General features: G+C 39.2%; 1 protein-coding gene and 1 pseudogene across 2 annotated transcripts; one reads left to right on the forward strand and one right to left on the reverse strand.

Annotated features, from left to right (window-relative positions):
• Nucleotides 1–5148: 5148 nt before the first annotated feature.
• Nucleotides 5149–52447, reverse strand: amacr (alpha-methylacyl-CoA racemase). Of its 2 annotated transcripts, none has more exons than XM_061733676.1 (6): nucleotides 52421–52447; nucleotides 47935–48188; nucleotides 47702–47845; nucleotides 39944–40104; nucleotides 7437–7623; nucleotides 5149–6241 (listed from the first exon to the last, which is right to left on the reverse strand). In XM_061733676.1, exons 2-6 carry the CDS (start codon nucleotides 48176–48178, stop codon nucleotides 5832–5834), a joined length of 1146 nt encoding a protein of 381 aa, XP_061589660.1. In that variant the 5' UTR covers nucleotides 48179–48188; nucleotides 52421–52447; the 3' UTR covers nucleotides 5149–5831. The 2 variants fall into 2 exon arrangements, with proteins under 2 accessions (XP_061589660.1, XP_061589661.1); XM_061733677.1 differs by having other exon boundaries at nucleotides 47935–48191; nucleotides 52432–52446.
• Nucleotides 52448–62379: 9932 nt separating this feature from the next.
• On the forward strand, nucleotides 62380–64885 carry LOC133454866 (uncharacterized; annotated as a pseudogene).
• Nucleotides 64886–70883: the final 5998 nt, after the last annotated feature.

Genomic DNA, 70883 nt, shown 5'->3' on the forward strand with positions numbered 1-70883 from the left:
AGGAAAAGAAAAATATTGCTCACGCCTCGGAGCCTCTTCAGCATAATACAGCAGTCAAAAAAAAAGAAAAGAGAAGTAAGAGTAATAAAAAAGATGTACTGTATGTTGTACTATTATACAAATTTATTGAAACACATGGCGAGTCAAACATTTACCAAAGCAGCTGCCAAACACTAAACAAGGTAGTAAGACGTGGGTTGTGCAGAACTAAATCCTCATCGGAGCTCCATTCTTTAGTAGTGAATTCATATGGATCCAGACCGTTAATAATCATTATTTTCTCCATATACCGCTCCCTGGCTTCCTTGTTTAAGGTATCCAGGTAAATTCCAGTTCCTTTCCAGCAGTTTAACATCTTTTTTTTGCGTTCCGTCTGTTCACTTGGTGAAACAGAAAAGTAGTTTTGAAAGTCCGTCCCATCTTCATTCACTATCAAAACAAATGCACGTGACCGGGACAGGAGTTTTCCGATGATACAAATACATTAAGAGAGCCTGGCAGGGAGCGGAGTAATCGATCCATGGGAGCGGAGCATGGATCTATACGTATATGTCTATGGGCTGGAGCCATGGGGCTGGAGCGGAGGAGCGCAGCCGCCACCGCAGTAATGGCGGCCGCTCGACTTCCGGGTTTTGCTGGATTCGTGTATAGGTAAAATTCAAGAAGCTTGATTAAAAAGCCTCCAATGTTTAAGTAACAGATTCTTCGGCCAAATAAAATCAAGATAAACTTGTAGTGATGGTCATTGTTCTGGTTGTGTATCTGCTGACATAAATGAGCAGATTCAACCACTTCTCATCAGCCACATAGCAGCTGCTGTACTAGACAGTGATAGAGAAAGTTACCACCACACTGGTAAAAAGAGGCACAGCAGCTCTGAGGCCGGTCTGTTTCAGCCTCCTCGACTCTTTAATCATGTACCATGTAAACTCACTGGACATGTGCAGACTGAGGTTATATGTGACTGTGGTCACCACCATCTGCCTTCCCCATATTGTTGGCATCAAACCTCTGCCTCCTTCTCATACAGTACATGTGAAGGCCAACAACAGCCATGCATGTCATCAGCAATCTTATTTCTGTTGTTGTCTTCCAGAGCAGTGATTCAACTATTAAAAGTTGTGGTTTTATTTACAATCATGTCACTTTGGGTACATGTTTATAAATACTTAAAAACTGAAGTGCTTTGCCCAAAATGGCTGTAATTTCTAAATGGCATGTTCCTCATTTCTGTAAAACCTCTTAAATTAAAGCTGAACTTGTTCATTTTGATCGTATCTAGATCGTCTTACATTAAATCCATTTTGGTGTGGAGTTTATCCGGCTCTTGACTGGCAGGAAAATACCAAATTAAAACGCAAATTAAAGGGTAAAAGGAAACAAAAAAAACGCACGGAGCCAGAGATGCCTGCGTTCTTCCTGCGTTAAGGACTCCCACTCCCCCCTTTTAAACCCTTTATTTTATATTATTTATCCTATTTATTTAGCTTTATTTTTTTTTTTTGGTTGCATTTGCTCCTTAAATAACCATCATTGTAGAAAACCATCAGACTCATACACACCACACACGTGCATACATACTGTACATAAACGCACTCACTAGCGCACGCGCACACACACACACACACACACACACACACACACACACACACACACACACACACACACACACGTGCATACACGGCTGCATAGAAGAAATCTGAGCAAAAACATAGATTTTGTTGTTTTGTACGGTTTGGTTTGTCTGTTTGCTTTGTTTTTTTTTTCTAGTGTCTCCTCTTGTCCTGTACCTGTATGCGTTTTGGTTTTGCGCATTTGTATTGTTACCTGTTTTGTATTAAATAAACTTTTAAAGAAAATCATTTTAGTGGTGTATAAAAGCAAAAATCCTAAAAACTGTAATTGTCTTAACACTTCAGGTCATTAATGTAATTTGCATTACAAAAAGTATTTGCCTTTTAAGAATATAGAAACAGAATTGCAGTTGGCCTGACATCACACTGTGGTCAGGTATTGATTAGATGAAAGTTAGCTTTTACCAGAAATTGAATAATCACGTCACAATTCATCAATGTGGGGTTCATGCAGAACCATAAGACATTAACATGAACACAGCCAAGTTTGCAAGATTCATAACTGACAGGATTTTAATCAAATTTATATTTCAAGCCCCCTGAACTTCTTGTACAATACTTCACTGTAACATTCAGTTATTATAAAACACACACATGGTACAGAAATAGGTAGATAAATACCAAACACTGCACGTGTTTGCTTATGTCTCATCTCCTTGGCACATGAAATGTACCTGTAGGTGGCCTTATAAGAAACAGATTAAAATATTGATTATTATACTCCAGATGGAGCATCTTCTGTAAGAGTTACAGCAAATTAGGCAACTGTGCAACTACTTTCAAAGTCATAAAAATCTAAGAATAACAATTAGATATGAATGGATATCAAAAAAGTTATATATAAAGAAAAAGTTACAGTGCAGCGACATGATAAAGAAAAGTTAGACTTGTTCAGATCTGTGGATCATAAAAGCTGAATGCTGAATGTTTTGGTTCTGATTCTGGGGACACAGAGAGACCAGAAGACCTGAGAGTAGATGGTTGGTATGGCAACAAGTCTCTGATGTATTTTGGTCGTAAACCATTGTGTGATTTATAAAGTTTTAAGTCTATTGTCTGAGGTACAATGAGCCCCAGAAAGGACGTCAGAACTGCTGTAATGTGGTTCACTTTCTTAGTTCTTGTGAGCACTTGAGCAGCAGCGTTCTGGATGAGATGTAGCTTTTAGGCAGACCTGTTGCAGTAGTCAATTTGACTGAAGATGAATGCATAGATTAGTTTTTCCAAGATCCTGCTGAGACATTAGTCCTTTGATCCTGCAGATGTTCTTCAGGTGATAGAAGGCCGACTTTGTAACTGTTTTTTTTTTTGTCTGCACACATATTAATGGTTAATACCAAGCTGGTAAGAACCTAAAGCATACGTATATATGTGCATTTTTTATGTAAAATTCATATGATATTTTATTTTTAATATGTCACATATATTTATTTTATTAATATATATATATATATATATATATATATATATATATATATATATATATATATATATACATATATACATACATACACATACACATATATATGGGTTGATGGTTTTGATTGGACACAGCACTGTTCCTGGACTTGATATTGATGCACTGACTGCTTTTTTAATCTTCAGTATTTTCTCAGTAAAAAAGTTGGCTTATTCATTGCAGCCCATAGTTTCTTGTCATAAGGACAAATATTTAGACAAGACCAGAAACTCTGCTGCCCCCTTCTGGAAGGGTCAGAGGTTGCACTTTCCAAGCAGCGCTTGTAGTACCATAAAGAGTATGTGGTAGTAAAAAGACCAGCAGGAGTCTTGCATTCCCTAAAGTCCAATATCCACTCCTTTCTTCAAGAAAAATGTGATGTGTTCAGAACTTTATATTCAAGTATGACCAAAACTGGCTCTCTATTGGTCAAACCGTTCTTTCTGACGCATCAAACAAATCTGCCTCATCCTGAGTTCAGAGGTTTAAAAAGATACGAATAATCTGTTGTTGCCTCTGGAGAACACTTTTTACAGCTTCCTGCAATCTGTCCAAATGGGCCAAGTTGAGGGGATTAAGTATAAAATATCATCTCCAGCTCCTACATCCCATTAGTCAGCAAATTGAAAGGGTTCTAGTGAAGGCATACCGATGGCCAGAGCATGAGGTCCCCAGTGTGTTGCAGGCGGTTTGATAATGGCTTTGAAACTGACCTTCTTCGAACAGGAACAGGCAGAATGTCCTGCATAAGACTAAATTGTCTCTACACATGAACTGAAGGTGAGATGAGGTGTACGCCACATAACTGGCGGGAGCTCAGGCGCGGAGCACCCAGCCTTTGCTGGATGTGGTTTCCTTCAGCGCTTTGTCAACTTTCTGGCAGACAATCAGCACATTGCAGGCATTGTTTTGGCTCAGTGCTGGAATATGGTGATTAAAATGTGTCTCTCCACTATTTGGCTACTGGGATTGCTTTTTTTTTTCCATTGATAATGGCAAAGAATTACCTATTATTCAATTTAATTTATTGCTTTTTTACCAATAAATAAAAATAAGTATGTCCCTTTCATTTTTTTAATTGGGCTGAATTACTACAGAAAGCATTTGCCAAATGTGTTGTTTTTTTTTTCAGTTGGTCAGACAGAAAGATCAACTTTCCAATGATATCTGTGATGATCTACACATGGTTTTATGGCAAGGCAAGTTTATTTGTATAATACTTTTCATGTACAGACAATTCAAAGTAATTAACATCAAAACATTTTTAAAAATATGCATTAAAAAGTACAAGAGTTCAAAAGCTGAATCAAAAACAGACGAATATAAATTAAAATAATAGAGAATAAAACACTATAAAGCTGGATTTATCATATTTGATGCATTCATTTCTAAGACATCGGCACCATCTCCATAACTGTAAAACAGACAAAAATAAATCAAAGATTTAGTGTGTTATTACATGTAAGGCATTAAAGGGTAATTAATAAAGTAAAAGTCACAGTTCTGGTGTTCCTGTTCACTAGATTTATTTAATCAGTATTTATGAGATTTAACAAGCTAATGAATACTAATCATGATGGATCAATAACAAAATGATACTGAGTCAAAGTAAACACGAGTAAAAACGATGACAGCAGAAGGGCTGGGAAAAGTATTTTTAATTGAAATATCATATTACAGAATGTTAAAGCACAAAAGGTTGAAATCATAAAAAATTTAGATAAAAATGGTTCAGTGGTTCACCAAGACCCTTTAAAGCCAAAGAGCAGGGTCTAATTCCATAAAAAAATATTTATTTAATGTATATTATCTTTTCTGATTATTTCTTAGCGGTATTTAACAATAATTCCAGACAGTAAAACTCCTAGATGCATCACTATCTGACCAAATTAAGAACCGAAAGAGGTGAATTTACAGATTAACTGAATTTATTATTACCTTTTATGTATGTATGTATGTATGTATGTATGTATGTATGTATGCATATATGTATGTATACATATATGTATGTATACACATACATATACATACACACACACTCGTGACGTTGGGCTGTCGATGGTCTGTGTTACAGAAGTTTACATCTGCAACATCAGATGTCTCTGAATGGGTTTCCAGAGGACAATGAAACTGAAAGAGATCTTTAGGTGATCACAATGGAGTGAAATCCTGCAAACAATAGGCAATACGGTGACAAATGTTGATGCTTTGATGGAAGAGCAAATCAACAAAAGGGGTTTATTTACCTACTACGGTGCAGCTTGGTGATTTTTCAGGCTTTTCTGACATGGTTTTAACTTGAGCTGAATAATCTAGTACAAAGAGTCTTAGTGTGCTTCGTAAGATTCTTTAAAACTGGATAACCCAGAAAGCAACAGAGGCAGTACTCAAACTAGTACTGCAAGCGCATCAGTGTACCCCAGAGCTTGGTCTTTAACCCTGCCGAACTGAGACTCACCTGCGTTAGGTGTGTGTCTGTGCAAGTTCTTTTGTTCTTTAAAAAGTCATTGCACGCGTGGGATGGAGAAGTATCTCACATTTCTTCATTTTATTTCGCCCCAAAAATTATGTCATTTTTATTTAGATCGTTATATTTGCTAGACTTGATTTAAGGGTAAATCATAGTCAGCTGCAACATTGCGCTTGGCCTTTTTTTTTTTTTTTGTCCTACCAAATTGACGATAGGGTTGTAAAGTTGATCCATGAGACATTTATGAACATCTTCCAATTTCATCTTCTTACAGCTTCGACGTCTCAGCATTAGTCCCTACGATCCCAGCTGCTAACATCTTTTTTATCTCCGCTGAAGCAAAGCCGTATTCCTCCAGGACCTCCACCGTGTGTTCCCCGACAACAGGGTCGGATTTGAGGCACGGCTCGGCAGGAGTCCGAGACAGAACCGGGGCAGGCCGCGGACACTCTTCCCCGCTGGGTTCCTTAATGAAAGAGCCTCTTTCTTGGTTGTGAGGGTGTGAGCTGACATGGTCAAAGGACAGCACGGGTGTAACACAAGCATCTGTCCCATCAAAGATCCTCGTCCAGTCCGCCTGGGTCTTCGAGGCAAAACGCTCAGTGAGGATCCGTCTCAGCTCTGGCCAATCGCTGAGGCTCAGCTGAGGAGGCATCGCTCTAGTGTCCAACTCCAACCCTATGAGGGAAATTGAAAGAAATGAAAAAAAAAAAAAGAAGAAGCTGTGTGATGCAATGAAGAAATAAACATATCAACATCTAAATTAAAAGTGAATAGACATGTGATCATCATAAAGCAAGGGCCATTGATACTTTCACCTTTTCAGAAACAAGCAACTGAATGTAAAAACAGCTACGTTTGTTAAATGTCTGTTATTTTTCAGTAGTTACAGACCCTTTACCGCTTTCTATTGTAAAGTGCAGGAGCAGTAAATATACAGAATTCATAATTAGATAATTATTTGATTTAAGCAAGATTCTACTAAAGGGATTTATCAGTGAGATTCCGCTTCAATATAACTCACTTGAAGATAAATGATAAAAGCAATTACATGTTACATTTTTAATGTTAGGGTCCAAGAAGAATTTAGAAAGTGTCTTGGTTGTGAAGTGCACACTGCATACCTAACTTTCCTGCTGTGCTGAACTATGTACACGGGAAAACATAGCCAATATTTACTTCAGCATCATTTGCTGAGCCTTATTAAATAGACTCTGAGATTTGCACAAATTTGCCCAAAGGCCTGATGTGCAGCAAAATGTAGTTGGTAAAAATATTCAAAAAGAAAAAGCTATGCTACCCATAAACTAGATTACTGCGAGCAACATCACCGCCAGTGTGAGTTATAATAGTTTTACATTATTCAATGTTTTTTTTTTTCAATTTGTTTCATTATTTCAGTTTAGTTTTAGTTATTTTAACAATATATAGCGCTATAGAAAAACACTCGCTCATGACCCCACTATGCCACAGCTGAAACAGGTGAAATTAAAGCTTGTCACTGCACAAGAGGAAGAGTACATCCCTGCACAGGTTGCCTGTATCTCCCGGGACCACAGAGACAGACAAGACAAAAATGAAAACCTTACAGACAGGACACAATGAAATCATGCAACTTTTTTTTAACTGTAATATTAAAACTCGTGCTTAAATGAATTCTTACTTACAGAAGGGACATAAATGGTCGACAATACCGTATACTTGGACTTGTGTGGTTATCGTAAGAAAAACATGAAATGGAACAACAGTGATGATCACTGCTGCAGATTTTACAACAGGGATTTGTCATCACTCAAGTGACAAGCAAGCAGCACTTTAGAGATGTTTTTTATGGAGAAAAAAAAGCCAGATCTGTCTTTTTAATGCTACGAACCCTTTAGTAGCTGCTCGTAGAACTGTGGTTCTATTGCACCCACAGCCATGTACTTTCCATCCGAAGTCTTGTAGGTATCGTAGAAGGGTGCTCCGGTGTCCAACATGTTCTCTCCTCTAGCACGGTCCCACAAACCAATTTTACGAGATTTCCATATAAACGACCCAGTATACGCTGCTCCCTCCACCTACGGACAGTAAAACAGGACAACGATTGAACATTAGTCAAAAATGTCAGCATAATTACTGAAACACATATGAGGCTTGCCAAAATAATTTAAGTACCACATTGGTACCTGTAAGGGATTCACTTGTATAACTTCAAGTTTATATTTACTCATTGACACAGCTACACAGTCAATAATACTGCATGTACACAAGTGTGGGTAACCTGTTCCCTCACGACTTCCACGTTCTTCTGCTATCAGGCACCATTACTTTGGAACCAACTTCCAATCTGGGTTAAGGAGGCTGACACCACCTTTGAAACCAAACTTCAAACCTTTCTGTTTAGTAAAGCCTATAGTTAGTGTAAACTCTAGTGTGTTAGGGCCAGTATTCGTAGCTGCAGTGGCAGCTGCAGGACCAGACGAGAGCAGCTGGTCTCAAACAGAGCTTCATCCTCATGCTGCTATAGAGCTACCCTGCAGGATCCAAGTATCTCATAACCATCATTGTTCTCCATTGTTCTTGTAGTTTTTTGTGCTGGTCTGCCCCCTCTTTTTCTCTTCTGTGTATGTTTGCAGGCCAGAGCTTTCGGAGCTGCATGCTGCCATGCAGTGCCCCCCTCTGATCAGCCAACAGCTGCTCTACATCTGGCTATATAGAATAGTTCCTATTGTTCCTCCAACTAGGGGAGTCTGTTTTTACCTGCCATTGTTGATGTAATAAATGTTCTGGGTCTCTGGAAAGCACCTAGAGACAATTTGTATTATAATAGATGGTTTATAAATAAACTGAATTGAATTGAATTATTTCCAGAGGAAGGAAACATTCGTTTTTACAGGGATTTATAACTGATCCTGGGTCAACTACTCAGGTGGAAAAGTGTTTCTCTTCTCAGACGTGGAGGTTAAAGGTTGCAGGTATGAGACCACGTTCTGGTATCTTGCACTTTAATGTATCATATGCATATGTAGACAATAATAAGCAATTCATTTGTATGAATAAAATATTTCTATAAGTACTTATTTATTTGGCAGTGGCTCAGGTGGTAGAGCAGGTCATCCAGTAATTAAAGGATTGACATTTCAAACCCCAGTCATCTGTCGTGTCCTTGGGCAGGACACCATCGCTGGTGTGTGAATGTGTATGAATGTTCCGGTGGTGGTCGGAGAGGCCGTTGGCGTGGATATGCTGCCACATTTGGCAGAGAAACTGTGGCTACACATGTAGTACAGAACATCTGAGCATTTTGGGTGTCCAAAAAAAGCTAGATACAAAATCTGTCATTATTATTCTTTATATGCAAAATGATTTCCACTTTTACTCTTTGAAAAACTCTTTGTATTTCCCAATGTATGTATTTTTTTACTTTACAGATACATTCTTACTGTGGTACTTGTTCCATATCTTCCAGGTACTTGGACATCCACATGGATCAAACTGAGAAGTCCATGTTAAGGGTTTTGCATTAAGGTGCACTTGCTCGGAGAGATCTGGGGCCTCATTTACAAAAGAGTGCGTAGGATTAATACTAAAAGTGTACGTGCGCTCAAAAGCTGAAAATGGCGTGCGCACAAAAAAATCCTGATTTATAAACGCACATCTGCACGCAATGTTCTCTTTATAAATCACAGTCCAGCTGGAAGGTTGCGCACGTGAATTCGCCTCATATTCCGTCCTCTACACGCCCACTTTCTACCATCAATGGTCAATGCAAACTACTTCATGACTGTATTTGCATATGAATGAGCCTGCTGAGCATGCGCAGCGCCTGCCTGCAGTCTGTTTCCTACACTGCTGTGCGTCAGGATGAATGAGTCATGTGTTGAGCCAGCGTGCCACTGAATTTCACGGAGACCGAGACCGAGATCGAGATGTTGTGGATGAGGTGGAGGTCAGGAAAACCACATTATTTGGTGGTCACAGTAGTGGCATCACTAACAAAAAGAAAGAGAGTGAGTGGCAGCACGTCGTTGCTGCGCTAAACGCCATGAGTGCCACGGACAGATCTGTGGCAGAGCTAAAAAAGAAGTGGTGTGATCTCCAAGAGGAGAGTGGCCCGGCACTTATTTGTTATGTCCTCAGTCACTCTCCAGTTGTCGCGGTGGGTGATGAGGAGGTTCCCGTCACGGCGTGTCCTGCACCGCGGCTGCAGCAGCAGCACTGCGACTGCAGCACCAGCACCAGAGTGTCCGGACTGACGCTGTGCGTCAAACACAGAGGGACACGATCAGCGCTATTATATTATAAGTCTGATATGTGATGACATTAAAAGTATGACATGAATCTGGCTTCATTTCACCACCTCATCGCCTGCGTCACCAGTTCCCCATATCTTCCAAATGTTTGTGCGCTAGGATCAAAGTTTTCGTAGAGATACGCACATTTTCCCATTATCTTTTTTTTTTTTAAATCCCAACCTTTGCGTAGAAGGTGGCGTGCGCATCTTTCAAGCCCTGTTTTGTGCGCACGCAAGCTTTATAAATGAGGCCCCAGAACTTTTGACTGGTGTAAATCTGGAATTAAAACTATCTTTACATTCCTTTGCATCCAGAAATCTCAATGGTTTTTCCTCATTATTCTGCCTATCTGTTCAATTTCCATCATCCCTCTACAAATGAATTCATAATCGCTCTTCTTTATGTTTCCAAACCATCTCAATCTCCAAGACATCTAACCTTGATTGTTCCTCTGACATGCTTGTTCTTAATACTAGCCATCCTTCAGCTCAGCCTTCTATCTCTTGGTTAGTGCCACTGCCTCTAAGCCATAAGCTGGGTTTCCATTAGTGGGGGGGCAGTGTTTTGTTATGTAGCTTTAGATGGGATGAGATGGAAAGCACCTTGAATTACGTTGTTGCTGAAATGTGATATACAAATAAACTTGCCTTGCCTCCATATTTCCATTAAATACAAATGCCCTTACAGGCAGTTGGGTAAACAGTGAAGGTAGAGCAGTGATGGACACAGTTGAATCCTTACCGTCACTGTTAAATGTCTAAAAGTTATATTTCCATCCTACAGATCTTACCCTGGACCCCCACTTGTGGTAACCTGCTAATACAGTAGGGCTTGTTACCTTTCTGTAACAGGTAACCTCTGAAACTCTTCTTAACTTAGTCTGCCTGTACTCTCTTCTTCAGCTCCTTCCCACACTCCTCATTTTATGCACAGTTGAGCCCATCGTTTCAACTGCTTACCTTTCATTTACACACATGCTGCAACCAACCTTCATTCCTCTGCCTTCTGGAGCATATCCCTACATTTCCAGGTTTTCTTCCATCTGCTCTGCACTCTTACTACAAATAACAATGTCATGTTCTGCAAACATCATAGTTTTGAACCTCCTATTCATCACCATGACACACAAATACGTTTTGGAGTGCGGCTTGACTGGAACTGCTGCAAAAAAGCCTAAGGCCTAAATTACGTATAAATAAGAATACAAGCATTTCCTTTAGGACCAATTGTACAGGATAACCCTGTGCAGATACAGCCACTCCAAGTATGTGTTTGTAACCCCATCTTCTACAGAATTTGGATTTGAAAAGTGTTTATGCTATTGATGACTTTTTTGTTGGTCCCTTAGAATGTTGTCATAGTATATAATGTGTAAACTACTCAGAGAGGTATCTGCTTTTCCAAACTTGACCAGTTGTGAGGCAGCAGAGAGTGTTGTGACAAATGTCCAATCAGGTAAAGAACCCTAGCCCTAACCCACTCAGGTAACTCAAAAGGACAATCAAAAACTATGTTTCTGCTGTCATAATTAGAGAGAAACATTGACTAAACAATAACAATAGATTTGATAGACTGCTCTGACTGAATATAATCATTGTCCCGTGGAAACGTCAGCAGCAGGAGGTCTTTGTCACTGCTGTTACTGATTGCTATTATTAAACTCAGTGACCTTTTTTAAAATGCATGCTATTCACAACAGTCAAGGTAGTGGTCTCTTTGGAAAAATAAGTAACACAATGTACCAGCGCAAAGTTTACATTGCTTCCTTTGTTTGCAATATTGGAAAAAAAAAAAAAAATTAAAAAACTTGAGGGTTTTGTCAATGTGAAGAATTAGGATTGGTTTACAATAAAGTGTGAATCCATTTTGAGATGCCTGAAACACAAAAAATGTGGAAAGCTTGAAAGCATTTGTAAACTTCTGAATTCAATTAATTTACTGTCAATCTGCTGCTTTTTGAGGAGACGAATCACAGAAGAGCAGAAGTCTGCTCCTCCACTAGTCGGGGCTTCAACGTATTCACAAATATTCTGTGCCAACCCAGACTCATGCATGAAATATTGCGTCTGTGTGGAAGCTGGGATAACAACCTGAATGCGTAATCTTCTTTTGTTCATGAAAGATACATTTCCTGAATCTACAGCTAGCAGATTACAAGTTTGTCTTTTCTTGCATGCCTCGTACATTATATGACAGCTGAGTTAATGTAGCTACAGGAAGCATGAAAGTACTTAGAATTAATAATGAAATAAACAGGATGAGTATCTCAGCAGCCCTCCAAGCATCTTTTCTTTTACTCTGTGCCGTTTGACTCACTTGTGAGTTGCTATGTTAGACAATTTGCTTCACTGTCTCCATCTAAACTATGACATACTGTATTTGTGGGCAAAAGATGGTGAGTGTTGCAGGAGGCTGTTCCTATAGGTGTCCGCTAGGGCTGTTCGATTAATCGATTTTAAATCGTAATCGCGATTATGTAATTAGAACGATGTTAAAACGTGAAAATCGTAAAATCGATTTTTCAAAAAAAAAAATAAATAAATAAATAAATTTTATTTATTTATTTATTTATTTTTTACTTTGTCTGCACACATATTAATGATTGATACCATATTAATGATTGATGGAAATACCTCTCAATACCTGCAACAAGTGCCCCATTGGAAAGGCTCTTTAGTGTAGGAGGGGGCGTTGTAACATGGTGATATACTAACATGCCACCGGGCATCCCTCAAGCCAGATGCCGTAGACCGGCTCGTGTTCCTTGCAAAAAACTTGCAAATGTGAATAGCAAATGTAATGACTGACATTACACACCTCTACCTCCTTCATGGGTTGCATTATTATTTAGCATGCAAAGACCCAGTTTAGTTTAATTAGAAAATGTCTTGTTTTATTTAATTGGAAATATAACTTACTGTATGTTTGCAAGTGCTGATTTGCTGATTTTTTTTTCAGAGATAAAACTTTATATTTTATTTTTTTTAAACTTTTTTTAAACTTATTTTACAGAGTTTTGCACTTTATTCATTCATTTTTGGTTTAATAAGAGCAAAGTTTGCACTTAAAGCCCAATGGGGCAAATGTTCAATAAAAAAACCAGCATATTTGAAATCATTTCTTTGCCTTTTGTCAATTCACAAAATAATCGTAATCGTAATCGAAAATCGGATTTTGAGAGAAAAAAAATCGAGATTTTATTTTTGGGCAAAATCGTCCGCGTATAAAAACATTTAAACAGCTAATAATAAAGACTCATTCGCTCACTTGACTGCAGCAGAAACAAGGTGAAAGCCTGGTGACTGCATGACATGGCATTTTAGAATGACTTGACGAATGCAATCGCACAAAAGCTGTGTATCAAATTCACCACCTGGTGAACATAGAGCCAATACTAAATATATTTGTCTCCATTTCCTCAGGGGGAATCTTTCACTTGTATTCAAGTACACATAAGGTGTTAAATTCATCCATATAGTCATCTCATGTGTTTCTTCAAAAGGTTCGCAGATATTTGAGTCTCTACAAGAACCGAAGCAATGTGGTTTCTGGTCTTATCCCACTCTCTGTGGGGTTATTTTTCAGTCAAAGATCCTGGTTTGTTGTGTGGATAGAAATCCAGATCATTGGGGCTTGTGTACCTCCCACCAGGGACCCGGCGGACCACGAACATACAATGTGAAACTTGGTCTCCACCAGAAATTTGCTGAATAAATGTCCAACTACCATTTTGATGTGTGAATATGACAGAAGTTCTGTTGTTGATGGACTCTGCAGACTTCATTCATCCTACACTTCCAATCACTTGTCAAACCTTCCAGTGCATAAGCATATAGTCATTCCTCCAGTCTAAAGTTGCTTTCGTCAACGAAAATTATGACTAAATATCGTCCTCAAACTTTTATCACCTGAGGAAAACGAGACGAGACACAACGAAAATGCGCAAATATAATGCAATATCGTAGACAAATAAAAACGTGACTAAAATGTAGGTTACAAAATAAAAACTATGCTAAAATGTGTCTTCTTTTTCGTTGACCAAGACGAGATGAAATGTTCTACCTTAATGTCCATGTTTTCAGTAGTTACCTCTGTGTGTGTGTGTGTGTGTGTGTGTGTGTGTGTGTGTGTGTGTTAAATATATATATTAAAAATACTTTGCCAATCTTGTTTTTATTTTTATAGTCTTTCAAGTACATAAATAACAACTGGTGCACAATCACAGTAATTGAACATCTTCATATGAGTGAAATGCCAGGATCTAATGTCATAAATGACTACAGGCCTGTCGCCCTGACATCTGTGGTCATGAAGACCTTTGAGCGGCTGGTGTTGAGCCACCTGAAGGACACCACAGGCTCCCTGCTCGACCCCCTGCAGTTTGCCTACAGGCAAACAGGTCGGTGGATGACACAGTCAACATAGGACTGCACCACATCCTGCGTCACCTTGACACCCCAGGGACTTACGCGAGGATCCTGTTCGTGGACTTCAGCTCGGCGTTCAACACCATCGCTCCTGAAATCTTCCACCAGAAGCTCACCCAGCTCAGAGTGCATGCCTCCACCTGTCAGTGAATCACCAGCTTCCTTCAGGTTCCTGGGATCCACCATCTCCCGGGACCTGAAGTGGTCCACCCACATTAACTCTGTCAGGAAGCTCAGCAGAGGTTGTACTTCCTGCGTCAGCTCAGGAAGTTTAACCTCCACAGCAGCTGCTGATCACCTTCTACTCTGCCATCATACAGTCTGTTCTCTGCACTTCCATCACTGTCTGGTTTGGATCAGCCACCAAACTAGACAGGCACAGACTGCAACGGACCATTAGGTCTGCAGAGAGGATAATTGGGACTAACCTCCCATCTATCCAGGACCTGTACCTGTCCAGGAAACGGGCAGGTAGAATCTCTGCAGACTCCTCACACCCAGGACACAGTCTGTTCCAACTCCTCCCCTCTGGACGGTGCTACAGAGCAATGTACGCCAAAACCTCCAGACTCCAGACAGTTTCTTCCCCCAAGCTGCTGCTCTGATGAACTCTCACAACTAATAGAGTCTCATAAAAACCAATCACGTGCAATAACAATAATAGCAGTAACATGCTGTAACAATGAACCTTCCGGCAATAATCATGTCTGCCTCATTCTGCTCCACCTCTCACTTTTTTTGTATAAATTGTATATATGTTATTTTATTCAGAGCCGTCATTTTCTACCTCATACTGCTGCACTTTCAGTTCTTTAAATTGTATATATGTCAATAAGTGCCACATTTGTTTATTTACTGTTTGATATTTTAAATCTAAAGAGCGAAATAACCGGAGTCAAATACCTTGTTGGACAATGTTTGAACCTGGCCAATAAAGACGATTCTGATTCTGATCTGTGGCTGAAACTGAGGCACAAAAAAGTATGTGGGTGCTTATTTTTGTCAAATATAACAGTTACAAAAACAAAAAAAGAGTCATTTTAAAGTTAGATGAACGTTATTACAACCAAAAGGGACATTTCTGCAAAGTAACGTACAGGTAACCAAACATTTAACCACAAGTTAACATGCTATCAATGTCAGGAAAACCTCCCATAATAACCTTACAGCGACCTACACAACTAAAAAGTGACATTCTAGGGAACCAGATATTGTTAGCTGGGTATTGATTTCAATATTTTTGTGATATTAATAGTGCACATGTTGAAACATTTCCAATTTTATGAAGCTTCAGTAAGTATGACCAATTTTAAACCCCCAATTAAAACTATTTATGAGATATTGTCTATACATTTTCAAATTGTGACACAGTCTCATGCCTGATTTTACTACTTAAGGTTGAATATTGTTAAGATGTTAAGATGAATGACAAACAGTAGAGTGGATTCTCACTGTGACCTGAGTAGTTCACAGTTTTACTGGCTGACTTTCACTGAGAGCAGCTGAAGGTTGAATTCTGTTGATTTCTACACAGAGACAGATTATGAATACAGTTTAAAAGTTTAAAAGCCCAAGTTTTCATATCTTTAGTCCACAGAAGTGCACTCACACTGAGCCCTTCAATATCACAATTCAATCATTTCATGTTGAGGGCTTCTTATGTGCTCTAATATTGCATGTATTGGGAAGAAAGGCTGTTTCAACTTCAGCCATTAACACAGCAATTGGTGTCCTGGTGACAAGCTGTATAAACATTTAGCAGAGATGACAAGATATGCTGGGATTTTCACAAACAATGCTATGATGTCCTGTCTGTTGCCTGTCCCAGCTGGCTATCTGAAAGGCTATTTTCTTGTTTGCATACAGAGTGGGGAGGAACATCCAGTCCAAAAAACAGTCACTGGAGATGCATTTAAATACCACCTTTTAAAATGATATCCTCTCACGTTTAGAGCTGATCAGCCAAGATGGATGCTAATGGTTGTTATTAACAGGGCCTACAACAAAGACAAGTATTAATACCTCTTTCTGTCACATTAATTGTGTTAGTGTGTGAGTTTGGACTTTAGAATTATAATAACAAAAAGAGTCAATAAGAGTTATGGTCCAAGCGCATGAATTTGCCCAAAAAACAAGGTACGCGTGACTGAGAAGAAATCAGAAAACATGAGGGCATGAAAATAATAAATCAGTGCAAAGCTGAGATGAAATAAATGAAAATTAAATACATTTATATATATATAAAATGAATACGTAAAGTTAAATCATAGCAGTACTGTTACAACCAAAAATGTAATAACGGCCAATGACGTAATAACTGCCAATAATGTAATAATTTTGGCCATTTCAAATATAATAAAGCCAATAGTGTAATAATGTGCCAATAATGTAATAAAACTTTTGAGTCAATAACGTAATAACTTTTTGCCGATAATGTAATAAGGCATTACATTATGAAAGGTTTTTTTTAATACCAGGCCAATAACGTAATAACCAGCCAATAATGTAATGCCTTATTACATTATCGGCAAAAAGTTATTACGTTATTGGCTCAAAAGTTTTATTACATTATTGGCACATTATTACACTATTGGCTTTATTACATTTGAAATGGCCAAAATTATTACATTATTGGCAGTTATTACGTTATTGGCCGTTATAACGTTTTTGGTTGTAACAAGTACAATTAAAATACATTAAGAGTCAACTTGATAAAACCATGAGGGAGCCTGTGGCTGAACTTAAAGCAAGAGGAAATTAACTGGTTCTTACGGACGATTTGAAATAATTATTGGTGTGGCAGGATTAAATCTTGAGACTTTTTAAGAGCCTCGGAGGAAAGTAAATCGTGTACGTTATTAAAAGGATAGCAGGAAATAAGTATACTTAACCTAGAGGATATGAGAAGGGATTATACCAGATCAAGTGGTTAGAGGTGGGGGACTGATTGGGTGGTATTATGATTGAAACATGCAGGATTAGATATAATAGAAAAGATTTTCAGCCCTGATGTGTTGCAGCTCACAGTTCTTAAGCATCTGCTGAGCTTTTACTGCTTGTCATTTCATCTGACTCATGCAGTGGCACATATCCTTTTTTATCTCAATACAAGCTTTATTATTATCATCATGCACAATATTTTTTGGCTGAAGGTACATTTGTCTGAAACCACAGAGGTAAGAGAAAAATGCACACTGAGAACTGTTCCTACTGCATTTTTATACTCAAAAAGGAGTTCTGTTTTTATGTGTACGTCTCTAGCCTTATCTGCTTGAGCCAGATCCCAAGAAAGACACCTGAACATGTCACAGTTTTGAGTTTTCTGTTCCTGTTGACTGTTTTTACTTGAGAAGAAAACCCAGCAAAAATAACTAAATCTTAAGAAAAACAGGATGGGGCCCTACCTATGAGTTTTTTTTTTAAGTACATACAGTATCTAACTGCCAGAACTCTTATCACTGATAGTTATTGTGTTTGAGTGCTGAGCTACTGTGGAGTTCATTTGTTTATGTTTTTGTTTGTAAATTATTTTATATTTCTTCCTTTGTGTCTGAACAGAACTGCAATTTTTTACCATAATAAATTGTCACTAATATAAGATCACATTAACAACTCATTTTATTAGATTGTATACAATAACATTGTAATGATTAGCAGCAAAGGAGCCTTTTCATGATAAATATGTCAGTTTAAATCTATTTTGAAGAGTCTCATGGTGCCCCGTCTCTTCTATCGGCAAAAACCCGGAGGAGGAACTTCAGATATTTAGGATATAAATCGATTATTGTTTTAGTGTTGATCTGTTATTCTGTTTGCTGCCCTAGTTATAAAGGTTCAGCCGTGCGCTCCGGCTCAGTGTATGTGCACTATGAACTCCCTAAAAGCATCAGCTTTTTCTGTGGTTTTTAATCAATAAGTGCTCAACAAAATGGACTTAACTCTAGCAACAGTCCTAATGAATTTGAGTTATGAATTTTACTAGAGATGCACTGGTTGCAATTTTTTTGGCTGATTCCAATCACCAATTATTCAGTGATTGTGATCTGCCAAATACCAGGCCTTTCGTTTGGTAGTCTGCTTATCCAATGGGTAGCCATCTTCACTTCCTCATCAATCATTGTCATGCTATGAAGCTTAGCGAAACAGTCAGCAGCGATAATCTCTGATTTCACCACCAAAAGAAAACCTTAGACGCTGTGAACGCTCGCCAGCAGCTCCTCCATTGTGGATGAGCTGATGGAGCTGGTAGCCACAGCTAACACCGATTCAGCTTCCCGTGCCTGTTTGCCTATTTTAGGGTTGCCACCCGTCCCGTAAAATACGGAATTGTCCTTTATTTGAGAAAAAAATGTTGCGTCCCGTATTGAACTAATACGGGACACGATTTGTACCGTATTTTCATTAACTTTTACACCATATTCTAGTTGAATTATTGAAATAAGTTAACTTTTACACCATATTCTAGTTGAATTATTGAAATAAGTTAACTTTTACACCATATTCTAGTTGAATTATTGAAATAAGTTAACTTTTACACCATATTCTAGTTGAATTATTGAAATAAATTAACTTTTACACCATATTCTAGTTGAATTATTGAAATAAATTAACGTTTACACCATATTCTAGTTGAATTATTGAAATAAATTAACTTTTACACCATATTCTAGTTGAATTATTGAAATAAATTAACCTTTACACCATATTCTAGTTGAATTATTGAAATAAATTAACTTTTACACCATATTCTAGTTGAATTATTGAAATAAATTAACTTTTACACCATATTCTAGTTGAATTATTGAAATAAGTTAACTTTTACACCATATTCTAGTTGAATTATTGAAATAAATTAACTTTTACACCATATTCTAGTTGAATTATTGAAATAAATTAACGTTTACACCATATTCTAGTTGAATTATTGAAATAAATTAACGTTTACACCATATTCTAGTTGAATTATTGAAATAAATTAACTTTTACACCATATTCTAGTTGAATTATTGAAATAAATTAACCTTTACACCATATTCTAGTTGAATTATTGAAATAAATTAACTTTTACACCATATTCTAGTTGAATTATTGAAATAAATTAACTTTTACACCATATTCTAGTTGAATTATTGAAATGGAATAGGATGCTATTTCAGTTGCTAGTATGGTTGTCTGTCTGTACAGTCATGCAAGTTCAATGCTATTAAAGCACTTTAAACTTTAAATCAAAGCATTTTGTTTTTTCATATAAAATAAACACATTTTTATTCAGTTTAGAAGTTTTGGGGCTTTTTTTTTGGCTCCTGCGCTGCTGAAATCAGGGCGTCCCTTATTTCTATTTCTGAAAGGTGGCAACCCTAGCCTATTTACAACATGGCACTCCGCATTACAAAAAAAGAGACGTGAAAATGCTCTTCGGAAAACCTACGGCATGACGTTGCAGATCACCTGTCCTCAAAATTTAAGTCTATGGTCAGTAAAATCTTCTCTGTTACCATGTAGCTCCTGCTACATGTTAACTCAACGCTTCCATACATTATATGGTACATGTGCTAAACGGACTGGAATGCAATCTTTAAAAAAGTGAAATGACCTGCTGGTCACCAGTCAGGCCGGTCAATGGGTACTTCTCTAAAGTTTACATGTACTGGTGTATGAGACTTGCTGGCCCCTTTTAAAGTTAAACCCTCTAAACCAGTGACAGATCTTTGGCTGAATGATGATTCTCATGCTCTTAGATAAGCCTGTGGATGTGCTGAAAGAAAATTAGACAGGAGTCATCCACAAATTAAAAAAAAATGTTTTACACAACCTATTGATTCACAGAGAGCAGGGAAACCTTGAAAATGTTTTTTTCTATCCAATCAGATAATAGCCACAAACCAAGTCTCATTTCTCTCATAAATCCCTGTGATTCAGATGGTTCTGTGCCTTCAGGTGTTGACAAATGTATTTTATTTTTTTTAAATAAATATTTCTGTGATCAGATCTTTTCCATCTCTGTCTACCATAGATCCAACTGCTTCTCCTGTATTTAAAGCAGTTTTTGAGAATTCTGAACAGGTGTCTTTGCCCTCCTTGTCTGAAACTGTCCAGCACATGCAATGATCTCAGTATCCCAAGATTACCCACTGAGCGGTGCCCATCACCCCTCCTTCTCTTTCCTTTCTCATACCATCATTGTTGTCCATTGTTTTTGTAGTTTGTTGTGCTGGTCTGCCCCCCCGCCCATCCTTTTCTCTTCTGTGCATGTTTGCAGGCCAGAGCTTCAGGAGCTGCATGCTGACCTGCAGTCTGACCATCCCACTGCTTGCTTCCACCTGTTTGTATGGATGTCTGCTATATGCTTGCTGACATCCTGACCTGCAGTCCCCCCCGACCCTGCAGACCCTGACCACCTCAGGGTCTGCTGGCTACAACTGTATAGTGGTTTCTGTATTCCACCAACTAACCAGGTATCAATCATATGTACACAGACCTCTTAGTTCTCCTGCTCATGGATAATTAATACTAATGTATCTTGTCTCTTGTACTGTTAACAATATGTCTGTGCCTCTCCTTTCTCTGTTCTTCATTCTCTCCGTCTGGTCTCTCTTTTCCTGCTCCACCCGGCTCGCCTGCAGGAGGACGTCCCTCCCTTCTAAAAGGGAGTTTTTCCTTGCCACTGTTTGGCTTAAGGTTTTTCTCCCAATAGGAGAGTTTTTAACTACCATTGTTTATGTCCATCCATCCATTTTCTATACCCGCTTTATCCTTTGCAGGGTGACGAGGGTCTGCTGGAGCCTATCCCTGGCTCATTACAGGCGAGAGGCAGGGGTTCACCCTGGACAGGTCGCCAGTCCATCGCAGGCCATTGCTTATGTAATAATTGCTTGATGGTCATGTTCTGGGTCTCTGGAAAGATCCTATTGACAACTTCTGTGAATACTATATAAATAAAACTGAATTGAAAATGTTCCCAGATGCAGATTAAAAAGCAGAGGATTTTCCGTGATGCCCTCCAGACTGTGGAACCGTTTACTTTTTTTTTATATTACAGCTGCTAATACCTCAATTATTTAAAGAAATCTCCTGAAACTTTTGTTTTTTTGATTGGCTATAAGTCCAGAGCTGTCAAAATGCATTTTTATTATGCAAGTATGGTTTTTGTTTATGTTTGTTAATCTTAATTATTTATCTGGCACTTTTTCATCTAGTTGTATTGCTTTTAGTTTATACTTGTATTGTTTAGTTGTATCTGTGCAATTTGTTCAGCACTTTGGTTAATTCTTGTTTCAAACATTTAATTACATTACGTTTAAACTTGGTTTATTATCATCTTGTAAAGTCTTGTTCTCTTATGCATTCTCTTGTGAGTGTCATGATTAAATTTGCTCCCTGTAGACTTTTCACTCCTTTTATTTACCGAGTGATGCAAATCTGTTTTAAATTATTTACTACCTCCTACATTAAAGAGTGCTCTTTTGTTATCTGCTCTTATTTGACAGATTGTTGTTGTTTTTCCTCCCTTGGCAGTTCAGTTTTATCCTCTTCTTCATCTCGTCTTTTGGTTCCTGCCATGCAACCTTTTTTCGTTTTCTTAGTTTATTTAGTTCTTATCAAACTGCCACCTGCAAATTAATCCTACATTTTAGATATGAGTCCATTTATACATTATCGCCATATTAAATGTGGCATTATTTTTGTGCATTCATATCTAACATTGAAACAATTTTCTAAAATTCTATAGTTACTGCAAATTATAAAAATCTTATTAGAAAAGCAGTCTATAAAGTAAAGCTGTCACAGAACTATCTTGTTAAGGGCATATACAGTTAGTGAAAATAAATAAAGTACTACATAAATTAAATGATTGCTTGGCTGGTGACAGAAGCCACTGACTTAAATAACCACAGGTTGTCTGAAGCACTTGCTTTTCAGTTTTACTTTCAGACAAAAAAAAACAAAACGTTAATATATCTGAACAAGAGCAGCTGTATGAAGAATTTGGATGTATGTAGAGTACATGTGAACAAAGAGATTTAAAAAAAAAAAAGGGAAAATGATTAAATGTGATGCACTGTCTAAGCACAAAATGCAAAAATGTCAAGGTGGAGATATTTATCATATGCTGTTGTTGTGCCCCCCCATGTGCCCCTGTGAACTCTGAGTTTATAAATGATTATGTATTCATGATTGGGTGAACATTTTCAGAACAGTAAAGGCCGAAAGCTATAGTCAGTTTTATGACCCCCTGCTGCCAACTTCTGGTCATCTCGGCCCGGCCCGAGATAGCAAGTTTATGACCCCTAGAGGGGGGGGTCAAAACAGATCAAAGCAATCAAGGAAAGTTTCTGCCAGGGAAACAGACTCCCTGGGGATTTACGACACCCCCTGGGGGGGAGCCGGATGCAGCGGAGCCCGAAAACCAGACCTCAAAATGGTACTGCTTCTTTGAACCCCCCTTTTCCGCTTCAATGTGCCTCTTTGAACAGGCCGCCGTTGCCTGAACTACAACCCCCAGCATGCCTTGCGTGGGGGGGGTTGGCGCCTACAAGCGGCGCGCATCCAATCGCAATGAGGCACCGATGACGTCACCGCAGCGCGCGTAGGATCAAAACCCGTGCCGCTGCTCCTTTTCTCTCTCTTCTCAACTTCATCTCATCGGCGCTGGATCTTTGGCTCCAGGCCAAAGGATCCCATCTCCCTTCTCTCCCCCCGGCTGGGGGGAGGCGGAAGGCCCGCAACGGACCGGGCCTGCGGAGCTCCGGCTCCCATTGACTCTCGGTCTCAACTTTTCATCCGAGCTCCGACTCCCACTTCACGTGTCCCCGGTTCCTGGGAGCTGGAAAGGGGGGGGGAGCCGCTTCTAAGCTCGGCCCTAGCCCAGGGTGAGACCCGTTCCTCTTTCCTAACTTCTCTCTCTCTGCTCTTGAGTTCACCTGAAAGGACCTGTGGCCAGCTTGCCCCGCGCAGGACCGAGACGCATCCCGCCGCCCCGTCCGGGGCCACGCGCTCACCAGCCCGACGGTAACCCGCACGTCCCAAGAAGTGGACCGGCCCCGCGCGCACCCGAGACGACGTGATAGCCGCCGGACCGGGGGGGGGAGCGCCGGCTGCTGCAGGCTCCGCCACCGTCCTCGTTTTGATTCCAGAGTCAGGAGGAGGAGCGGTAGAGGCGGGAGATCTCTTGGATCGGACTCCGACCAAAGACCCGGCAGGAACCCCTGATCGGCACCCGGAGACCCGAGGAGGCGTGAGGTTTTGAGACCTGGGTGTATGAGTTTAACTGGGAGTGTTACAGAGCTAAATCTGTGTTCAGAGCTGAGATTACATCAGCACCATTATAAGGACTGTTTTCATTAATTTGTAGTCACTACTTTCTGCTAGTCATTCATGTTTTAAAGCGCTGTTTTCTGCCGTAGTCACGTTTAAAACACCGGGAGTAACATCCGGTCTAGATTTGCACGTGGCTTAAAGAGGGCGTCCATCTTTAAATACCAGGGTTCCGCCATCTTTAAAATACGACCCTCTAAACACTGCAATATTTTAAACTGTACATGTTCGTGATATCATTTTTATTATTGCTTTGATTTCTTTTTTTTCATTCCATGCATTTAACGTTTATGTTTCATTTTATTGATTGTTGTTTTTCTTGTTAGTTAATGGTTTTATAATAATGTCGTGTGCCATCAGATTTATTCGGGTATTTATTTACATCCCTTTTGATACCCGTATGTAAATAAATTCTGATTGATTCTTAATGAGTGGTTGTGTTATTTCATGCAAGATTTGGTCACAAGTTGATTTGTTTAAGCAGAGCCCAGTGTTCGGATATCACGCCTTCATTGTTATTCTGTAAGATATAGTAAGATTTGCTGTTCTGCAGGATAATTCAAAAATCATATGAGACTGATTTTCTGCTGTTTAGTTATCACAATTTCCTCCGAAGTAAGGCATCGGGGGTGGTGCCCCTACGAGAATTATCATTTTTGATAATACAATTTGATAAATAGTCAACTTTATTAATTATTAATAATTATTAATAAAATTATTAATAAGCCTTCGATAACTGGACAGCCAAGCTACCCGAGTTGCACAACACTGTGTAACCAGGAACTTATTTTGCTGCTTTGGAGATTTTACTTTATTTTCTTTTCAGTAAGATTTGGTTTGCACAAATATCTCTGCTACTAACCTTTAGCTTAGGTTTGGACTAAAGGAGAGTAAAAAACCTATAACCTGGTGCAGTTTGGAAAAAAATCAGAAAGTCTAAAGTGATAAAAATTTAAATTATAATAATAATCCTCAGAAAAGGTGAAGGAAATTTGTAGTTGGTATATCTCTACCGAAAATTCAAAACATCTGGATAAACTAAATCACGGTAGATTAAGAGTGAAATCCATAGAGCTTTAAACACAGCTGAAAGAACAGTATATGTACACAGCCAAAAGCAAAACATTAGTGTAGGCATCATCCATACAATCAAACAACTGGTTTCATGGATACAAATACATCCACATGAGAATTAGCATATTTCACAGCCCATAGGGGAATTAGAGATCACAACAATGTTAAAAGTCAGTCTCAGCTGAGAAACGTTTACTTTGAACTACCAAAGTTTGAGTCTCCAGGCTGGAGTCTCTGAACCAGTCAAACGCTAAAAGACAACATGACTTGATTTTTAATAGGCATCACTTCAAAGATTAAACATTTGACAAATGCCTTTTAATACATTGCTGCGTCTTTCTTTTTTTTCCCCTTCCATATCTTGCAGTTTAAAAACTACATCAAAAGGTAATGCCCCAAAGCAGAAGTTTGGGCAGCTGTTGAGAGCGTTTGGCAGCCAGTTAACAGCCTTGGTCATTACGGTATTTTCACATTTCTGGACTGTCTTGCATACACTGCTGTGCAATGCACGGTCCCATAAACCGTAAGGAACTCGCATTCACAGTTAATCCAAAAGTGGGCAAAATTTAGCTACAATAGCCAGCTTCAACATCATACATTCACATACTAACTTTTGAAATGTCACAACTGAAATAACACCTGAAATGAGGACTGTCAAAGCCGAAATTAAAGAGGTTTCCTCGCCCATGGGTGACAGTGTCTTGGCCAGAGCACCAGACTGATGTGTTAAAGGCTGACAAGCTGTTTGCCATGCTCCATCTACAATCGACCTGTTGCCCTTGGCCAGTCCTAAATATGGCTGATTCCTGCTGATCCAGCTAAGATACCTTCAAACCCAGACCTTTGTACTTCAAACCAGTGCTGTTCACAGTCGTCTCTTTTACCCTAGATTCACACTGAAAGCGTCACGGGCGTCCGGCTGCCATTCATTTTCTATGAAAGCGTGTGTCGAGAGGCGTTTGAGGCAGCGGAGGCGCCGGAGCCGTCGGGAGCAGCGCGTCCAGAGCGTCAATTTGAAGTTGAAAAATCTCAACTTTATGCAAATGAGCAGCGGCGACGCCGAGGCAGCGTCCAATCACAGACCGGGATTCCCGAAGCAAGAAGCCTCAATGCACATTGTACTTTCGTTTACACACAAACGTACACTCATTCACATGCGTACATGAGCATAGCTGTGCACTAACAAACTTATTTTATCAGGAATTAATATATTTCATCCAGCAAACTGACATTTTTGCTGATTTGACTGCCGTTTTTACTTGACCTCTGCTCATGTGAAACACGTATCTGATGGTTGAGGAGCTGTATGGTCCGAACGATTTTATTCGCTGCATCGATACAACCCAAAATAATTAAAAACCGTGCTTATTAATCACAAAACACAGTTTAAACAATATGACCAAATCCGCTACTCGCGTGCTGTTCACCGCAGGCAGACTGCAGCTTCACCGGGACCAACGGCTCTGACGGTTGATGTTGATCCAGGACCAAACTTGTTAAAGAGAGCATCAAACTCACTCTTATCTATGCAGAAATAACGCTAAAATATAAAGAAGGCTTCCCAAAGTGTGATCCATGGTGAAATAGGAAACTAAAGATGTGCACGCTATATATAGATATATGTAGATATGCACTTTGTTCCCTCCACTTCTGCAGCGCAGCTTGAAGCCCCGCCCACTGCAGGAGTCGACAGTGCATGCAGCTTTCAGTGTGAATCTACCAAGCAGCGCGATGCAGGCGTCAGGCGATTTTTGACGATTTCAGTGTGAATCCAGGGTTAGGGTGCATTGACACCAGAGCTGTTTGGTCAGCTTTAAACAGACCAGAGACCAGTCCGTTTGGGCAGGTCTGAATGTGCAATCGAACTCTGACGCGGATCAAAGAAGCAAACTTAAGTCCACCTAAATACTTAGGTCTCAGTCCACTTTAAATGAAGCAAATGGAGGAAGTGGACTACAGCCATAAAAGAAAAACAAAAGTTGCCCTGCATTAACCAAAAGATGAGCAAGGTTTCTTGTTCATTATTTGTCTTGTCTTGTGATTTGGTCATTCTTGATGGAGTGGCTTCTCAGGCGAGGAGGGGAATACATTTGACAAAGCAAACTCAGACCAGCTGAATGTTGTAACCACAAACTAATCAAGTACTGCATCCCTACTGCATCTACCAGACTACCAGGATAACAAACAATCTTATATCCCTTTTCAACCAACTTGAAACTGCTGCTGGGGATGGGCAGCTCAAAAAGGACACGGATAAGTCTGTTCCTTCAAAATCAGTGTCCTAATGCTTCCAGTATGCCTCTATAAATACTGTAGTAGTTTATGTTCAATAATGATGATGCAAACACTGTTATTAAATTCAGCTTACACATCAACACTGACCATAGTTTCCCAATGCGGACCAGTCCAACAAAGTTTTGGGGTCAGCGTAACACCAGTTTTCCTGGCTCTGAAACAGTGCTTACTTTGCAGAAACCAGTCTAAAACCAAAAATAGGTTAAGCACCAGCTTTGAACAAGCGCAGGAATTGCTTTGCTGGAAAAGCCCCATTAGTAAAAGCACCACAAGCCATATTGCCTTTAAAATAAGAATGATTATGTGCTCCTAGATCTTTTTTCACAAATCAGAAGTCAGGTTCACAAAAAATATTAAAGTAACTAAAGGGATGACAGATAGGACACATTAGATACATTAATAATGTATGTGTCACTCATTACACTAAGCCAGTAAACATGCATAAATGTATGGTTTAATATGCATTTTAAATGATGAAATACATTAAAAAAAACATTCCCATACAGATGGCATGGTTGTCAAATCTGTCTATGGAGACCAAAAAAGTTTGTTTTTTGTTTTTTTTATAACCAAGCTGTTTGAAACGTTGCTGTAAAGCTAGACATTTAACTTGAGGTTCATTGGAAAACAACTTGCTTTTGGAGCCAGTTTCAAGTGGTCATTCATCGAGCAGCAACTCCCCATGCTGTCTTTTAACCACTTCAATATTGAAAACCGGAAGTTCCTCCTCTGCACTTTTATTTAAACATGTGTAAACACTGTTTTTATTGCAGCAGAAAAGTTTTAACTGCTCACTTGGAAACATTGTTAAACTCTGGATTGACCTCTCCCAGGTGGAGATAAGCTGAGTCTTTCTGTGATTTTTTTTAATTGTCAAAGTTTACGTCAGTTTTTGAAAAGATTCTCCTTAACTGCAGGAACTTAACGGGACCAGTGGGTATCTAATCAACTGTCAGTTCACAATTAAATAATGAACTGAGGACAGAAATAAGTGAAAACACTTTGCTACCAATCTGTAGATTCTCCTGCTTAGCATCAGTTACTTGGCAGCTACTTTAGAAATCTGCATGGCAGTTAACGAGTGGGACCAGGTTTATGAGAAAATTAATCAACTTCATCAATAACAGTTAGTGATTGAACTTTTTTGCTGCCAGTTTGTTTATGCCTTCTTACACCAAAAAGTACTTTGGCAGGCTGAATTATGGGCACAGGTTGTAGAAAATAAGTTAAATCGGCAACGAAACTGAGAAAGACACAGCGTTTTCTTGAGGTTTGAGGTCCAAGGCAAAGCCATCTATGCAGAGTAGATACTTCATGAAAATGAGAGAATTCTATCATATATCATTATTCCATGGCATGGAAAAAAGAATTAAAAAAATAAAGATAGAAAATAAAAGCACTTCAAAAACATAAAGAAGTGGAAAAAATATTAGTTTTCTTCTGTAAAATAGATTTATTTTCAGTATTGTTGCCTGGCCTGTGCAAACTCATGCCACTTCATTAATATAATTTAACTTTTTCCTTAAAAATATGTCTTCAAAAACGCAATATATTGACCAAGCATACACAGTTTCTACATAAACGGCCTGTGCCAGCCGCTGACATCATGGGTCCTGGACTTCCTCACAAACAGACCACAGTTTGTGAGGACAGGAGGCTGTGTGTCTTCTAAACGTGTTTTTAGTGAGTTTAGATTGCACAACAATCTAAACTAAATTTGTATGGGTAAAAATGTAATTTTACCCATGCAAATTTAGTTGGATTAACCTAAAGTATTAGTGTAAATCAAACTGATGTAGAATTAGTACAATTAGGAGAACATACATAATTCAACTGGATAAAACTAGAAGGAGAAAAAATAAAGTATACTTTACTGAAACAACACATTTGTTTAATGCTGAAAAAGAGTAATTTAATTGTGTGGGAATGATTTCCATGCTTTCTTTAAGTTCATTCAACAAATCATTTTTTTGAGTCTATAAAGCTATGAATGGTTTAGGACCAAAACACACCTCCAGACCCCTCATAAACCTGGATCTGGTTTTTTATCAGTTCCCAAGTCAGAACCAGCCACGGAGAAGCTGCATTCAGCATCTATACTGCACATGTCTGGAACAAACTCCCTGAAAGCCTCAGATCAGCAGAAAAACGGTTGAAGACTCACCTGTTCTCAGCTGCATTTGAATAAAGTTACAAATCTGCACTTTTACTTTTAAGCTCAAGTTTTTGCTGTTTTTATCTATTATTCTTTTTCCTTCTTTTTGTTTAAATCTTAAATCCTGCTTTTTATTTTCTGCAATGTGATTATGTTTTAATGTCTCTGTAAAGCACTTTGAATCACCTTGTTGTTGAATTGTACTATACAAGTAAACTTTGCCTTGTCTACTTTGAATTCTAACTGACTGATGTTACAACAATCAAAGTCCAGCTGCTTCTACTTTCATTTATGTCTGGACTATTATTTCACAACGACTCACCTTCCACAAGATATCAGAGCAAAACCTTTCCTTTATTCTGCAGCCTTTATATTCCCAGTTATCTCACCTCGCAGCTATTCAGAGGCAGCACATTCTTAGCATTTTCACTCAAGTGAATCAAATATTGTACAAATCCCTTTTCCAGAAAAGTTGGGAACTTTATTTGCTCATCCTTTAATTTTTTTAGGCATCCTTTCGTGGGTTTTCAGCATTTTAACTGGCCAAATTAACATTTTACACTAGAAAATTAAAAATCTACGATTTGATGAAAGCAAAATGACTCACAAATAAATGATGGCAGACTGTTTAGCAACAGACATCTTGTCCAAAGCAAGAAAAAGCCAGTTCTGCTTAGAAACCTGCATAAATTAAGATGTATTTCAACTACAGGAACTCTTCCAGAAACCAGGCTCATTTATGGGGCTCTTTCCTGATCCTTCATATCCAGGGACTGAACAGAAGACTCAAAGAGAATCTCAAGCCCCCAAAACAAGCACTAGAGCAGGGGTCGGCAACCCAAAATGTTGAAAGAGCCATATTGGACCAAAAACGCAAAAAACAAATATGTCTGGAGCCGTAAAAAATGAAAAGTCTTGTACACATGCTGCATGTATCTAGTTATAACTGGGGGAAGATTTTTATTTTCATTATGCACTTCGAGAAAAAAGTCGAAATGTCGAGAAAAAAGTCGAAATGTCGAGAAAAAAGTCGAAATATCAAGATTAGTGTTGAAGTACAATCTTGAGAAAAAAGTAAAAATGTTGAGAAAAAAGTTGAAATGTCGAGAAAAAGTTGAAATGTTTAGAAAAAAGTCAAAATTTCGAGAAAAAAGTCAAAATTTCGAGAAAAAAGTCAAAATGTTGAGAAAAAAGTTTAAATGACGAGGAAATAGTCAAAGTTTCGTGAAAAAAGTTGAAATGTTGCGATTAAAAAGGAAGAAAAAAAAGGAAAAAAGAAGAAAAGGGAAAAAAAGAAGAAAAAAAGGGAAAAAAAGGTAAAACATTTTTGAAAAAGCTCCAGGAGCCACTAGGGCGGTGCTAAAGAGCCGCATGCGGCTCTAGAGCCGCATGCCGCGGGTTGCCGACCGCGGGTTGCCGACCGCGGGTTGCCGACCGCGGGTTGCCGACCCCTGCACTAGAGTAATAATAATTCAATATATTTTACATAAGCGAAAATACCACAGTGACAGAGTACAAGAGAAATCTGTTCTTTTCTAAGTGGAGAGGTGATCCAGTACATCCACACCTCCACTCCACTGGGTGCATCTAAAAAAAAAAAAAAGGAAACTCAGTGTTACAGCTTCATTCACTCCCCAGGTACAGCAAAAGCAGCATGGTCCAGAATTGACCAGAGATAAAGATGAAGAAGCTGCACACATTGTGCTTTGATCCAAGCCTGTGAAATAACAATATGGTCTCAGCTTCACACGTTTTGGCAGGTTTTCAAATTTAAGCAGCCCCCAGACAAACTCACAGGGCCGAGTTAGTCTTTGAGGTGGTACTCACTTCAGATACTCAAATATATGCTTAAGCTTAGACAAGGTTGTTTTTATCTGATATGTCGACTTTAAAGATTTCTTTAGGGTAGTTCTACTTTGAAACATTACAGCTACACAAGCAGCAGGTGGTACATGCACACTGCAGGAACTGGACACTTTGATGTGCTTTTCAAATAAGTGCACCACGGGCAGTCTACCCTCCAGCCAGATGGTCACCACATAGCACTGGAAAGAATAAATATATTGTAGTTTTCCAATATATTGGATTTCACAACAACGTCATGGGAAAAGAATGCAGTAGTTTGGAAAATGCAGGGATAAAAATTCAGATCTTTTATTTCTTTCATTGCAGACATCATTATATTACATATTATGCTTTTTGTGTTCTATAAGTAAGCTCATTGATTGTCTTGCTATTTGGGAAAATGTATATAAGATTTAGGGGTAGGACCTGATAAGTATATACTTCAATCCTACTCCCTTTCGAATATGTTGGTGGATCTGCGAAGTCTGCCCAAGAGCTGCCTTGTCTTTTGTCTACAAATACACATATTGTTCTTTTTTAATATGCATATTCGAAATAAAGCTCAATAATAATAATAATAATAATAATAATAATAATAATAATAATAATAATAATCATCTCTCCGGCTTTACTTTATGTATTAATATACATCCATTGCAGCATCTCATTTGTGGTCAAAGTTTGAACCACTTTGCTATAGAGGTGGGTGCAATTCATCGATGTGTCGATGCATCGCGATGCGTCACGTGACGATTTGGAATCAATTAATTAAAAAAAATATATATATATATTTTTTTTTTTAAAGTTATCCTATCCAGATTCCGGACTGAATAAGCTGCTGAATCATTTCATTTTCAAGAATGCACATTTCTTATTGTTCACTTGAAATATGGCAGATATGTTTACACTAAATAAATTTGATGGAAGTACATATCTTGTTTACTTGAATTAATGAACTCATTAAATCCAGGGCTTGACCGTTTTCAGTGTTTTCCGCCAATAGAGGGCGCTCTCATGCAAGTGCAGCTTTCCCTGGTCAAAGTTAAGTAAGTCAAAGAGCAAATGTTTACATAGTCATAAAATACATTATTTTGTGTCTTTGAAAAATACATGTCAAATGTTCAAAAAAACTTGTTATTTACTTAATGAGTGTTGTTAGAGGAACTGAGTTCATTGATTGGCTATTTATTTACAAATGTAGCCACAGATGAAGACAAAATCAATCTTGTATGGAAAAAAGCATTAAAAATCACAATAATCGAAGAATCGTGGCACCAATAATCAAATCGAATCGACAATCGTTATAATCGAAGAATCGAAGCTCCAATAATCGAAATCGAATCGAATCGTGAGGTACCCTTGTTTGCACACCCCTACTTTGCTATGTTGCTACTACTTCTTAGAACACATTTTAGTCCCAGGTACCAAGCAATTTAGTGTTACATATTATAAGGTCTGTAACTATAAGGAGTAACTCTTGTGGCGTGTTTCAAAAGGTCCATGTGTAACGGGGCATCATTCACATGATCGCACAACAATATCTCTGAATGCTCCCCAAACATTACTGCCAAGTGCACTTATTACAAGCAACTTTGGGCTTGTTTTTCTTTTTACGTGAAGTCGCTTTAAAATATAAGAAGTTGTGCTTTGCAGGTTTTTGGGGCTTGGACATATCCATCGTCTGTCCTTTGGGCTGCATAGTGTGTACAATCGCTTGTATCTCGACACTGCTCTGACACTGTGCTCCACCCAGTCGTCACTGACTTGCATTGTGTGACTGCCGTGGGCAGTACAGCCGTGGGGGATGTGGGTATTTTAAAATTGACACTTTTCCTGGTAAAAGGATTGAACAGCCACACTTTTTTCCTCAGTTTGACACAAATGCCTTACAAAGTTCGCTCAGTTTCCCTCGCACCTCTGTGTATGTGCTACAGATGCTTCCTCTCCCCCTCCCTTCCCGTTTTTCACTGAAACATGACAGCAGCTTTGAGTATGTTGATGATTAGCTTTAACACCTTTGCCCTCCGGGGTCGAACGGACACGCGTCCACATCACATGACCAGTTTACGATGACGTGGCAGCTAGACATAGCCTCGCTGAGTTTCCATCTCCACCTGTGGTTTTAACTTGTATCGAGAAAGCAGATTTCAAACTTCATAACAGTATATAAAACCTGTTATTAGGCCAAGTTAAATCAGAGTTATGATCAATAATAAACACCAGGATTCATTGTTTTTGGTGCGAGAAGAAACAGTGAAAACAGGCAATTTTTGGGAGAGCACTCGCAAGCAAAAAACAGACACCCCCTTTCTTATCGGTGGAAAAATGCAACATAATCAAAAAATCAAAAGCATTTGGTTGCTGAGGAGGAGAGGAATGTTGTGGGAGTGAAAGAAACAGCGAAGGGGAGTTTTGAGTCAATGCCTTCAGGTGGAAAACATAGAGAGACACATCTGGAGGTGTCAGGACTGTTTTGTGAAATTTGCCTCATGGAATTAAAATACTTTCAAGGTTTCAGCCCTTTTCAGGTGGTTATTGTTATTTAATTGGTCAGTTGGCCTTTTCAGAGCAGTGTAACAAGTTATGTTGTTGCTGAATTTAAAATAAATTATTCAAGGTGTTTGGGTTTTTAGGTATTATCCTTGAAACATGCATGCAGTCACAACAATTTTTAAGACTAATATTTACATCTAATCGTTAAATCAACAAACCAGCCATATACTCTTGGATGCCCTTAGCTGGATCAGATACACAACCAGTTTGCAGAATTTTGTGTCCAAAAAAGGTTTATCCCCCACTAGCATTTTTATCTAACTACACAACACTTTGAAACTAAAATTCATCAAAATAAATCAATATTGAATCGAATCATGATCCTGTGGCCTGGAGTCGAACCCTGACAGAGCACAGCTCCAGGGGTCCAGTTTAGGGTTTCACACTAAACTTTTATGCTCCAGATTATTTATTTATTTATTTATTTATTTATTTATTTAAATGGTAAATGAAAGTTCTGGCCGTGGTAGTAACAAAAGAACTTTGACAAGGTATTCAAAATAGACCATACAAATGAGAAAGAAAGAAAAATGCTGTGAAGGCATAAAATGAAGGTCACTTTTAAACTGGACTTTGATATCTGAATGCAGTTGAGTGAAAATAATGCTATGATGAAAGTGCTGTAATTGTGCGGTAATTCTCTAAATCCATTTTTTTTTTACATCAAAAAACAATTAGAACCTGGAATAAACAGTTTTTTTGTGACAAAACAACAATCTAAACTAAACAAGGATGAGGGAGGACTTCCTTGCAGATTTCCAGTGACTGAAAAGAAATAGATTCAGAAATGTACCAGGGAATGGTGCAAGATTAGGAGATTAAATCAAGAAAGAAATAATGAAATAATTGGAAATTATATCTGAATATCTGGGAAAAAATAATAAATAAAGAGTATAATTCAGCTACACAGAATAATGCTTTATTTGGGCTTGCACAAGATCCAAGACTGGGGTAAAGACATTCTAAATCTAGCTTCAGACAGTGCTGAGATAAAGGTTTAACAGCTGTTTGTACACTAAACCTAGCAAAACAGCTTAAAGCTTTGGAGAACCGGAGAAGGAACCTGACTTAAAAAGACAGAGGCCTGCTTGGATACCTAAGTCCAGGATTACTAGGGAATAAATAAATTAAAAAAGAGACCTGAACTGGGCACCATTATGAAATATTTCTTTAGTGTACAATTTAATCAGAACGACAGAAAAACTATTTCAGAGAGAAAGAACTGAACATGGCAATAACAGAAATAACTGAGGAGGATTGGCATTCAAAGTGCAAAAATCAGAAAAGTGGAGGAGGTTAGGTTTGAAAGAATTTGATCTGTTTTAAGTAAAAGTAAGTATTCTGGAGCATAGCATCACAGTTGAGGATGATGCGGACAAATGAAGGCCCATACTGTAAAAAAACAAACAAAAAAACTGTTACCAAGCTAGTGTAACCCCCCAAACTCCCTTCCAATGTTAAAAGATCATCATTTGATGGATGCTATGATTGTGTCAAAACAATTACTTGATTGAAGTAACTACTCTAATAACTTTTTTTTTTTTTTTTCACATTGGATGCCCTTTCTGACACCACGCTCCTCACTTATCCAGCCTTGGAACTGAAACAAGTTGCTGGATCCACTGGAGGGATGAGGACAAAGCGAAGTTTAGCATCTGGGACAGAGACTTTGAGACGCAACAGACTTTGGCATGTGATGGGACTACGAATCAATGCAGTAACCTTGGTTAAAGGCCGACCATCTTCAGCCCCAACCCCTTTTCTTTTTTTAAATCTATTTATTCATTTTCTTTTAGTATCCCTAAACGTGCTCATCCTAAGTGTTCCTTTGAAACTTACCGAACCCTTAAAATGCAGCAATAGATTAGAATAGTATACCTTCACAAATGAAATGAACTTGCCAAGACAACCAAGAATTATCATGGAAAACATCAAGATAATGTACCTTATTTTAATCTTATGGGGCTTGTCCACGAGTACGTACTTTACTCTGTTTTAGCGTTTTTTTCCACTGTTGGGCCACAGTCCTATGTGAACATGGGAAGCCTTAATTTCAACTTTAAGGCCCAGCTCTGAGGCCTCACTCTGAGACCAGCCTTGATTCCTTACAGCTGACCGCAGGGCTTGAAACAAAGGAAATTAAGGGATGATTGTATTGCCCTTACCCTGGATTCACACTGAAAGCGTCACAGGCATCCGGCTGCCATTCATTTTCTATGAAAGCGCGCTGCGAGAGGCGTCTGAGGCGTCGGGAGCAGCGCATCCAGAGCGTCAATTTGAAGTTGAAAAATCTCAACTTTAAGCAAATTAGTAGCGGCGACGCCGAGGCAGCGTACAATCACAGACCGGGATTCCCGAAGCAAGAAGCCTCAATGCACATTATACTGTCGGGTACACACAAACGTACACTCATTCACATGCGTACATGTGCATAGCTGTGCACTAACAAACTTATTTTATCAGGAATTAATATATTTCATCCAGCAAACTGACATTTTTGCTGATTTGACTGCCGTTTTTACCAGAACTCTGCTCATGTGAAACACATATCTGATGGTTGAGGAGCTGTATGGTCCGAACGATTTAATTTGCTACATCGATCCAACGCAAAATAATTAAAAACCGTGCTTATTAATCACAAAACACAGTTTAAACAATATGACCAAATCCGCTATTAGCGGTGTGTCAGTGTTCACCGCAGGCAGACTGCAGCTTCACCGGGACGACAACTCTGACGGTTGCTGTTGATCCAGGACCAAACTTGTTAAGGAGCATCAAACTCACTCTTATCTATGCAGAAATAACGCTAAAATATAAAGAAGGCTTCCCAAAGTGTGATCCATGGTGAAATAGGAAACTGAAGATGTGCACGCTATATAAAGATATATGTAGATATGCACTTTGTTCCCTTCACTTCTGCAGCGCAGCTTGAAGCCCCGCCCACTGCAGGAGTCGACAGTGCATGCAGCTTTCAGTGTGAATCTACCAAGCAGCGCGATGCAGGCGTCAGGCGATTTTTGACGCTTTCAGTGTGAATCCAGCAATAAAAGGGGGCAGGATGGAGGTCACGCGTAGACAGTAAGGACAGTGAATTGGTCAGCAGACTCGTTTTACAGCAGGCCTCTGCTGATGCGAAGCACGTCCCTCTGGTGTTAAAATAGCTTCCCGAACCTCGTTCTCTTTTCTTCCAAGCCCTTCCACAGAAATGCTACATGGTCATCAACACGGAGACAAGGACAACGAGGCAAAGAGCCACTCTTCACCAGGACCCCCTGCGGAGCGTAACCATCCAGCTGTTCACCAAGGAACGCTGGTCGGCTTCCCAAATCTCTTGCTCTCCGACCTTCCTCATCACAAGAGAAACGTCCTTATGTTTTGTAAGCACTACACCTCATCTCCGATCAGCGTGACCAGCATCAGCCGAGGAGCCATCCCGCCAGCTGCACTCGTGAAAGGCCACTGGTTACCAAGAACCAGTGAATGCATTCGTCTACCCGCGTTACAACGGAGTGACCTGCAAACGTTCTGACGCTTCAACGAGTGGAACGGGGACCCGTGCACGACGAGACGACGTGACCAGGCTACGACGACCAGGAAAAGGGGGACAGCCCGGCTGCCAGTGATGATACTTTCTCTATCTCTGAGAGAGACAGGGAAAGAGAGGACAAGGGAACCCCTCACAGCTGAACCACCGGTGGAGCGGAAAATCAGCAACCTGTGAACCGGGACCAGAACTACGAGTTCCACAACCACCATGATGCCGCAGAACACCTCCAAAGCAGATACAAGTAAGAGGCTTGTTTATGAGGAGAGTTATTTCAAAGTGGTTAGCTTTGAGTGCGTTTGCTGTAGTTTTGTTTGCTTATTACTGTGCAACACGCTGACTGTCTCTCAAGCAGAGACGGTAGTATATTATGTATTATATTGTTACGTTTGTATTGTTATATTGTTACGTGCCCGTGTAAGGGGACCCACATAACGTGTGCCCTCATTACCAAAGCAGTTCATGCTCCTGTTTCCCCGTTAAAAGCTTAGAGTGAGTGTGGCTGATTTTGCTCCACACACTGGCTCCTGAGTGGGAAACAGCAGATCGATCAAGGTACCGGTGGAGAGAGAGATCACGCCAGTTTTCCTACCCTTACTAACCCACATGGACAAGGTTAGGCCTCCATCAGGCCCCCAATACTTCCAGTTACCACTGGGGGGAGGAAACCTCCAGCCGTAGTTGTGAAAAGCGCCCGTCCGCTATCTCTATTTAAGGTCTTACATGACGTTGTCCACACACACACACACGCACGCACGCACGCACGCACGCACGCACGCACGCACGCACGCACGCGACCTGAAGTTTGTGTTTCATGTTTAGTTAGTTGTTTATGTGTAGTTTAGGCATCAGAATTTATGTGTTGTTTCATTATATTTTAACACTTGTGTAAATAAATTCTGATTCATTTGAATGAGAGAAGTTGTTTGTGTTTATTTTATACATATTTGTCACAGCTGCTGGTTGCAAAGGTCTGTGCTCGGACTCCTTCCTTCACTGTTATTCTGTAACGCCACCCCTGGAAACAGGCTGGCACATATGGAGTAACAGCTACTTTGAGACTGAGTTTGCTGTTTAGTTATTATTTTCCTGATAACGTCAGGTGGTGCCCCGTTTTCAATGATTCTTTTTGATAATTCATTTTGATAAGTATTATTCTTTATTAATTATTAATAACTATTGTAAGACAATTATTACTAACTCTTTTAATAACTGAACCAGCACTCCCTTTGTCACACAACACCACTAAGTGATGGTACCGGTTAGTACTGTCACTTTTTTTGCACCTACTTGGTCGGGGTTCCAGCTGAGTTAGGATAAAAATGCAGCGTCACCAGGTTTCGGGCCAGAGAGTAACGCCTCACAACTCCTTCACAGCCGTAATACAAAACCTGGCAACAGCGGCCGTGATATTTACTTTACAACTAAACTTTGGTACAGAGAAAAATGGGAAACAAATCTACTCTCTGATGCAACGATGAGGTCCACACGTTTCTGTGCCTCGTGGCTGATGACCACATCCAGAAGGAGCACGATAGGGCAACGCGGGACCAGAACGAGGCCCCACCCACATTGAGGCAGTACTGAACGGAAATGGAAAACGCCAGAGACCAAGGCGAGTCAAGTCGAAAACTGTACAATGGAAAAGGGGCATTATTATCTTACTTGCAAATACAAGGGTTGTATCAGTGTGGGTGTATTGTTGTAGGTGATAAGAGGAAGCTGAGATAATACAGAATCTATATCATCCTGACCAATTTGTACCTATAGCACTGACTCAGCCCCTGTGCAGCTCAAAGGTCTGCTGCAGGACTGAAACTCCCAAATACAGCCCTCAGCCAACAAAGCCCTGGCTGCAACATGATGACACTCGTGGAATATGTCACAGAGGAACTCTTTCATATTTAGAAAAATGATGAGTCATCCTTAAACATAGGCCTGTGTTGAAAAAAATCGATTTTCCAATTCTAAATCGATTCTCATATTAATTCCTAAAAATTGATTCATATGTCTAAAGATCAATGTTTTTTTTTTTTTGTTTTTTTTTGGGGGGGGTGATTTTTTTTTTTAATTCTCTTTTATTTATTTATGTATTATTTTTTTTTAACAACTTTTGGTTATTTTTTTGTTTATCCCTAAAAAAGGAATGTTTTGTTGGACACGAGAATAACTGGTGCCATGGTTTTTCCTTTAAATATGTTTAAAGGTATGAAAACATTAAAGTGTTAGGTTATAATTGCATAAATTGTCTATATTTCATTACTTTATATACTGTCTTGGGGTTACATTTGCAAAAAATGCTAAAAACCAAATGCTCAAAAATTAAAAACCAAGATAGACCGAAAATGGAACAAATAAAAACGGAATGTGGGAAAAAATAAAACCGATTTCATCCGTCTCTGTTTCCTCCCTGGATCTGTTTGGTAATTCTGACCCACATGATGTTTCTGAAAGCAGTTCTATCAGCATTCTGGGAGCTGATTGGTCCTTACAGAATCATTAGCTGCAATACTTGCTGTTGAATCTCAATATGATACTAGTAGTAATATTTTTGCATAACTACAGTCATATAATTCATGCAACAGCTCAAAAAACAGTTTTAATAACACTAACCCAAATCAATATCGGAATCGAATCGAATCAAATCTTGATAATCGATTCTGAATCTTAAGAATCGAATCGATTCTTGACATTTGAATCGATCCCCAGCCCTACTTAAACATACTTGTGGATATTTGATTTAGTTTTATTTAGTGTTTCTTTTATCTTCTACTGTCTTTATTGTTCAGCTGTGTTATAATTATTATTGTGTTATATAATGAGACCTTCAATTTCCTTTTGGGGAGCAATAAAGTATCCATCCATCCATCCATCCATATATCTATCTATCCTTACCATGCTGGCATCAATGATCTGTCCTTTCCCAGATTTTGTCTGCTCTAGCAGCGCCAAGACGATCCCCAGAGCACAGGTCAGACCGCCACCGGCAAAATCTGCTACAAGATTCAGTGGAGCGTAGGGCTTCTCTCCGCTGCGACCCAGACGGGATAAAAGACCTGAAATTGGAAGGCAAAAGCGTCAAATAAACCTTAAACAAAAAAGCAAGTTTAGAAAGCCCAAGTGGAAGAGTGCGCTGAGCAGCTCTGTTAATAAGGCTTTATACGACGAAAGTGGAGAATATTCAGCTGAAGAATGTCCATTACCACTGCACTCAACATCTTACGAACATCTTACTCCCTTTACTGCACTGCTTTTACTAAAATAATTTACCGGTACATGATTCTCAACCAAAGTGATCTCACTGCAGAGCAGGTTCAGAAGAACAGTAGCGGTGGCTACTATATGAGCATTCAGAAATCAGCAAATAGGGCAAAGCACTTTTAAAACTAATTTAGAGGTCAAACTCATTAGTCTGCTCTGAAGCAGACTAATGTACAAACTAATATGCAGAGTGCCCGTCATAGCAAGTTGGCCTTTTACAGCCCAACTGGGCTCCCTAAAAGCACAACATTTTCAGTAAATCAGAGCAGCATAAGGAAGAACAAACTGTGAGTGGCTTACAAGATTGGAGCTAATCCTTATTTTAAATAAACCCACCCACTTTCATTACAAATGTTATTTTCTAGAGTACACTAAATCACACAAACTCAGTACCGCAGATTCCAAAGGTTTGTGTGCCCGCTGTGTGTTTTCTTTTGGCACAAATATAAGTCAGGTTCATTTGTCCCTAACAAGTGGAGCCAGATTTGGAGGCAGATGGAGCAGGAATCATTCATGCCATCTTTAACAACAAAAGTACAATACACTACAAACATGCTGCACACCAAACAAAAAATACTCAGCTTCGGCCTACAAAGAACATTTTTAACTAATCAAAAACACAAAAACTGGAACAATGGTGAATTTGGTCTTGTGTTGTTTTGCCATCATAAAACTGCCTTTTACAGGACTCAGTGCTTAATTTGTTCATGAAGAGGTCCCGGAACATAGGATACCTTTTATATGGGCTACGTTTCTTGTTTTGATATTTTTATTAGGGGGTAAGGCACAGTTGAACAGGAATAAACAAAAAAAAGATATACAGTCTACCTCCTTTTTTTTTTTTTGGAATTAAGAACAGAACAAAAAATCCACACAAAACAATGACAAATACACGAAAATTATTATATTCTTATATACAAGTAATATTTAAGTATTTAAGCTAAACAGTATGAATTAAAAAAATAGATGAATAAAAAGGGGAAAAAAAAAAAAAAAAAAAAAAAAAAACCCAAAAACAAAAGAAAAGTAAAAAGATAAATAAAAAGGAGGAAGAAAGAAAGGAATGAGAGAAGAGAGGGAGGGGGGGATCCGTCAATCAGGAGGCAGGGACTGGAGAGAGTGGAAGAATGTAAGAAAGGGAAGCCACTTATTATAAAATTTGTTGCAACTACCCTTCAGTGAATATTTAATCTTTTCCAGCTTCAGAAAAAACATGGTGTCGTTGAGCCACTGGGTACTAGAAGGAGCCTTAGTCGACTTCCAGTGGAGAAGAAGGTGGCGTCTTGCCAGTAAGGAAGTAAAAGCCAAAATGTCTTTTTGGTTTGAAGTAAACCGGCCATGGTCCTCTGGGAGCCCGAATATGGCAACATGGGGGGAGACTTTTATATTCACCGAGAGTATTTTTGACATGGTGTCAAAATAATTCGACCAAAAGCGAGAAAGTAGTGGGCAAGAGTAAAACATATGGGTTAAATTGCAGGACGAGGCATGACATTTGTCGCATTCGTCAGTGACACTGGGATAGATCTGTGAGAGTCGAGCTTTAGAAAAGTGGACTCTAAACAGTACTTTAAACTGTATAAGTGTAAGACGAGCGCAGGATGAACTTGTGTAAATTTTTTTAAGAGCAGCGTCCCACCAGTCATCCTCCAAATTTAGATCCAGTTCATCTTCCCAGGCAGCCCTAACTTTAATAACTGGAGAGAGATCGTAAGACAGAAGGTCATCGTAAACCTTAGAGATCAGTGATTTTTGAAGTGGATCATGGTTTAAAAGCACCTCCCACTGTAGAGTCGGCGGAGAGGATGGAAAAACTGGAAACAAAGCTTTAGCGCAGTGTCTAATCTGAAAGTATCGAAAGAGATGAGAAGGCGGGAGATTAAATTCACCTGAGAGATCTGCAAAGCTGCGAAAGATACCATCCTTGTAAAGATCTCCAAAACTTTTCAGGCCCTTATTATGCCATATGAGAAAGGTTGAATCTGTAAGCGGAGGTCGAAATAAATGATTGTTCAGTAATGGAGCTAAAGTAGATGCTGACTTAAATTTGAAGTGTTTCCTAAATTGATACCAAATTTTAAGTGTGGAGTGAACCACTTGATTATTTGTAAAGACAGAGAGGTTGGATGGAATAGATGAGGTAAGTAGAGCAGGTAAAGAGGATGAAATGCATGACTGTGCCTCCAATTTACACCATGGCATATTCACCGATTTGAACCAAAATGAAATTTTTTGAATATGTGCTGCCCAATAATACAGTTGGAAATTGGGAAGTGCCAGTCCGCCATTGAATTTACATCTCTGAAGTGTGGATTTGCGGATTCTAGGAGCCTTCCCACACCATAAGAAGTCAGAAATAGTTTGATCAATTATTTTAAAAAAGTGTTTTGGTAAGAAAAGTGGAAGACAATGGAACAGAAATAGAAACTTGGGCAAAATATTCATTTTAACTGCGTTAATTCTTCCAATTAATGAAAGAGGTAAGCTTTTCCATCTATGGAGGTCAGATTTAATTGTAGACATTAAAGGTGAGAGATTAGCAGAAAAAAGAGAGCTTAACGTTCTGGTTACGTTGATCCCAAGATACCTAAAGCCGGAAGGACTAATCTTAAAAGGGATATCTGACTGTACGAGCTGTGTTGCTGAGTCATTAATGGGATAGCATTCACTTTTAGATACGTTCACTTTATAGCCTGAGAAAGACCCGAATCTCTGGAAAGCAGATAAAATTGAAGGAATGGAGAGGACAGGATCCGAGACATATAACAGTAAGTCATCAGCGTAAAGTGACAGCTTATATTCTGTTCCCAATCGGGAGATCCCAGTAAAAGTGGGGGAGGACCTCAGAAAGATTGACAGGGGCTCTATAGCTAGTGCGAATAATAGGGGAGAGAGGGGACACCCCTGTCTGGTGCCACGGGCTAGAGTAAAAAAATTGGACTGAATGCCATTAGTGGAAACGCTTGCTTGTGGAGACGTGTAAAGGAGACGAATCAAAGAAATGAACCCATTCCCCAGCCCAAACTTCTTCAGTACAGTAAATAAATAGTCCCATTCAATCCTATCAAATGCCTTTTCAGCATCGACTGAGATTACGACTTCAGGTGTTGTGGTGATAGTTTTAGAGTGAATAATATTTAAAAGTGTCCGCACATTAAAGAATAACTGTCGCCCCTTAACAAATCCTGTCTGTTCATTTGAGACAATAGTTGGCACAATGTTCTCCAAGCGATAAGCCAAGGCTTTAGCAAGGATCTTAGCATCTACATTTATTAACGAAAGAGGTCTGTATGAGCCGCAGAGAGTTGGATCCTTATCTTTTTTTAAGAGGAGACTTATGGAGGCTTGCCTTAAAGTGGGAGGGAGAGTGCCATGTTCCAGTGATTCCTTATAAACAGCATGCAATAAAGGGGACAATTTATCCTGAAATTTCTTAAAAAATTCCACTGGAAATCCATCAGGGCCAGGAGCTTTGTTATTTTGCATACTTCTCACAGCGAGATTAATTTCTTCTACCGTTAATGGCGAGTCAAGATTTTTAGCAGCATCGGAGCCTATAACAGGAAAGTTGAGGCTATCTAAGAATGAATTCAATTCAGTGGAGCCAGATGGAGATTCAGACGTATATAAAGAGGAATAAAATGAGTGAAAGACAGAATTAATGGCGGTGGGATCCTGATGCAATGAGCCTGATGAATCTTTTATCTGAAGGATCATACGTGAGGCTGCCTGGCGACGTAGCTGATGAGCCATGAGCCGACTTGCCTTGTCTCCATGTTCATAATATACGGAGCGTGATCGTAAGAGAAGTCGCTCTGCGTCATTAGTGGTAAGGAGATCAAATTCAGTCTGTAAATCGACACGTTGCTTAAGAAAACTGGGAGAGGGGCAAGTAGCAAGTTGTTGGTCCAATTTTGTGATCTTAATAGAGAGTTCTTGTAATTTGGCTTTCCGGGACTTATTCAAGTGAGCAGAGAAGGAGATAATTTGTCCCCGCAAATATGCTTTTAATGATTCCCACAGCAGTGAAGATGAAATTGGTTCCATATCATTTTGATTTATAGAGATGTAATCATCAATTTTAGTTGTAATAAAATTGGTGAACTTATCATCTGAGAGAAGTAATGTATTGAACCTCCAAGATGTTGAGTAGCGTGCCTGTGAAGAGAACTGAATATCCAAAGAAAGAGGAGCGTGGTCGGAGATCACAATAGGATGATAATCAACAGACAGTACTTTGGGAATTAGTTTAGCATCAATAAAATAATAATCAATCCGAGAGAAAGATTGATGCATCTGAGAAAAGAAGGAATATTTTTTGGTACAAGGGTTATAAAATCTCCAAGGATCGGTGCAACCGTTCTTGGACACAAAATCTGAAAGAGACCTCGACATTGAAGAAGGAGTCAGATTTCGTGGGCTGGAGCGGTCTAGTTTGGGGTCAATTACGCAGTTCATATCCCCGCCAATTATAAGAAGACTGTCGTTCAATGAGGGGAGACATTCAAAAAGCTTATTCATAAAGTGTGGGTTGTCAAAATTGGGGGCATATATATTAACTAATAATATGGGAATATGAAATAGCGTCCCCGCCACAATTAAGTATCTGCCGTTTTTGTCTGAAATCACCTTAGATGCTGAAAACTGCATTGACTTACCAATTAATATAGCAACCCCCCTGGCCTTAGAGTTGAAATCAGAGTGAAACACCCCAGAAACCCAGGGACATTTAAGTCTGACCTGGTCTTTGGTGCGCATGTGGGTTTCCTGAAGGAACACTAAGTCAGCTTTAAGACGTCTCAGGTGAGCAAATATTCTCGATCTCTTAATTGGACTCCCCATGCCTTTAATATTCCAGCTCAACAACCTCACAGAAGTACCAGTATTAGTGGCCATATGTTAAATTCCTAAAGATAGAGATGTACCGAATGCGGATCCCCAAGGAAGGAAAGGAAAGAAAGGGATGGAGGGAGGAAAGAAAGAAAGAAAGAAAGAGGAAAGAAGAAGAAAAAAAAAAAAAAAAAAAAAAAAAAAAAGGGGGAGAAAAAAAATAAAAATAAATAAATAAATAAAAAAAAGGGGGAAAATTGAAAACAACAACAAACTTAACCTACTGAACCCCCCACCCCCCACCCCCCAATTGCACTTACAACGACCCCATCCCCAAACGATGGAGAACCCAGTGCAAACTCCAGAAGGAGTCAGATCCCTGAAAAGAACACTTACGGCTTTAAGCATAACTAACAAGATAATAACTAACAAGCTTCGTGTTGAGCTCCTGCAAGCCCAGCAACATTAACAGAGAGGTACAACCAATCACGACCAAGTTAAACTGAAAACCACATACCGTGTATGGGAGAGAAAAAAAAAAAAAAAAAAAAAAAAAAAAAAAAAAAACCGACACTGATGAACTGAAAAAAGTTCAACTAGACTTTGAGCGACGTGATGAAAGCGCTGGCCTCCTCTGCCGACCTGAACTCCCTTTCTGCGCCGTTGTGGGTGATGCGGAGGCGGGCGGGGTACAGCAGACCGTAGCGGATCCCCGGTATCTCGCGGAGCCGGCGGCGGACGTCATTAAAGGCGGCTCGGGCACGGGCCGTCTTCTGGGTGTGGTCGGGAAAGACAGAGAAAGTCAACTCTCCACACGTAATCCGTTGCTGAGCCCTGGCTCGGCGCAATATATCCACACAGTCTGTATGATAGTGCAGACGGGCGATGATGGGACGAGGGCGCTCTCCGGGCTTCGGCTTCGGCTGGAGGGTGCGGTGCGCCCGGTCCAGGAGAGGCTCCTTCTCCAGGCTGAAAGCCTCCTTGAGCAGAGAGGGAATATCCGTAACAGCAGAAGAGGTGGAAAAATCTTCAGGAATTCCCACGATCCGTATGTTATTGCGCCGGGATCTCGCCTCCAGATCCTCGCATTTACCATCCAGCCTCATCAGTTCAGCTGACAGATGCTCCACTTTAGCCTGTAAGGTTGTGATGTCATCGGTGCAGGATGAAAGAGATGTTTCCATTTCAACCACGGTGTTCTTCAGAGCGCGCACATCAGACTGGATGTTTGTAATGCTTTTTGATAATTCCGACTTCACCGCTTGCAGCTCAGTCTTGATGCTCGACAGGTTTTCATTTAAAGCAGCCTGAAGCTCCGATTTAAAAACAGCCGCCATCTCAACGCGGAGTGATGCGAGCAGCTCGGCCTTAAAGTCGTGTGAAGGAGCGGCCCCGGCGGCCTCGGCCAGGCTGGACGGGGGGTCACCACGAGGCGGGGATGCTGCGTGCGGAGAGGGCCGCGGGGGTGGTGCGGATGGTTTGAGTTTTGGAGGCATTTTGGTCGGCAAAAATACGGGGCCAAAGTAGAATAATGAAGGTCGGGAAAAATAAACCGAAGGAAGATGAAAAAGCTGTACCAAAAATAGATATTTTTAAAGGTTGTTGCAGGAGCTCAAAAAAACACGTCCTAGTCCATTAGTCGCTACACCGGAAGTAATCATATGGGCTACGTTTCTGTTAAAATATTCACATCCCATATACTGTACAATGTAATCTTTTCTCGCAGTTATTCACATTTATTATCATGAACATGCATAAGCTGCACATGTAATGTGCGTCTATCAGCTGCTTGGCTCTCTCTCTCTCCTCACTCACGTTTCCCTTCAATGGAGGGAAATTTGAATTAGGGCTGATAGTTTTATTTACAATCAGAAAAAGCAAACTTAAACTGATTGACGCGTTCTCTAACTATATGGAGCGCGCAGCACCTGTAGGCTGAACTACACACACGTATACACTCACTACACACAACAAAGCGTTAGTGAAAATAGCAAAAAAAACACTTTCGGTGTTCGGTGGAATAAGTTGGGAAAAAAACGAACAATTAATAACGGTGTGTGATGACGCAATCAAATTAAATAGCGAACAGCGTGGAGTGAGCGGCGTGTGGTGTTAAATGCTGCAAACATGTCAGCATGTCAGATCATTACTTGGATGTGGGGAAAAGCAGAGGACACGAGAAATGATCCAGGCTGAGTTGGATTTGGGAAACCGCTTGGTGATGGAGACGGTGACGGGACGCACAGCGCAGGAGATCGGGGAGAGAGCAGAGAAAGAAAAGGGCCCTCTTCTCTTTTTTCTGATTAAATGCATCCGAAATAGACAAACAGGCGATCTATGAGTAACTTCAATGAGAACTAAAACACCGAGAGAATATGGATAAAAGGAGGTGCAGGATCCAATCAAATAGGTACCGGATCTTGTTCCGGCAGGATCCGGCACAAATTAAGCCCTGACAGGACTGATGCAAATTCTTCTGTCATAATTATCAATATTTCCTGTAACTCCATCCATTGTCTGTCCAAAATACACATGTCTGGCCTGAACAGCTGTGTGTGTTACCTGACATGGCGAGATAGTTGATGTCGTGCCCAGCTGCAGTGGCATAACACCCACTCTGGCCGTAGCCTGTCAGCCTAGCGTAGATCAGACGAGGATTATCCTTTAACAGCTCGTGTGGACCAAGACCGAGTTTCTCCATAACACCTGAGCAATCAAAAAAAGAGTCTATGATCAGAACCTGCTCATGCACTTTTGATCCCTCATTTATAGAACAGGTTCCCCTCTAGTCTGACCTTTTCGATAGGGTTCAAGCACCACGTCAGACTGAACACACAGCTTCCTGAGCAAGGCCACGCCCTCGGTCGTCTTCAGGTTGATGGCCACCGACAGCTTCCCTCGTCCTTGCACATCCATACTGGCAGCCTTGGTACGGTCCACACGGATCACCTTGGCTCCAAAGTCGGCCAGGATCATCCCGCAGAACGGTGCCGGGGCCAGACCCGCCAGCTCAATCACTCTTACCCCAGCCAGTGCCATGATTGAAGGACTGCTAGGTCAATTCAAAAAGACAGCTCTCAGTATAATTCAGGCCAACTCCACATTACCAAAGATATGATGTCAGAGTATAAGGAGCTTCACGTACAAATACTATAAGCCATACACAATTGTTATTTCTTTGTGTTTTCATAGTTAATTCTTGTATTTCTCACACCAGAGGTTTGCATCTATGTTTTGAGTGATCAAGTGAACTGCAGGATAGCTGCAGCTGCAGGACCAGACTGGAGTAGCTGGTCTGAAACAGAGCTTTATCGTAGATATGCTGCTACAGAGCTACGCTGCAGGGGGACACAACATGGTCCACTGAGCAGTACCCATCATATGAAGCCAAATCAAAGCCAAAAGTTTTGCTTATTTGAAAATAAAATTTGAACCTGAAAATTCAAGTTTTGATCATGAACTTTTTTACAGTTTCAATTTTTTTTTTCAGTTTCAGATTTTTTTTTCAGTTTCAGACTTTTGGCCCCGATCTGGCGTAGGGGGCGTGGCATCAACTGAGAGGGGCGTGGAATCATGAGTGACAGCATAACAGAGAAGGCGGGGGACGTTCCTCAGTCATGTTGCCTTCAAGAAACGTAGGTTGCAGAAGTTATAAGTAGAAGTTTGATTCAACAATACACCATATTCACGTGATTGGCAGTGGAAAAAACTGATATTAGTGACACATTTCTGTTTAAAAAGCTGTTTTAGACCATACTTGGCACCAATCGCAGTATAAAAGCAATTGCAGCAGGGGCCCGCGGCTTGTCCTGGCGGAGTGGACGCCATCGCAAACGATACTGCAATGCGTTCATGGTAGTATGTGGAAGTGGGAAATGTCAAACTTGTGTGGCTGTTGAACTGTACAGTCTGGCATAGTTTATTGCTTTTATACTGCGATCGGTGCCAAGTACGGTCTAAAACAGCTTTTTAAACAGAAATGTGTCACTAATATCAGTTTTTTTCCAAGAAAAAATAAAAAATGTAAACTGTAAAAAAGTTGAAACTAAAAAAAATAAGTTAATGATCAAAACTTGAATTTTCAGGTTCAAATTTTATTTTCAAATGAGCAAAACTTTTGGCCTTGATTTGGCTCCATACCATCAGCCTTCCTTTTCTTTCCTATCTTATTTATTAATTATAAGTATCTTATAGTCATCATTGTTCTGTGACGCTATATAAATAAAATTGAATTGGTTTAACAGTGTATACATTTTTTTATATATATATATATATATATATATATATATATAATAAACTTTATGTAAAAAAAAAACTAAAGATATGAAAATATAACCAATATCCTGTCCTTGTGTACTTCTCGTCGCTCACTGTCTAGCCCCGCCCCCTCCTTTCTTTCTTTATATGTACATGACAAGATGGGTTTTTAGACATGCTTATGACGTCTCCTTGTGTCCCTTAGTATTGTTGCCAACTTATTGACCTTTCCTATACATATTTTTAATGCATAACATCTACCTCTGTAGTTACCTCTGTCCTCTATTCTTTACCCCAGAGAATCTTGATCTTGTCTATAAGATTGTTTGTTTGCATTGCAGTGTTTTAGGTTGCTGGTGATGTTTGTGAGATCTGAGCTCATGCAGATTTATGTAACAAAATTATCTGTTTGAGGGCCTTATTATGTGCATTCAACATTAGTTTCAGCCTTTTCCTGAACAAAGAGTTGCTCTAGATGACATGATTAATTTCAAATATGTAATGTTGCACTTATAATGGGATACATAATTTCTCCTCATTCTTTATTTAATTTCTGAACTATGTTTTTTTTTATTATTATTATTTCACTTCGTAGCGATAGCATTGGTGGGAAGGAATAACATTTGATAATATTTTGACTTTGGGACGACACTTTAGAGGCAATCACTTTCTGACTTGACAGTAGGGCTGCACGATTCTGGACAAAATGAGAATCACGATTTTTTTGCTTAGAATTGAGATCACGATTCTCTCACGATTTTTTTCCAATATAAAATTTATTGCACTTATTACTTTAACTTTGCAACAGCTGAACAAAAATATAATAACAATAAACATCTCTTGTCTTCTTTACACGAACCTTTGAATAATTTAAACAATAATAACAATTGAACAATATTTGTTCCTCCCTGAGTTGAACACCCTTTCAGAAAGGGGACTTGTAACAGATCCTGTAGTTCTGAGGTAACAAATTATTCCTCTGGCTGCTTTTTGCTGTAACAGCTGACATTGAACATAAAAACAATAAACATCTCTCTTGTCTTTAAATAATTTTAACAATAACAATTTTAACAATATTTATGTGCAATATGTGTCAGGTGATGAGAAAGGTAGATGTTTCTCCAAATGTAATCCACAATCATTAACAAAATATAACAAACATGACAACATGATAGTTGACCATGACAGGACTACAACAACCTAGAACATAGGCCTAGTCCTTTTTTTATGCAGCCATCTTTGAAAAAAAAAAAAAAAAAAAAAAAAAAAAAAAATTTTTTTTTTTTTTTTTAAATCGTCGTCATTTGGAAATGAGATCGCGTTCAAGCATGAATCGAGATCGCGATTTTTTAACGATTAATCGTGCAGCCCTACTTGACAGTTACCTCAAATGAAAACAAGTTGGTCTTTTCTCATCTAATTTAATAGCATTTGACTTTATTGGTGTTCTGATGCCCCTTTTGAAACGTGGTGCTGACATTGAGGTAAATACAACTAACAGAAGCAACGAATATGCACATTTATTGATTATTAAAGTTTCATTTCATGTAAGCAGTATCTAAAATGCTTAACAATGATGTATTACTCAATTTCTCACTTAAAACTGGAAGCTCTGAAACGTCTCTTGTATGGTTTGTTGATTATGTCTGTTGTTTGTATGTTCTGTTCTATACTTTGTTAATACCACTCGGTCTGTGTCTTTTTTTATTTTTTATTTAAATTGTTTCTTATTTATTGTGAGGTTTTGTGGTTTTAAGTGATGGTTTTGGTATTTTGAGTTTGTATTTTGTTTTTGTGAGTGTTTGTATAAAATCTAGAAAATTTTGAAAATAACGTATACCAAAAAAAACAACTGGAAGCTCAAAAACATCTCTTGCATGGTTTGTTGGTTCTGTCTGTTGTTTGTATGTTCTGTTCTATACTTTGTTTATACCACTCAGTCTTTTTTTATTTCTCATTTTATTTTTTTCTCATTTATTGTGAGGTTTTGTCTCGGTCTTTTTTATTTTTTTTTTTCTTATTTATTGTGAGGTTTTTGTCTGTCTTTTTTTATTTATTTTTTTTCTTATTTATTGTGAGGTTTTGTCTCAGTCTTTTTTTGGTTTTAATTTTATTTTTTTTTATACTTTTTTTCTCATTTATTGTGAGGTTTTGTCTCGGTCTTTTTTATTTTTATTTTATTTTTTTTCTTATTTATTGTGAGGTTTTGTCTCAGTCTTTTTTTGGTTTTAAATTTATTTTTTTTATACTTTTTTTCTCATTTATTGTGAGATTTTGTCTCGGTCTTTTTTATTTATTTTTTTCTTATTTATTGTGAGGTTTTGTCTCAGTCTTTTTTTGGTTTTAATTTTTTTTTTTTATATACTTTTTTTCTCATTTATTGTGAGGTTTTGTCTCGGTCTTTTTTATTTATTTTTTTTTTTTTCTTATTTATTGTGAGGTTTTTGTCTCTGTCTTTTTTTATTTATTTATTGTTTATTATTTATTGTGAGGTTTTGTGGTCTAAAATCAGGTAAGTGATAGTTTTGGTATTTCGAGGTTGTGTTTTGTTTTGATTGTATTTGTGTGAGTGTATAAAATCTGGAATATTTTGAAAATAAGGTATACCAAAAAAAATCTGGAAGCTTGCTATAATATCAGCCCCTGAGGCGGACGTGTCTCTGAGTAACCCGACATGTGAATTACTGTAGCAAACCACTGACAGAGTGACCAGAGACAAGTACAGTTTTGCAGTAAGTGCAAAAACTTTTCAAACACGAGGTAACGCAGTTGTAGCCTACAGTTTAAGAGTCGAGGACCACAAAACAACAATAAACTTTTTCGTTTATGCATGCTGCTACCCTTACTTAAATTCGATTTATACGACAATGAAACATGCATGGTGTATGTTTACAGAATACAAACAAGAATCATGGAGAACAACGACGACCAAAGTCCAGACCTGTCCACCCGTTGTGCGTCTTTGCTGGGGGGGCAGGTGACACAAGAACACAAGGACACAGATGCGGGACAGGTTTAATTCACCTTGCACTCACTTGTGCAGCTGTCCCGACTACGAACCGCTACGAACCGTTCCAAAACCTACTTCCTGATAACCTCTCGCGTCTTCCCCGAGAATTCTGGGAAATGAAGTTCTTCAGTCATCAAGTGACCAAAGCTAAACTTGGCACAAAACAAATGACATTTCGGATTGATTCAGATATCTCTTTGTTCTAACAATCCTTCTTGGCAATAAATCTTACACTTTTGGAGAGCCTGTGTTATTACTTTTAAAATGGTGCCTCAGTTGAACAGCTGACACATTTATCAGAATCAGAATAAGAAAGGGTTTTTTTTGCCAAGTTTGTTAACACACACAAGGAATTTGTCGTGGTGATTGGTGCAGTACAGTAAAAATAAAAATAAAAATAAAAATATAAAAGCAAACAAATATATGGGGATAAACTAAGAGATAGAATAAAGTAAAATGTATAACAGAAATAAACAGAAATGTACAATATGAGGATTAAAAAGTGCCGGATATGAATCTTTACAAAAAGTGACGTAGGATGACAGATGACAGATAAAATGTATAAACAGAAATGAACAGTATAGACAGAAATGTACAATATGGGGTTTTTAAAGTGTCGGATGTGAGTCTGTACAAATGTTACAGGGTTGGAATATTTACGTTAATGTAACTATTCCAATATGGGTGGAGAAGCAGAGTTGAGTATATGTAAATTGCACTCATGAAAAACTTAGTTTATCCTGCGATTACCTCTTGTTTGCCGTCATTTACTGGATTGAATGATTAAGAAACAAGACATATTGGCATTTTAATTAGATTTTTAGATTAGACCTTTATATAAAAATGAAATTAAAAGTGCCATCAGTCAGTGCTGAAAAATAAATAGATTATACTATTTTTTATTAGTATATAAAACATTCACACACAACACAAAATAAAACAAATAATTGATTAAAACCACTAAATAATTACAAAATCGCCCACACATGCACACAATCCTGCGCGGAGGCAAACCGGCAAAACGGTTCACGGTCGCCCCCACGTCATCCATACATATACAGTCAGTCCGGAAAGTATTCAGAACGCTTCACTTTTCCCACATTCTTTTATGTTACAGCCCTATTGATAATAGGAATACATTCTTTTTTTTCCCAGAATTCTACACAAAATACCCCATAATGACAACATGAAAGAAGTTTTGTTATGATTTTTGTAAATGTATTAAAAATAAAAAACTATAAATATCACCTGTGCATAAGTATTCAGAACGTTTGCCATGAAGCTCAAAATTTTGCTCTGGTTCATTCTGTTTCCACTGATCTCTCTCAAGTTGTTTCTACAGCTTAATCGGAGTCCACCTGTGGTGAATTCAGTTGATTGGACTTGATTTGGAAAGACACACACCTGTCTATATAAGCTCTCACAGTTGGCAGTACATGTTGCAACACAAACGCAACATGAAGTCAAAAGAATTGTCTTCAGACCTCCGAAACAGGATTGTTTCGAGGCATAAATCTGGGGAAGGGTACAGAAAAATGTCTGCTGCTTTGAAGGTCCCAGTGAGCACTGTGGCCTGCATCATCCTTAAATGGAAGAAGTTTGGAACCACCAGGAATCTCCCTAGAGCTGGCCGCCCGCCTAAGCTGAGCAATCGGGGGAGAAGGGCCTTAGTCAGAGAGGTGACCAAGGACCCGACGGTCACTCTGTCAGAACTCCAGCGTTCCTCTGTGGAGAGAGGAGAAACTTCAAGAAGGACAACCATCTCTTCAGCAATCCACCAATCAGGCTTGTATGGTAGAGTGGCCAGGCGCAAACCCCTCCTTACTAAAAAGCACATGGCAGCCCGACTGGAGTTTGCCAAAAGGCACCTGGAGGACTCTCAGACCATGAGAAAAAAAAAAAAAGAATTTATTCCTATTATCAATAGGGCTGTAACATACAAGAATGTGGGAAAAGTGAAGCGTTCTGAATACTTTCTGGACTGACTGTATTTATGTTAATGTAGGCTACACCTCGTCGGGCACGTATAAGATATAAGATTTATTGCCAAAAAGTATTAGTACAACAAAGTAATAATCAACCAAACACACTTTTTGACATAGATAGATAGATAGATAGATAGACTGGTGAAGAGGTAATATTCCTATTGCAAAAATGAAAGCTGGGCTAATCGGTAACTTTGGAAAAATGTACATCCAGTTTTGAAGAATTCTTACAAATGAAATCGACATACACCAAAAAATACAATACACATTCAATTGACATTTTGTAGTTATTGTCATAGCTGTATCCAGCGTGATGATGAGGAAATGTTATAGCCCCTGAGATTGATATGCCTTGTCTGTGATTAGATAACATGCAGGTATTGATTGTGTGTTGAGTCCTGCACCATATGAAAGAGATTTGGACACAATCTGAGAGCATTCACCTGACCTTTGAAATTAAATTTGAAGCAGTCCTTTCAAGAGAAAATTACTTTCACCACGCCAGAACATGTACAAAGATAAAGCTGAAAAATAAATTAAAAGGAGGGCCGTGGAATGAGCCAATCAAAGCCGTGTGTGCTTGAATGTTAAGGTTGGGAAATGGAGTAAATATGAATACAATACCTGATAATAACCCTGTATAGGATTATGCAGGTATAGAAAATGGATGAATGCAATATTGATAACAGCACTCATTGATGCCGTGGAGATTTTGTGTGATGGACTAAATACTCACTGTCCAGTCTATTCCATAATTTCAGATGCACTGGGCCCTTTTTCACCTCCTATAAACCCCTAAAAATCTCTTATCTGACCAGCAAAATTAAATTCATACTGTACTTTTATGTCAAAGTCCAAGTAATGAAGTCCAGCTGGCACATCATTAATAAATCATAGATCTTGAAAATAGGAGCAGCAACGCTCTTGCCATCAGAGACTGTGGCTCCAGTTACTCAATGACGCCTTCTCTTTTTTAATTAATAGTTAGACCATGTACAATTCAGAGGAGGGAATATATTCTTCCTTATGCAATTAAAAAGTTGAATTTGAGTCCAACAAGTTGATAAAAAAGTTTTCTCAATCGGGTATTTTGGCAAATTAAAGGTGAATATTGATGTATGATCAATCTTATGAAACAGACTCCATCTTATTTTCAACTTGTGTCCACAAAACATGAGGCATAGTGTAAATGTAAATAAAATCTGAAAAACATGAGCATTAAATAATGAACCATCTCATAAAAAAGTTAAGTCATTTTGATGGCAGAAAACCATTTAAAACACACACACACACACACACACACACACAAATATATAAAAAATATAAAATTCACAAGAAAAACATGGTTTTGTAATAATGCTGTTTTGCATAGTGTTGCTCAAAGATGCAAGGCCACATGGAGAAACAGATGGGAAATCTGCCCATTTCATATCATCGGAGATGCAGACATTAGATCAGACACCTGCTTGTGCTTGTCTTCATTAGACCTGGGGACATGGCACCTAAATATTCTCCACAAATTCACATTTTAATTCCTCTGATCACAGGTCAGTTTTCGATCAGTTCTCCCTCAGTTCGTTGTAAATTAGCTTTGCCTCAGAGACATGGTGACATTTCTGGATTGTGTTCACATTTGGCTTCTTCTTTGCAAGATAAAGCTGCATTTGTTGTGGACACAGCAAACTGAGTTCTAAGACAACAATTTCTGAGCCCATGCCGGGATTTGCATCACTAAATTATGCCCGTCTTTAACGCTGTGCCACCCGGGAGTTTGAATTCATCTTTGACGTCCAATATTGATTTTTATCCTTCTTCCTGAAGATCAGCTATTTCTTCACATTGTATAAATTCTTTTGTTGATGTCAAGTATTGTAAATGCTGAGAAAGTCTTTGCAATTGTATAGGGAACATTAGTCTGAAATTATTTCACAACAAGGCAGCTTTTCAAAGGCTGCATTGAAAGATGTATAATTTAGCTTTATATCGAAAATCTAAAACACTGCAGGATCTTTTAGCATTACCTGTCATTTGTTGCCACCTCCACCAAGCTCAGATCCAAACCAGACCTCTGCACATTCAATTTTAATACTGAAACACTTGGAGTCGTTTTGGGTTATTCACCTCGTCATTCTTTTCACAAGTTGATTTTAATTGTTTGTTGCACCTTTTTGTCTCTCCTACAGAAACTGTAGAAATATTGTTTTGCACGTCATCAGATTTGTGTGTGTTTTTTAGCATCACAATAAAATGAAACAGTTGGAATGCAGATTTAATTATCCTTGTGGACAGCAACATTTCCATTTATGTGGTTTGTAATTATTTTTTAAATCAATTAAAAAGAGTTGGATGTAGGCTGTTCTAACGCGCAGTGAAAGCATATTAATAGGTTAGAAAGTTCAATTCAATTTTATTTATATACTGTAAGGTTACAACAGAAGTTGTCTCTAGACGCTTTAGCACAGTACAGAGTGAAATGGAAAATGAATAAATAAATGGCAGCAAAATTAGGTTTCAGGCCACTTGGTGATAAAGCGCAGATTATATTTGACATCAGAAAACATTCTGACGAAGGAGGGAATGGGCTAACTCATAACTGCTGACGATAACTAGAAGTCAGTCACCACAGTGCACACAGTAAATCATCATCTTGCACAGTGCAAAATAATGTCAAATATGGGCTTTCATTGAATGATTTACATTATTTATTTTCCATGAGATCAAATACTTTTATGCATAATTATTAGAATATTTTACACATTTTATTCCATGTTTAATGTTCTTTTCTGAGTTTCTTTCCAAAGTTTTACTCAAATTAAAGCTGCTAGATTTTACACTTTAAAATATGTAAAATGAAAAAAAGTAACATAAGAATATTGCAGAACAATAATCCTTTTTGACACAGTGTCAAAATATCCTGCTGCGGCTGGAGAATGCCCAGCAAATTTCCCAGAGCAAGCTGGAGTCGCTGCAAACACAGCACACCGTTTCACACATCAAGTAGCTAACTTAATTTTCTTTGCAAAAGTATTTTTTACGTATCCCTTGCTCTCTTTATTGCAGAGAACCCAATGGCTTCACGTGCCCATGTTTGTTGTCTTCTCTCAGCAAATCGTAGCACAGATAGCTTGCACCACTGTTTCTTCCCTTGGTACATTTTTAAAAAGCAACTTGCGTTTTGCACTTGGTTATGTTTTATTTTTTCAATGTGTCTGTAGCAAGCTCGTGCTACTGGGGTCGCCAGACAGGACAGAGGGCACTGGGTTTCGTGGAGAAATTGCTGATACCTATTGCACCCAGACACAGACGCGTACCAGCACACTCGGCAGCTCTTTGTCAACCCTCGAGCTCCTTTGCTGGTGTGCAGCCGCTCTTTAAATACCCAGGCAGGGAGGAGAGATTGATTGGGCACAGGTGTGCCCAATCAGCTGAACCAGGCCCGCGCCACCTGTGTGCTGCTCCCCCGCAGACCACGCCCAATGCTCCTCCCTGCCACAGTGTCTTCTTGATAAAAGGGAGATACTGTAACTCAGCAAATATCAGAAAGAAATATGATGCACACCTGGAAACATTTCTTTTCTGCTTAAGTAAGCTGTAAGCTTGTATTGTTCGTAACACGTGTTAAAGGGGACCTATTATGAATTATTCTTGTTTTAACATATATAAAGGGGTCTCCCCTCAGCCTGCAAATTCAGAGAAGATGAAATCCCATGAAAATCTGCAAGGTCTGTTCCCCCCCGCCCGACTGAATCCCCCAGTGTCATGTGGTTTCTATGGGCCGTTTAGATTTGTGCATTTTCTTTACGTCACCAAAATGCAAACCACGCCGTCGGTCTCCTCCGCTGCTGAAACCACGCCCACAACCAGCTCAGCCAGCCGGAGCGTCCGCCATTGTTTAGAAGCGGTGACTGTTTTCCACCGGTTTGAACAGCGAGGGAGAGTTAAAATGAGATTTTGCATCGACATTTACCCTCATAAAAGGATCAGTTCCAACAGCACGGACCCGGCAACTGCACACGAATCAGTGGTAAGTTCCGTTTTTTTTATGTCATTTATATTTGTCTATGAGTATGATCTTTGCATGGGCTAAGTATTTAGCTTAGCTCCGGTGCACCGGAGCTGCTCACGGACCGGACCGTCCTACGGCGTAGGGTACGCGTTGATTTAACGCAGAACCGTGGACACGCTTTGCTATGCAGCCGCTGCTCTTCTGCCCGGAGCGACGCTTTGTTCCCTCCCCTCCTACACGTCATTCAAGCAGCCAATCAGTGCAGAGCCTCATTATCATAGCCCCCACCGGCCTGAAAATGAAGCACAGAAAAAGGCTTTATTATCTGTAAAACTATAGACATGGCCCAGAGGCTGAATTTCTGATTTAGGTAGAAAAAACAAGCTTTAGATTGTTTTTAAGACATTCAAGGCCTGTTTAAAATATACATTAAATGCCATAATATGTCCCCTTTAAGACTGTCTTTACAGTAAAGTTATGATACTTAATGGAGTTAAAATTTGCACCTTATTGTATCTTATGCAAGATCTGCTGTCCTCATTTGATCTGGAGGGGTATCGCTAAAGTGTCTTTAACACAAAAGCTGATGTAGCAATGAATATCATATACCACTTTGTTTCTATTATTATGCTTGATGTTGAATTAACATGAAATATTGTTCCCTTGTTGCTTCAGCAGATCAGAAAGTATCCGCTTTATATGCTGCAGAGCAGTCAACGAGATTCTGTTTCTGCTAAAGAAATAAAAACTATTAGCTCTCAAAATCCTCCCGGCTAGTTATATATATATATATATATTTTTTTTTTCCCAAGAGTATCCCTGTGGTAATTACAAATAGATCAAGAAATGCAAATTTGCCAAAGTAAAGTATTACTCCGAGGAAAATAACACATTGGTATGCATTTTATTCCAATTTATTTGTATTCTATGAAGAAGAAAAAAAAAGTGTTTGCATACTTGAATCAGCTACAGAACTGGCAAGTCTCTGCTCATTAACACCTACAAATATTGATGTCTCTGATTTATCCTCTAGCGTGACGATGAGAATAGATTAGCTTCATACCAAGACAACTATTGTATTAAAAAAAACATGTTTTTTACATTTTCATTTCTGCATTTAATTTTCTCTTCACAAAAAATTTAAAAAAAAAAAAATCTGATATTACCCATTAATCACAAATAGGATAGTCTGCCATAACAATTACGAAACTGTAAAAAGAGAAGCACAAAGCCAAAGCCCATGAGGCAAGGTTTCATCTAGTTATTCAACACGATACACTGAGTTAGAATTTAATTAATTAATATGAGCACAGGATGGGAAAAACCAAAACAGATATTAATTTTCTAAGATGTAGGCATACACACTAGATAATGCTCAAAACCAAATCAGTTTTAAAAACAGGCACATACACAAACAAGTGTGGCCAGCCTCAAGTGACAGAAACCACCAACAATGGCAACATGAGTAACTACTGACAAAAGTTCAGCATTTGTAAAATCTATGTTGGTCCACAACAATAAATGCTTCCATGTCACAATAAAAGCCTTTAAAAATATATATATTTTTTAAATGAGTATTTGTGGTGTGTAGAGCGAGGGGAGACCCAGGAGCAGAAGAGGTTCGAATCAAGATTGATTTCAAATAATAATAACTAACAATAACTAAACAGGAAATTCATGAGAGATCCATTTAGCGGAGTGGGAGCAGGTGAGTCCAATCACTCCTCGACGCAGCTGGGAAAGTAGCCTCCAGGAATGAGATACTAGTCGCCACACAACCACCACAGTGTGCTTTGTGCTTTATGAGACATCATTATGACTTTAATTCATTGCTGCTACATGTTTCTGTACATGATAATGGACCTTCCAGCCAATGGCAACAATATCCACCTCCTGGCAACATAAAACTAATTTCAAACTGTATAAAGGGCATTATGTATCAAATGAAATCTCTTCAAAAAAAGACTGAAAGAACTAGCGCTTGAATTACTTTTTCTCTAACTTAGTTTTTAGCTGTCAAAATCCAATTACATATATTCTTGCCAGTACGAACAAAGCTTTAAGAAAAAATATGAGTTTGGATAATGTTGTTTCACCTGTTCAATAAAAGAAAGGAAATTGAGTTTATGAATTAATTTCAGATAACTCCAAAGGGCACCTTCAAAAAAGAACAAAAATAAAACCTGACGTATGACGTGTTGAAACACATTCATAGATATATTAAACGTCCATCAATTCTAAGGTACAACTGCAGGTATAGAACAAAATTAGGGCGTGTCTGCTGATGTTAACCAGTATTACCTGGGCTTTCATGAACTTTCCAGATTTATGCAGCCGCTAACACATAACCACATAAAGCTAAACCTAATGTAGGAGGAGATTTATTTTGGTTAAGAAGGTTATTTTGGTAATTTATGGTTCATTATTTTATAAATATATTCTTTATATTCTGATGTAAATCAGGGACTATAATTACACTAGTAAGTTTATCTGTAGTGCTTAGTATGTTTTAGATTGGGCGGAGTGATACGCCACAGTACGGCACTAGATGCTGTGTTGATGCTCTAAAATCCTACACTGTTGAGCGGACATTAAAGTACACTGGAACTCAGAAGAAGTTGTCCCCGTGTTTATCCTACTCACGACCCGAAAAAGGTTTGATTTAATAACGTAAGGCTTAACTCTACACCAGCCTTACACTAAATACCTAAAGGGCATGGATATTGCATCTCTGAAGATAACATAGTCACGCTAAAGAAAAAGAGGGACGTTTATTAAACAGGAAAAGATAATAGCCTGTCAGTTGCTGTCAACCAACTTTGACATTAATCCTACAGTGATACTCAGAGTTGAACACTATGGCAGTGTTATAACAAGTATCCATTCAGCAAAAGCTCTAAAGTATCTGGAAACTAGATGTAAGCATGAAGCTGAAGTTAGCACAACTTATTTAACCACTCATCAACGGAGGTGCAAAATTAGTCAGTAAAATACTGTGTTCCGTGACTGGAGTTATGGAAACTAAAATGCACATCAATGCATGGGGAAATAAACTTCTACTGCTTGATGATATATTAGAATAAAGACACTAACTGATCAAGCTGCCAGTTAAATCACAGCAACTTACAGACAATGCATTGAGATGTGTGCTGCCATTAAGCGTGTATGCCATAACATAGTTGCTTTTATAATGGCATACTATGAACTAAATATACCCATCATATCAGTATGCAGTATTGTATACGTACATACATGCTCCGCTGATCACAATGATTTCGACAATGACTAAAGAGACAGCTGGAGAAACTCAACTATATTCAATCCCTTTGTAGCAATCACCAGACTGGTGTGAGAGCTCAAAGGCTTGAAAAACAAATCATATTGATTTCCACCATCTTAGTAATACCTTAGTAATAAAGGGTAGGTAGGCCGAAATAACAGCTTTGTAAAAATATGACACTGAAGGTGTTCTCAGCTGAAATTCGAACACATTTGATGCAACAGGAATGAAGTACAACAAAAGGTGCAAACATTGTAATTATCATAACGTTAGGTATGCTCATTAATATGCAACCTTTAATTAAACGACTGCAGACTGGAACAACATGCAAATGTGCTCCAGAGTGAAAAGAAGGAATCAGTAACAGAGATTTGTAACGAGGCGTTATACAGAGGCTACAGTACAATTGAAAGTCATTAGTTCTGCTACATGCTGTCTGCAATCTCACACGTCTATGTTGTAAAACCAACAGAGAAATTCACCTCGCAGCTACAGGAGGACATACATTATGTGAAAATGTATGGTGATATCTTTTGTTTGCATATTTAATTTATATATATATATATATATATATATATATATATATATATATATATATATATATTATAAAATTATTTTAATAAATGAAGCTACAACATCATAGTGTTACCATCCTGACTCTTTTACTCTTCCTACGGACGACAACCAGTCGGTTAACAGAGCATGTTATTTAGGCCTCTCAGTGCCTTATTGGACATACCATCTCCCACTGTCAATTTCATCACCAGCGAGCCTACCTGGAAGGAAGTCCAAGAGGTGGTCACCGCAGCCAGAGCCAAAATCAGCTCCAGGACCCAGTGGGGTTCCTTACAAGGTGTACAAGCGCTGCCCTGAGCTCCTTAGAATCCTCTGGAAGATCCTGCGAGTGATTTGGCGAAGAGGAACTGTGTCTGACCAGTGGAGGCAGGCCGAGGGTGTCTGGATACCTAAGGAGGAGAATTCCACCAAGCTGGAGCAGTTTAGAACCATCTCACTCCTGAGTGTTGAGGGGAAGATTTTCTTCAGCATCCTCTCCAAAAGGTTGACAGGATTCCTCCTCAGCAATGCCTACATTGACACCTCAGTCCAGAAAGGCGGTATCCCCGGTGTGTCAGGATGCTTGGAACACACTGGCGTAGTATCCCAGCTGATCAGGGAGGCGCGGGAGGGTAAGGGAGACCTCGCTGTGCTTTGGCTTGACCTTGCCAATGCCTTCGGCTCCATACCCCACAAGCTTGTGGAGACTACCCTGGACCGACACCATGTACCCAGGAAGATCAAGGACCTCATCCTGAACTATTATGGGAACTTCAGGGTCAGAGTCACTTCTGGGAGCACAACATCGGACTGGCACAGGCTTGAAAAGGGCATTATAACTGGGTGTACAATCTCAGTTAGCCTCTTTGCCCTAGCCATGAACATGGTAGTCAAGGCAGCTGAAACTGAGTGCAGAGGCCCTCTGTCTAAATCCGGCACTCGGCAGCCCCCCATCAGAGCCTTTATGGACGATCTTACTGTCACCACTACATCGGTTCCTGGTGCGAGATGGATACTTCAGGGCCTGGAAAAGCTCATCTCCTGGGCAAGAATGAGCTTTAAACCAACAAAATCCAGGGCCATGGTGCTGAAGAAGGGAAAGGTGGTGGACAAGTTTCGCTTCTTTGTGGATGGCACAGCAATCCCATCAATCACCGAGAAACCAGTCAAGAGCCTTGGCAAGGTCTTTGACTGTAGTCTCAGGGACACTGCAGCAGTCCAAACAACCGTCAAGGAGCTTGAGACGTGGCTAACAGCTGTTGACAAGTCTGGCCTACCTGGGAGGTTTAAGGCATGGATTTACCAGCATGGCGTCCTACCCCGGGTTCTCTGGCCCCTGTTGGTGTATGAAGTGCCCTTGTCTACAGTGGAGACTCTAGAGAGGAAGATCAGCAGCCACCTCCGTCGTTGGATGGGCTTTCCACGGAGCCTATGTAGTGCAGCTCTGTATGGAAAGACCAACAAACTCCAGCTCCCTTTCAGCAGCCTTGAAGAGGAGTTCAGGGTCTCTCGCACAAGAGAGGCTTTGCTCTACCGGGACTCCAAAGACCCGAAAGTGGCATCAGCGGGCATTGTGGTGCGAACCGGTAGGAAGTGGAAGGCTCAGGAAGGCCTGGAGGTAGCTGAGTCTCGACTGAGACATAGGGCTCTGGTGGGCACCGTTGCAACAGGCCGTGCAGGACTGGGAGCCATTCCTCAACCTCGCTATGAGAAGGTTCGAGGTAAGGACAAACGCCAGCTAGTCCTGAAGGAGGTGCGGGCAGGGGTTGAGGAGGAACAGACCAGCAGGATGGTGGGTATGCAGCAGCAAGGAGCATGGACAAGATGGGAGGGAGCGCTGGAGAGGAAGGTGACCTGGTCTGAGTTCAGGCAGGCTGAACCCCAGCGCATCAAGTTCATGGTCCAAGCTGTCTACGATGTCCTACCCAGCCCAGCCAATCTCCATCTCTGGGGCATGGTTGACTCTCCTGCCTGTGCGCTGTGTTCCAGGAAAGGCTCTCTGGAACACATCTTAAGCAGCTGCTCTAAAGCCCTGGGGGAGGGCCGCTACCGCTGGCGGCACGACCAAGTGCTGAAGACAGTTGCTGAAGCCATCTCCACCATCGTGGCCAAACGCAACAGCAGCAAGCAACAACCTGGCAACAGGAACATTGCCTTTATCAGGGCTGGAGAGCAGCCGCAGTCACAGCCCAAACCAGCAGCCGGCCTCCTCACCTCAGCAGTTGACTGGGATCTACGAGTGGACTTGGGCAAGCAGCTCAAGTTTCCAGATTACATCACTACAACATCTTTGAGGCCAGACATCGTGCTTTCATCAGTTTCTTCAAGGCAGGTGCTACTGGTAGAACTGACAGTTCCCTGGGAGGACCGAATAGAGGAGGCAAACGAGCGGAAGCGGTTGAAGTACCAGGAGCTGGTCGAGCAATGCCAAAGAAGAGGCTGAAAGGCACGCTGTGAGCCGATTGAAGTAGGCTGCAGAGGGTTTGCTGGCCGCTCCCTCTGCAAGGTGTTCACGCTGCTTGGTATTACGGGGGCTACAAAAAGGAAAGCCATCAAGTCCACCATGGAGGCAGCAGAGAGAGCCTCGAGATGGCTTTGGATCAGGAGGAGCGATCTGTGGGCCAATGCTACTGGGACACAAGTCTGGGCTTGATCAACCCCGGCTGGGTCACCTGAAGGAGGGGGTATGATTGTTGAAAGACCCGAAACCCCCGATGATCTCAGGCACATCACTGATGATGTGTCCCAGTGCATCCTAGGATGTATCTTTAATCAGGCAGATTTGCAATATATTTGGTATTGCATGTTTCTCTTTTCTTATGCACAGACAGAAAAACTTACTTTTCACATCTATAATGCCCTTATTTGAACTGTGAAGTATGAATTTTAACATTTGGCTTCACATTACACATTGCTCCTTTTAAAGAACACTGAATTCATTACTGACAGATTTAGCATGCCAAAAATTTCAAGTGAACATCCATCTATTATCTGTCCATCTACCCATCAGACAGACCATGAAGACGTCATGCAGAAGGACCCCTGTTGGGGGTGCAAACCACCTGGTCATCGGGCTGGCCAAAACTCAACATGAGTGTGTGATTATACTCTATATTATACAATTACAGTGTTAAGCTTCAGTCACAACCTGTTCTGACCCATGCAACATTAATAATGTTCTTTACAGATTGTTTTCTTTATTGACAAAAGTTTGTATAGAATTTATATAAACTCAGATGCAGGAGACATGGGGAAACTGACTGTAGAAAAAATAAAAAAAATGAGGATGAGTCCAACAAAAGTAAAGTCCAACAAAGAAAGGAAGACGAGCCAAGAAGGTCAAGCGAAATAAACATCCAATTTTGTGAGGAGACACCAGCGAGACTTAAGATAAGTAAACTAATAACAAAAATGAAAAATCGAGAACGTTTTAAATAAATACCCTGGTGAACAAACTGAACCATGCAGAAATCATCAGTTATACGTTGGATCAATATTTTTTGGGACAAGGCTTCATAGTATTTGCTGTACTTTTTTTTTTATTGTTGCTGTACCTGAATTGATTGTTTCTGCACTGTTTTGTACTGTGGACCTCAGGTGGGAGATGCTTCTTCTCAAGCCAACATGCCCTTACTAACTCCCCTTTCAGTCTCATAGGAACATAACCGGTTATGGCTTTATACCCAACTCGAATTTTGCAAAAACAACCAAAACTTTGGGGAGAAAACTTTCTTTTTTTTTTTTTTTACCTTGTCTGCACACATATTAATGATTGATACCATGACGGTAGAAACCAAAGGCATATATATGTGCATTATTACTATATTTAATATATATACATATATATACGCATACATATGACATACACATACATAAGTATACACATACAAACCCAGTGATTTTTTTTTTTGGGGGGGGTTGACGACATCCACTGCCAATCCAGGAAGCAGGAACACATGGAGACACACGTCAAGCACTGGAAATCTGCAACAAAAAAACCACAAACAAAACACGAAACCGGCACGGAGCCGACCAAAACACGAACAGCAATCGACCCAAATCTTGAGATCTGATCGCAGTCTGAGCTAAGCTACCGCTACCTAACCCCAAAAACTACAAAGCAAGCAAGGGGGGAAGAAAACTTTCTAAAATCATGGAATTGGTTAGCTGGTTAGCTGATGTTGCTTTTCTGGTGTTGAGGTGTTTTTTGCACTTTCACACTGTGTATTTAAACACTGTGTATTTTTTTCCCCTCCTCTTTCCCAGTGTCATCCTTTCTCTAATCCTTTCGCTAATTGTAGCAGTGGACGCATGTCATGTTATCATCTGTTGTCTTTTTTCTGTAGTCTTGATGGGTTGTACTAGTAGTAATGTCACTAATCTAATCTAATCTGAATGAATTAATGAATGAAAAACTTTATTTCGAACATGCTCAAAAAAAAAAAAAAAAAATATATATATATATATAAACCAAAAAACAATAGTTAAATAATAATCATAATAAATACAGTATAATACAAATCATAACAATCATAATCAAAAACATGTCTCACTGGCTTTTTTTTTCTTCCTTTTTTTGCATGCTCGAAATGGAGCAGGGAGAAGTTAAAAAACGTATGTAACCCAAATCTAATCTAATTTAATCTAATCTTATGTAATCAAACCTAAATTGTTCTAAAACACTCTTAAACAATTGGGAGGTAGTTATGAATAGCTGATTACCAAAATGTGTTTGTATCAAATTACTTCACTCTAAATTCCCAGTGAGAGAGCGCCGCTCCATACAGCATGTTCAATGCTAGAGTCTATGTATAAACCAAAATCAAGTCCACGTTTTCCTTGTATGGTTGACACTGACAAAGCAGCAGCCATCTAACTTCCTGGTTGAATCGCATGCAGAAGTACTTATTGCAGTTTCGTCGACTGGCTACTGGTTAGCTGTGGCTACCAGCTCCTTCAGCCAATCCGCGCAGAAATAGCTGCAGACGTTTGCAGCAGAATCTCAAGTTTTGATAGCGACAACAAAAATTGCTTCTGCGTGTAGTCAATACTGAGTTATTATAAAGTGCATATGGCTTTGGTTCGCTTCATAGCGTGACAATGACTGATGAGGATATTTGGCTGAGATGACTGTCAATCGATCATATTATAAAAGCAACACATGTATTTATATTGCTTTATATAAATTCTGTTTGTGTGGTACAAAAAAATTCCGGCCCCTCAAAGTTGCCATGAAGGTAAAATCGAACAACTGAGAACAAGGCATTTTTTGAACCCAACAGTAAATATGTTTGTTTCTGCTCTAAAGTTGGATGTTTTAACATGGAAGACTGACTCACTTTTAGGGCAAGCCTCTTGTGGTCAGTCGAGGAAGCGAAACTCAGTTCCACGTGTGGGTCAACGCGGACGTGAAATGGTCGGCGTTTGGCTCAAACAAACTAGCATCTCTGAATTGTGCCCATTTTGCATTTATTGTTATCAGGAGTTTTGGAGTTGCAGTAGTTTCACAGACGGGTGATAAGGCATCAGACTATTTTAAAATGTTTTACTGCACTTAACAGTTTTACTCATATTTGTTTCTAATCTTGGACATTTATGAGCACTTTAAATGTAGCTCCTGATGCCTAAACCTGAACCATTTGGTTACTTATATGAGTAAAAGCATCAAATAAAAGTAGACGGTTGCTACAAAAAAAAAAAGCAGAGTTTAACTGTAGAAAATTAGAGAGTCCTGTTAGGATTTTATGAAATTGTTAAAGGTTTGAAGGGTTTTTCTACCAGTGTAGAAGATTCTACACTAGTGGTTGTTCTCAGGGCAGGATTACCTCCTGTTTTTTATGACTAGACTGTTAAGACTGCTGAGTTCTTTCTTCTTTAAGGGAAGACAATGAAGAGAAACAGATGTTTTCAAACTGATAGGTCCCATCCTGTTTTTCTGAAAGTTTTAGTTTTCTTAGATATTTTCTGGGTTGACACCTCATAGGAAACAATCAACGGAGGTATAAGGCTAAATGTGAGACATGTTTGGGTGTCTTTCCCCGCAGCTGCCTCCACAATTGGGGTTCACGTACAAAACACCTCCTTTTTCAGTATAAATACAACCGGATCGATGACCACCGTGTGCATTTCTCTCCTACCTCTGTGGACAGCAGTGTACCTCCGGCTGGAAAGTATTGTGTATGATATAATAAAGCTTGTATTAACATTTGAATAATTCACTGGTTTTCTTATGGTGCACCAGACGAACGAACGCCAAGGATCTTTCAATCCTGACATCCAAAACATAAAAAAAAACACAGATGTGATGAAACATGACGGATAATAATGATCTAACTGGCAGTGTAGTTTAAAAAATACCACTTTCTTGTTTCTTGGAAGCTTAAACTTGAAAACTTTTAAATCACAAGACACATATCTTGTCATTTAGTTGGGTAAATTGCAATTTCACTTAAATAAATACCATATTTTCTGGACTATAAGCCGCACCTGCATATAAGCCGCATCCGCTCTATTTAAAAAAAAAAAAAAAAAGATATTTAGCTGCAGATATTTTTGTTGTTAGATTAGATATTTACTACATGTACAGAATGATTTTGAACTGTAAATGATGTACATGTCTGTACCTAAATAGATCTTTCCTAACAGTGTCTTTTAACACAGCAGCAACTTTGCTGATTAAAACGGGACAGAACCAAGAGAAAATAACCGGTTCTACCTACTTCTATCTGCTAACGAAGCAGTAGCGTATTCTTCTTTGCATTTATTTCGTCTTAGTTTTGATTCTAATTCCGGTTAGAGCGCCCCGAGCGGTGGAAGAAAAATCCACAGAATAGCCGCACCTTTGTATAAGCTGCATGGTTGAAAACCTATGAAAAAAGTAGCGGCTTATAGTCCAGAAAATACGGTAATTGAATATACTGAACTATATTAAATTAGGTTATGCCAACATTTCCAGTTAATAAACATAAAAAGAAACTGGTGTGAATGTTACTTGTCTGTGCAACTATTTAAAAAGACACAGATTCAGGCTGGAGTACATGAAGACATTTTAAATGTGTTTCAAAGTATTGTAAGGCATAGGTCACCTTGCCCTGAAATAGGGTGGCTGGGCTGGGCTTTTGGTATGTTAGAGAAAAAAGTCAGTTCAACCTTTTTCTTTTTTTGTATTTTTTCTTTCGGAGAGACACAACAGACGCTGACATGCCCTGCTTTTTGAAAATGGTTTTTCACACTCTGTGATTAGAGATATGTATTTGACACAGCTGGGTGCTCGGAGTAACAGGACTTTGTAATATTGGAGCCTTTACTGGTAAAGGCAGCTCTTGGGTTTGAAGAAGTGAAAGGTCGGCTGAATATAATTTCCTAAAGAAGTGCCGTTAAATTACACACACACACACACACACACACACACACACACACACACACACACACACACACACACACACACACACACACACACACACACACACACGCACACACATACACACAGAAGCACACCACTCTGAGATAGATAAGTCAAGGAGTTCCAGTAATGTTTTTCCGCCCATCAGAACAGATAAATTCAACACAGTTTTTTCTTCTCTGTTTGGTGGATGCAGCAGAAGCAGCTCAGACTGTAAGAGCAGTTCTTTCAGAGGGGATACCTGTTCAAAGCCATACAGAGTAGCTAGAAAAGTTAGTTACATGTCAGCCAGAAGCCGGCGACGAAGTGAAGATCGAGAGGAAAGGACACCGAATACAAAACCATATACTATCGTATCAACACGTACTAATTTAGCTAAAATGTAGTAATTCAATTTATAACATAGGAGTATTTTGTTTTTGTGGCAGTTCTGAGGCTGAACTTCCAATGTTTCCAAAGATGGAATCAGAGACCACTTTGACTTGTTGCTCTATGAAGTTGACTCCTGTGTTTGCACGAGGTGTATTTCATAGAAAGAAAATGGTTTCTTTGTCCTCTTCTAAGAATGTTCTTTCATCGGCAAATACACCAACATGTTCTGCCATGACTATGACCTGCTATTATCTTGATATGTATTTAATATAACATTTAATAAAGGCTATAAAAGTATAAAGGAAGTATCTGAAAATTAATTTTGCTGATGTGCTTCCATCTTTAATGAGCAGGGGGTAGTTAATAAGTGGGTGTTTTTGGACACAACTACATTGACATAACCCATAATAACGCTGTAAACAACATGGATGCAGCAAATGGTGCTGACCTTGTCCTTGGTTCCACCTTTGACAACTGGACTCTTAGTTTTTATTTAATAACACTTCAGGTGTCTACATATATCATAGGAAAACATTTATGAGCCATTAAAAAATGAAATCTGCATAATAAACTGAAGAAACATTATAGTTGAGCCACAATTTCCTCACAATAATGAGATTTGTAACAGCCTAAAAAAAAGTTTACTTAAGATTTATCTGAGAAATGTGTTTTTAAAGCTCCTGAATCATAGGTGTAGTTTTTGACACAAATCAAATCAAATCAAACTTGATTTATAAAGCACCTATCATACATAAAATGCAACACAAAGTGCTTTACATGAAACAAATAAACATAAAACGTAATAATCGGTACACACCTGTATCATGTCGCAACTTAAAGAAAAGTCTCCTGGTGCCATGGCCGAAACCGAACAGGA

Source organism: Cololabis saira, chromosome 11 (genome assembly GCF_033807715.1).
Source record: "Cololabis saira isolate AMF1-May2022 chromosome 11, fColSai1.1, whole genome shotgun sequence".
NCBI classification, from domain to species: domain Eukaryota; kingdom Metazoa; phylum Chordata; class Actinopteri; order Beloniformes; family Belonidae; genus Cololabis; species Cololabis saira.

Coding starts and splice junctions, on each gene's coding strand:
- amacr (XM_061733676.1), bottom strand. CDS start 48,178: ATGGCACTGGCTGGGGTAAGAGTGATTGAGCTGGCGGGTCTGGCCCCG. Junction 47,846..47,934: donor GCTTGAACCCTATCGAAAAG/GTCAGACTAGAG, acceptor TTGATTGCTCAG/GTGTTATGGAGAAACTCGGT. Junction 40,105..47,701: donor CAACTATCTCGCCATGTCAG/GTAACACACACA, acceptor TTCCAATTTCAG/GTCTTTTATCCCGTCTGGGT.